Raw genomic sequence first — 72,089 nt, 5'->3', positions numbered from 1 at the left:
TAGTAAATTAGAAGTCCTTATGTTGAAATTTGACCATGATTAAGGTTAGTGGACATTTATGTCCATGAATTATATGATATATTAATGTTTTAGAATAAGGTTATAAGGGTAATTTAGTTAATAAAATTTAATTTAATAAAAAAATGAATTTCTATTCTTTATTCATCTTCTTCAACCGAATGAAGGGTAAAGAATAGCCATTTTAAAGCTTCAAACATTCGGTCACTTCACCTTAAGCATGTAAGTTTGTTTTTGCTCGATTTTTAATGATTTTTACGTTTTTGAGATCGTTGCTCCATATATTAGCTAGCCTGTACCTTAATTTTTGAATTTTTTCATGATTTTGAAAAGTTCCATTATTGGATACTCAAGTTATTTAATGTTTAATGATAGATTACAGAAGTTTGATGATAGTTAAACTAGTTTTGTAAAGTGATTTTTGACAAAAATGTCAAAAAGGGATTATATTGAGAAATGTGTACAATTCATGGATGAAATGTGAAATAAATGCAAAATATGGGCTAATAGGGACCCCATTAAAATTTGGCTACTATGAGTTATGGCCTAATTGTGTAATTTTACATTTTTATGTGTTAAGGACTAAATTGAAAAGTAGTCAAAACTCTAGGGGTAAAATTTTAATTTAGCCAAAATGAATGTTTGAATGAGTTAATTTGATATTATATAGATCAAGGTAAGCAAATACCAGAACTAGATCGGGGAAAACAGAAAGTGGACGAATAGCCGATAGTTTTATCATAGGATACGAGGTAGGTTCATATAATTAGAATAGAACTTTTATATACTTGTAATTATTGAAATGAATGTGCATAATTGATATACTTGAGTTATGGATGCCTTAACGATATAGTCTATTGGTTATCGATCCTATTTGAACTGTATGAATTCATAGGATATGAGTGACATTTCATTAAGGTTATCGTTTTGGTCAAGCTTCTACATTTTGGACCCACCGTATCTCATTGGAGTTTACCGATATATCAGGTTGTAAGAGCTTACTATTTTTAGCTCTTTGGAGCTTATCGTTTCAGCTCGTATGAGCTTACTGTTTAGCTCGATAGAGCTTACCGTTTCAGGTCAATATAGAGCTTACTGTTCATCAACTTGGGAGGAGCTTACCGATTATGGTTCGAAAGAGCATAAATGATATTGAATTAATGAATTACTGATATTTATTACCCGAGTATCCTTTATAGTTTTAATAGGTTTGACGAGCATAAATAATGTTTATACGGATGAGTTACAGTTTATAATGAATTATGGTTTATATGATTGAGATTGAAATGTTACTAATGTTATTTATGATATATGAATTTATTATGATGCAAGGTGTTGTATTAATGGATGGTTTCATGTATTTTAAATGACTAACATCTGATGAATGCTTGTGTTTAGGCATTTTGTAAATGAATTGATTACACTTTGGTTGTTGCTTTGATTATGTATCAATGGTAACTAATTCTGAATTATACGGGCTTACTAAGCTATAAGCTTACTCTGTTTCTTTTTTTATGTTTTATAGAAGTTCGTTAGCTCGCTCATTTCGGACAAGTCGGAGTCGTACATTACACTATCCAATCTCCGATTGGTACTTTTGAACTTGTGAAAATATGTAGATATGGCATGTATAGGCTAGTTTAAATGGTGTTAGTTATGGTTACTTGAAAATTATTCTTTTGGTATTTATTGTATATGAGCTAAGCCATGTGATTTGGCTTATTTTGGTATCATATCTGGTTGTGTATACGTGTTCAATTATTTCATGTTTTGGCAAAGAATGGATGGAATGAAAATGTGCAAATGATGTTTTGATATGTATTTGGTATATGAATGGATTATGCATGATGTTGATTAGGTAATTGGGTATGTAAATGTTAGGTTTGATATGGAAAATAATGTGCATTGAAATGGTTATTATGATTCCAATTGAGTTATGGAATGTGGTCATTTATGCTTGTGAATGCTTGTGTATATAGGGTGGCAAATATGGCTTTGCAAATAGCTTGTTTTTGTCTACACGGGAAGGGACACGGGCGTGTGTCTCAGCCGTATGTGACACACGGTTATGTTGCATGGCTGTGTGTTCCCTGGTGTTGAAACGATATGGAAGTCGGTATGCTCCACACGGTCTCACACACGGGCGTGTGACTTGACCGTGTTAATAAGTCAGTATACCCTACAGTTTTGGCACGGCCTGATACATGGGCGTGTGTGGTCACTTTGAAGGGCACACGGGCTAGACACATAGACATGTGGTTGGCCGTGTGACCCAAGTCAGTATCCTCTCTAGTTTTCACACGGCCTGGACACAGGAGTGTCCTTGGCCTTGTGGCCCAAGTCAGTATGTATACCCTGTTTCTACACGGTATAAGACAGAGGTGTGTCTATTAACTGTGTGAGGCACATGGCCTGTTCACCCGGGCGTGTAATACTGGAAATATTGAAATTTTTTTAAGTTTCTAAATTTTTCATATGTTACCGATTTAGTCCTGAATGCGTGATTTAAACTTTGTATGTTTGATTTAAATACATATTGAATGTGAGTGAATGCTATTTACTAAAATGAGATGACATTTGATAAATGATTGTTCTGAATTGAGTTACAAGTCTGGTAATGCCTCTTAACCTATTCTGGTGACGGTTACGGGTTAGGGGTGTTACAATAACGCCTTTGAGGTGGCACTAGAAAGTTCTTAACCTTGTTTACTTGTATAGTTATGTCCTCAAGTAAAATTGAGCACGAATCGGTAGGATGATCAGGCTTGGAGTAAATGTCGCACAACCAAGCTGGGTTTGTTTTTCCTGCAAGCATTTTTTAACTACATTAGTAAGTTCATCAATTTTATATACTAAGGAAGGATTACTTAGCTTATGAACCCTTTTCGTAGGTTCAATAGGTGGTCGATACTGTTGAGAATTTGCAGCCATGCCCGAAATTAATTCCCTAGCTCTTTGATGAGTCATGTTCACAAAATCCCCTCCACTAGCTACAACAATCATCTTCATTTCCATTGGGAGTAACCTCTTGTAGAAATACTGTAAAAGCAATTGTTCAGACAGGCCATGTTACAGGCAAATTGTGCACAACTTTTTGTATCTCTCCCAATATTCATAGAATGACTCTACTTCCTTTTATTGTATTCTGACTGTACTTCTCCTTAATTCGGCTGCTTAAGTTGCTGGGAAAAACCTGTTAAGAAATAATCGAGACATATTAGTCCAAGTATTAATAGATCGCGAAGGTAAATAAGACAACCATTCTCTAGCAAAGTCATGTAATGAAAAGGGAAATGCTCAAAGTTTAATTTGATCTTCAGTTACTCCTTCTAGTTTCATGCTGAAACAGGCCATATGGAATTCCTTCTGATGAGTGTGGGGGTTCTCGTTTTTTAAACTGCGGAAAGTAGGAAACAAATGAATTGATCCTAACTTTAACTTGAACGGTGTTTTACCCACTGGATAAGTTATGCATAGTGGTTGTTGATCATTTGGTGCAACTGCAAGTTGGTGTATAGTTTGTTCTGTCATTTTGTCTTAATGTTTGAATGAGAAAATATATTTGGTATAAGATCCTACTTCAAAGTTGATATGTGGTTGTTTACCATGTCAAATAACTTCTCTTTGCAATGTTCGAGCCAACTTCTCTATTTCCAGTTTAAGAGTCTCCGGCTTTGACCTGGTCAGAAAGAAAATAAATAAAAATTAGGAATTTTCACCAATCCTCGGCAATGGCACCAAAATTTGATGGGTGTCGAAACAACCAAATATAAAATGCTATGATAAAACAACAGTAAATTGAAATATAAAGCAGTAGGGTCGAATCCAGAAGGACTGGTTGTAACGACCCGTATGTTAGGGGTGTCGGTAAATATATTTCCAGGACCCCACCCTAACGAATCAAGCTAAAAAATATTTTTATTATATTTTTAGGAGTTACCTAAGAAGTGAATTGAATGTTAATTAGATAAAATTTAATTATTAGGGACTAAATTAAGTATGTGATAGAAATAGTGGTTAATATTAAATTACAAGGTTAAACAAGAGTCAAGGACTTATTAATTAAATAGTGTAGTTTTTGTTATATGGGGCTATTGTATGTGTATGACTAATGTTATTATAAGATGATATTATATTATGTAATTACTTACCTACCAAAATATATTGAATAAAAGAGAAAAGGATTTTTTTTTTTGCAAAAAAGAAAGTGGAAGAAAGAATTAAAAAGAAAACAAACATTCTTTTTACTTTTATTTTCCTTGCATGCCGAAATTGAAGGGAGTGAGAAGAGAAGCTTGAGCATTGAGATTCAATTATTTTGAAGCTCAAAATTTGGCTAGTAATTTTGGTTTTATTCACTTAAAATCCATATTTTTGGAACCTTGAGATCTTGAACTAAATTACTAATAGTAAGATAAATTCGTATTTTTAATATATTTACTTTTGGCTAATTATTGAATAAAATGCTATTAAATTTGTTTTTTCTTATTAGGAATGGAGCTGGTGTGTTGAATTCAAACTCTTACAAATGGGGGCTAAATTGGAACAAAAAGTAAAGATGGGTGTAACATCCTGGAATCTGGGGTTACAAGTTTTGAGGTTCGTGGTTAGGGTCAGTAAGTGGGTTGAACGTTTGGGGTTTAATTTTGCATTTTAATGTTAGAGTGGGCCTGCTAGTCTGTTGGTTAGTTGTGTGTTAGTGTATCTCTGGGTCTCGTGTTAGAATCCCTACGAGTGTTTTTGATATTTATGTTTTTATGTTGTTTTATTTTATTTTAAAGGGCAAAGTTATTTCTAAATTAGAAAAAAAATAAAGTTTCACGTTCTTTACTTTTTTGTTTTTTCTTCCCCATCGTTTCTCTCTCTTTTTTTTTGCTATTCTTTCCCAATTTTGATTTCGTTTGTTTCTTGCTTCTTCTGTTTTATGCACTTGTTATCTATCGTTCCGTCAAAGGTGATTACTCTTGTGTGTTTCGTGTAATCGGATGTGAGTTAGAATAGTCTTGTGGAGGCCAAGCGGTTAATCCATGTTGTTTGAAATTCCGATTTAAGGTGTGTTTCCGAAACTGTTGATTTTAAGTGTTAAGTTATTGATGGATTGCATGATATTTTGCATATGCTGGTATATTTCTAGATTTCCAAGGGATGGGGATAGTTTCGGTGTCAAAAACACGAATGGCAGGCTGTGTCGATGTGGTTTCATGACCACACGGGTGGTCACACGAGTGTGTGCCGCACACGGGCAGTCCATACTACCCTGTGTAATTGGGAATTTAGAGTTTTCGATGATTTTTGTTACCACACGGCCTGGCCATACGGGCATGTGTACCCACACGGGCGTGTGAGATCTCCATGCGACCGTTTCTCCTCTAATATTTATTTTTGACATTTTTGGATAGTGAGTTACACGGGCTACTCACACGGATGTGTAACTTGGTCACACGAACGTGTGTCTCCTCCACATGGGCATGTAGGCCTCCACACGGCCGGGGCACATGGCCATGTGTCCCTATTTTGCAAAATTTTTGTTTTGAGTGATAAACTATCTATTTTATGTTTCTCTGTAATCCAACCCTTGTTCAAGCCTTGGTAAGTGTGTTTAGGAATCGATTTAGTTTGGTTCGTGTATATATATGCATTTATTGGCTTTAATTTTATTGGTCGTTTATATGATGAATAAATATGAGTTTATTATTGTTGTCGTAACTGAATATTAGAATACAAGTGTAATCAAATCTAAATATGTTCAAACTAGAAATGTTAATGTCTGTTTCTATATATTGACGGCGTAATGTGTGCATTGATGCATAGCATGAAAATTTTGGAATCTGGTTATAAAGTGAAGGAACACAGACTTAGCAGTTTTAATTGCGATACTTTTGTACAACAATTTACCGCACTATCCTATAAGTATTTCAGCTCAGTTGTATACAATTACTCAAGTGGCATAGTTTCATATTGTGATGTGTAGGGTGCATGAACATATTATGGTTCTATATGGTGTGCATGGTGGACGGGCCTACCATATCCCTTATGTAGTGTGTTGGATGGACGGAGTGGTGTTTTGTTGGTGGGGTGGGATTTTGGCTTGTGCATCCGTTGGCATATGAATATACGTCTGTTTGTCAGAACATTTTGTCTGTTTGTGTGAACTTTTGGTTACTGAAAATATAGTTAATGTCATGTAATATGTTTTGATTATTGGGTATCATTGGATCATCATTTTTGTGGTTTGACATTGTATTTGACAAGCCGATTGAGACTTTTGTAAGTGATATTTTTATACATATGCTTGTCTAAAGTATTTATGGTGTCACTTTGTCTTTTGCCATCTATTCATGTTTCGGACTCACACTGAGTTCGCCTAGCTTATCTCTGTAGTGTTTTTCCTTTCAGGCACATTCCGTGTTTTGGAGCTGGACTAGCATATCGGTGGTCTTAGAAAGATATGGTTTGATTCGGTTTAAGTAAAATCTCATAAGTTTTATACGATTAATTTTAAGTCGGTTTGTAAAACGATTATACGAACTGTGGTACAAGTTCTTTTGTGGTGGACTTTCGTAAGGTGTTATTTGGACTGAACTTTAGAAACTGTGGATTTTATTTTCGAATGTTTGATGTCGGTTTAATATTGTTTCAAACATAATGAACAAAAAGGTTTTCTTGGTTTAAAGTAAAGTTTTTGTTTCCCCCACTTTTGGTGGCCAATGTAACCTCCAAGATTTGATCTAAACTTCTATGCTGCGTTTTGGGGTGTTACAATGGGGGCTTAATTGAAAGATTGAAGATTCAAAGATGACTGGATAAAGATTGAAGGGTTGGATTTTTTTCTAAAAGTGGTTGGATAAAGATTGAAGGATTTTTTATATTGTTACAATTCTGTATTTAGTTTAAATTTAATCTCTAGTTTAAATTTGATTTTTAAATTTTGTATTATTTTATGATAATATTTAGGAAAAATGTAGATAAATTTTAGCACTAAAAGCGTGTATAAATACCTAGTAGCTACAGCCAATTACAGACACACTTTGCCTTGGCATTTAATAAATTCTTATTTGTTCTCCCATTTCCTACACAATTTTCATTCTGCATCTTCTTTTCTGTTCCATTTGTTTTTGCTTTTAGTTTTTTTGGTTTACTTACCTTCCAAGGCCCTTCCCCTTTCCGTCATCCACAATTCTACAAATCTATTTTTAAAGTATGATTTTCTCCATGATTAACTAAACCTTTCTTAGCTTTAGCCCAGAAATTGCTCCAACAAAACAATCGTGAGATACAAACCCACTAAAAAAAACCTCTCAATGTAGTATTTTATATCTCTCCGGTATATGGGATAGTACAAATTTGTCCCTCAAAGTTGATTCAGTTTCGATTCAAAAAGTGCACGTTGGGTTGGAGTTGTTTGGCGTACAGTTGGGAAGTCGAATCGACCGTGCTATTTTCGAATTCATACGAACAAAGTGGCTTGTCTAGGTGGAAAAAGCCAATTGGATTCCATCAAGGGAGATAAAGATCGAATTCAAACGACCCACACGATTGAGGCTGTTGATTTGAGTTGGGCTTTTCAGATTGCAAGGCTGTTGAAATCTTAAATAGTGAACATGTGTATCACAGTTAGAAATTTGGCAAGAGTCGGTTTGTAGGTCATACTTAGACCAGATACATGGAAAAGTTGGTGATTGGGACGTTCTTGGTCGCTATAACCAGCTTATTGCTTGGAAGGGAAAATCTATTTCATGAATCGATTCAAGATTGGAGTACACCGAGGCTAAGGCTAAGCTTAAAAATATTTGATTTACCATTTATTTTAATTTCTTAAATTTAGTTTTTTGCAATTTCGATTCTATTTTTATTTTATTTTACTACACTTCGTATTTCCTTAATTAATTATCTTTATCAATTTAAACCCCCTATTTTTATTTTTATTTTTCAGCTTTGCTACAGAAAAAGGCAAAATTAGATAGCTAGTCCCTGTGGATTCAACCCTACTGCTCTAAACTTCTATTACTGTTATTTTTTGTAAGAATTTATATTTGGTGATTTCAACGCCCATCAAATTTTGGAGCCACTGCTGGGGATTGGTAAATATTGCTAATTCTTGTTTCTTTTCTTTATGACCAGGTCAGAATTGGGAACTCTAGTATTTGAACTGGAAATAGGAAAGTTGGCTCGAACACTTCGAAGAGAAGCTATTCGACGTGGTAAACAACCACAACCCAACTTTGAAGAAGGATCTTACATCGAAGATATGTACTCATCTGAAGATTCAGATGACATGGCAGATCAAAATATACGCCAACTTGTAGCTGCACCAAATGAACAACAACCGCTATGAATAACTTATTCGGCATGCAAAACACCGTTTGAGTTAAAGTCGAGAGCAATACATTTGTTGCCTACTTTCTGCGATTTAAAAAATGAGAACCCCTAAACTCATCTAAAAGAGTTCCACTTGGTTTGTCTAAGCATGAAATCACAAGGAGTAACTGAGGATCAAATAAAACTACGAGCTTTCCCTTTTTCATTAGTTAACTTTGCTAAAAAAGGGTTATTCTATTTACCTCCGGGATCTGTTAATATTTGGACTGATATTTTTCGATTGTTTATTGACAGGTTTTTCCCAACAGCTCAAGCAGCCAAATTAAGGAGTATAGTTAGAATACAACAAAAAAAAGCAGAGTCACTTTATGAATTTTAGGAGTGATACAATAAGTTTTGCACAAGTTTCCCACAACATAGTCTATCTGAGTAGTAGCTCCTACAATATTCCTACTAGGGATTACTCCCAATGGAAATGAAGATGATTGATATCGCTAGTGGAGGGGCTCTTGTGAACAAGACTCCTCAAAGAGCTAGGAAATTAATTTTTACTATGGCTACAAATTCTCAACAGTATCGACCACCTATGGAACCTACTAGAAGGGTTCATGAGCTATGTATTCCTTCATAGTGAATAATATTGATGAACTTACTAATATGGTTAAAAATATGCTTCCAGGACAGATGAACCCAACTTGATTGTGCGGGATTTGTGTTAAGCCCGATCATCCTATCGACTTGTGCCCGATTTTATTTGAGGACACAACTTCACAAGTAGATGCCATCGGGAACTTCCTACGGCCACCTCAAAGGCGTTACGATCCATATTCAAACACGACAATGTAGGCTGGAAGGATCACCTAAAATTGAGCTATGGATCGAATCCTCAATATAATCAACCATATCAACCAAGACCCCCTCTGCCTCAATAGAATCAACCTCAAAAGTCATCTTTGGAAGCCATAGTAGAGAGGTTAGCCGTTAGCACTGAAAATTTCCAACAAAAGATTGAAGCACATTTCCAAGAAATGGATTAGCAAATAAGTAAGCTAGTGCTCACGATTAGTTGTTTGGAGAACCAAGGAAAACTACCGTCTTAAACTAAGCCAAACCCATGTCAAAATACAAGTGCTATGACCATAAAGGATGGAATCGAGTTAGAACTAGTGCCTTGCACGAGTCGTGACCACGAGCTGAATAGGAAGAAAAAAAAGTCGAACCAGTAGCTCCCACGGAGCCGGCATCACATAAACCATTTTTTGTACCTCCTCTATACCATAGAAGGCTTGCCCAAGTTAAATAGGAATGAGAGGAAAAAGAAATCCTTGAGACATTTCAAAAGGTAGAAATCAATATTCGTTTACTTGATGCAATTAAATAGGTTCCACGCTATGAAAATTTTTTGAAAGAACTGTGCACCGGCAAAAAAAAACTCCAAGGAAATGAATGGGTGAATGTGGGAGAAAACATTTCTGTGGTATTACAAAGGAAAATCCCGCCTAGGTGTAAGGACCAAGGTATGTTTTCTATATCCTACAAAATATGTAATATTGGCATAAAGAAAGCCATGTGTGATTTAGGAGCATGTATTAATGTCATGTTTTTATCTATTTTTCTATTACCAAACACAGGTCCTTTGAAAGAAACAGGGGTGATTATTAAATTGGTAAACATGTCGTGCGTATATCTAGAAGGGGTACTGGAAGATGTCATTGTAAAGGTAAATGAACTAATTTTTCATGTAGACTGTTACATCATTGATATGGAGGACGACCACTCAAAAAATTCTTCTGATATTGTACTCGGAAGATCATACATAAGTACCACATGTACAAAGATTCATATTCATAGTGGAACCCTCACTATGGAATTCGACGATGAGGTAGTAAAAGTTTAATGTTTATGAGGTGACCCAACACAATGTCAAATATTTCTAGTGTTGATATTATTGAACCACTAATAAAATTTCATTTTGAGTATCATGAAGGGGATGGATTGAAAACTGTACTTTCCAAAAGTTTAGACCTCAATACGATGGATAAATTGGAGGAGATAATGATGTTCAGAGAATCGATTCGGGAAACCATTGTTCTATTGGAGACTCCTCAATTCCCTAGAAGCCAAGGTAAGTACTTTGAACTTTCTCCTTCTAAAACTAAACTGTTGCCTTCTGTTTTGTTGGCCCCAGAGATAGAGCTTAAACCATTGCCAGAACACTTGAAGTATGCCTATTTAGGTAATGACAACACTTTACTAGTAATAGTTTCTAGTAAACTTTTGAGAATGGAAAATGAGAATTTAATTCGAGTCTTGAGAGACCATAAAAGGGGCTATAGGGTAGACAATTTTTGACATAAAAGGGTTAAATCCCTCGACTTGTATGCATAGAATACTAATAGAAGAAAACGTAAGTCCAAAGAGAGAAGCTTAAGGACACCTTAATCCATCAATGATGGAGGTTGTCAAAAAGGAAATTTAAAAGCTATTATATGCCGTGATGATCTATCCAGCTTCCGATAGTAATTGGGTTAGCCCGATTCATGTGGTGCCTGTAACACCCCTAACCCGTATCCGTCTCCGGAATAGGGCTGCGAGGCATTATCGATCAATTACATCATACAACATACATTTCTTATACATGAATCCATTAACACACAATCATTAATCAAACAGAATCATATTGTCCCTTATAAGGCTCTACGAGACCTTAAAACATGCTTGGAAAAGGTTTGAGACTAAAATGATAACATTTAAAAACTTTAGGAAACTTAGAAAATTTTCATGCATACAAGGTCCACATGCCTGTGTGAACAGGCTGTGTGAGGATGCCCGTGTCACAGGCCGTGTGGAAACAGGGCATATATATTGACTTGCATCACACGGCCGAAGACACGCCCGTGTGCCATGACCGTGTGAAATCTGGAGGGTATACTAACTTTCACACACCCATGTGCCAGCTCGTGTGCCATACACGGCCAGTAGACACACCCGTGTGTTTAACTCGTGTAACTCTCTGACTTGTTTTAACTAAGTTATAGTAGACACATGGTTGAGTCACACGCTTGTGTACTTAACCATGTAGGGCATGTATAGGCTTGGTTTAAGCCACATTCCTCACCCACATCAAGCATACCTATACCACATTATTTCATACCATTTCAATACATTCAAAGGAAACCAAATCATGCTATTTCATAAACATTTCATGCCATTTATAAACCATTCATTCAACCCCTAAAATCATAACCAAACCATACCATATCAATATGTCAAAACCAACATTTTTCACTTAACTTCTTTATGCATATACTCACCATATTATCAGCTAATTCATGCCACAAAAGATACCATTTTATCATCTTTAAAACCAATTCACAACATGTCATTTCTCATCCATGACACATCATTTACAATTAACCGAATCAATTAACTATCTAACCAACACATAAGCCATACTAAACTTGCCAAAACATAAGGCATTATATGCGTCATATATCACTTATAAAACTTATGAATTAAGCCAACTTAAATGGACAAATACATACCAACATTTACATCATATACAAGCCAAATCTCATGGCTATATCATAAATCAAAACATATCATCATATCACTAGCCTATACATGCCATATACAATATTTACAAAGTATCCAAAAATACCAACAAGTAGTCGATAGTGTAATGACGGTTCCTGATGATCCCTGATGTCTGAGCTAGCTTCGATAATCTATAAAAAAAGGAAAGAGCACAAAAAGGAAGCTTTGAAAGCTTAGTAAGCCATATACAAATAAAACCATCTCATGAATCAACATCATTTCCATCAAATAAGCAAATTATGAATAAACACATATAAGCTTATAAACCTTCCCAAATGTATACATATTCAATATTACATGCGAATTCATCAAATACTTCCCTTTTCAATACTCATATGAATCTCGTACGTACCTGTGTCACTTAATTCAATCTCATATTCTTTCTCGACTTGACTTAGCCTGTTGAACCTTTCAAAATCATTAAGGATACTCAGAAATCGCATATAGCTCGTACAACGCCATATCCCAGATATGGTCTTACATGTTATCACATATCGATGCTAATGTCCCAGACATGGTATTACACGAAATCATATAACAATGCCAATGTCCCAGACATGGTCTTACATGTAATCACAATACAATTTCAATGTCCCAGACATGGTCTTTCATGTAATCACATCTCGGTAATCCTAATGTTATGACATTCGTATCTTATACTATTCCTAGGGTTCATACGAGACTTTTGGATAACATAACTTTGTCGATTCTTGCTTGTATTTGCTCATTCAACATTTATAGAAATTAAATGACAAATAAACATTTATAAATCAATTTAAAGGTATTTATTTGCATATGAACTTGCCTTGTATATACGATGAACAGATCAAATTGACTAGTCGACAACTTTCGATTTCCCTCGATCTAAATCTAATTTCTTTCTTTCTTGATCTATATGAATTCAAATGTAGCTCATTTAATCACCTATTCATTCAGTTTCATCCAAAAATACCTATTTGGGCATTTTTACACTTTAACCCCTAAAGTTTCACATTTTTACAATTTAGTCCTTACTTAACAAATACACAAAATTCACTCAATTCAATTTAACCCATGCTTGGGAAAATTACCATAGTACCCTTAACAATCTATATTTCACATTTATTTCACATTTCAACCCCATATTTTTATCTTTTCACAATTTAATCCCTAATTTGTATTTTCTCTAAAAATCAATTAACAAAACATATTAATCTATCAAAAATTATTCATTTTCCATCATAAACACTAAAAAAAATCAAGCTATCATTAATGGAACTCACAAATTCATCAATAAATTCAGATATTAGGGTACGGGCTAGCTAGATTACTAGGCAACAATATCAAAAACATAGAAATCATCAAAAATCGTGCTAAAATCGTACCTTAATCAAGCTTAATAAGTGCAGAAACCTAAAAAACCATCAATGAATTTCTTACCCCTTAATATTCAGATAAGAAAGATGAAATGAAACTTCATTTTTATTATGTTTTATTTATGTTAATTTATTTAACATTTTACATAATTAACCTTAGTTAAAAACTGTTAAAAACATCCATTTAATGCCCATTTATGTCAAATTCCACTATAAATGGTCTAATAACATCATAAGGACCTTTCATTTAATAACTCATAGCAATTAAACACATTTAACATATAGAATGCCACTTTTGCATTTTACGCGATTTAGTCCTTTCGTCAAAGTAAGCACTCAAATGCTAAATTTATTTCACAAAATTTTCACACATACATATTCACATGCTATAAACACCAAAAATAACATAAAAATAATTTTATGACCTTGAATTTATGGTTCTGAAACCACTGTTTTGATTTAGCTAAAATCGGGCTGTTACAGTGCCCATGAAAACTAGTATGAATGTAATAAAAAATGCAATAAGAGATTTAGTTCCCACTTGAGTTCAAAATGGGTGGTGTATCTGTATAGATTACAGAAAGTTGAACTCTTTAACTCGAAAAGACCACTTTCTACTTCATTTTATTGATCAAATGTTAGAACGTTTAGCAGGAAAAAGTCACTAATGTTGTATTGATGGTTATTCTGGGTTTTTTTTTTCTAAATTCTAGTGGCACCAGAGGACTAAGAGAAAACAATGTTTACATGTTCCTTTGGCACGTTTTCATACAGACGAATGTCGTTTGGACTTTGTAATACACTAGCCACATTCCAGAGGTGTATGGTCAGTATATTTTCTAACTATGTCGAGAAAATAATTGAGGTATTTATGAACAATTTTACAGTTTATGAAATTCATTCAATGAATATCTGTCAAACCTAGTTAAAATTTTGGAGAGATGCCTACAATTTAATCTAATTCTTAATTATGAAAAATATTATTTTATGGTAGATAAGGGATTGATTTTAGGGTATATTGTTTGCACTGAAGGGATCATGGTCAATAAGGCCAAAATTGATGTTATCAACTCACTTCCATACTCCATAACTGTGAGGGAAATTCACTCTTTTCTTGGTAATGCAGGTTTTTACAAGCACTTTATAGAGGAATTTTTGAAGATTTCGTGACCGTTGTGCAATCTCCTTTAAAAGGATAAAGAGTTTGAATTTGATCACGCGTGCAAAAACGCGTTCGACACTTTCAAACAAAAACTTGTTTCAGATCCTATAGTACAACCACCAAATTGGGATTACCCTTTTGAGCTCATGTGTGATGCAAGTGACCAAAATGTAGGAGCTGTCATTGGGCAAAGAATTGGGAAGGAATCCCACGTCATATCTTATGCCTCTAAAACATTAGATGCTGCCCAGGGCAATTTCTCAACTATAGAAAAAGAATTATTAGCCATTTTTTTGCTTTGGAAAAATTTAGATCGTATTTATTAGGCACTAAAGTTATTGTTTTTTTTTGACCATGCAGAATTGAAATAATTGATCAAGAAAAAAGAGGAAAAACCTAGGCTAATTCGATGGATTATACTTTTACAAGAATTCAATCTCGAGATTAAGGACAAGAAAGGAAGTGAGAACTTAGTAGCTGATCATTTGAGTCAAATTCCATTTTTAGAAGATGACAAACCTTTTAAAGATGACTTTCCGGATGAATGTCTTCCATCAGCTCAGACAGTTTACCCATGGTTTGAAGATATGCTAAATTACTTCACCACAAGTATTGTTTCTTCCAACTTATCACATTCTGAAAAAGACAAGCTCAAAAGAGACTCACGATATTATGTTTGGGATGATCCATAACTATGGAAACACTATTCCGATCAGGCAATTCGACGCTGTGTCATAGAAATAGAGGTATAATCTATCCTTTCTTTTTGTCATTCTTATGCTTGTGGAAGGCATTTTAGTCCTAAATGCACTGCACATAAGGTACTTGAGTGTAGATTATTTTGACCACACATATTTCATGATGCTTATTTATTTTGCAAGACTTGCAAGAGTTGTCAAAATATGGGGAATTTAAGCTGAAAGACTGATATGCCCCTAACACCTATACATGTATGTGAAATTTTTTATGTGTGGGGCATCGATTTCATTGGATCATTTGTTTCATCATTTAATAATGCTTGCATTATTCTCGCTGAAGATTACGTATCTAAATGGGTAGAAGCTAAAACTACCTGAGATGCCGATGTTAAAATTGTAGTGGATTTTCTAATGAACTCTATTTTGTTCCAGGTTTGCACACCGAGAGCATTAATCAACGATTAAGGAGCTCATTCCTACAATAAAGTAATTGATACTCTACTGAAAAATTATGGGATGACAGAACATCTGGCCATGGCTTATCACCAACAAACAAAAGGTCTAGCGGAAGTTTGAAAAAGTGAAATAAAGTCGATTCTGGAAATGACCGTGAAACCAAATAGGAAGGACTGAAGCTTACATTTAAACAATGCATTGTGGGCATACCATAATGCTTACAAGGGACCCATAGGAATGTCCCCTTACCAACTGATATTCGATAAATCGTGTCACCTTCCTGTAGAATTAGAACATAAGGCATTTTGGTCAGTGAAAAGATACAAAATGGAGTTGGATGCCGCAAGTAATTATAAAAAATTCTTCATTCAAGAACTTGAAGAGATTTGGCCAGACGCATATGCAAAATTTATAAAGATAAACATGATGAGAAAATATCTCACAAACAATTTTCAGTTGACCATAAAGTATTACTTTACGATCCTACACTAAGAATTTTTTCGGGTAAGCTTCAAACCAAATGGCTTGGTCCTTTTGTTATTACTAAAATTAATGGTCAAAGGTTAGAACCCTTTTACAAGAATTTTCAAGCACACGTGGGGGATGAGTTATTTTTCGAGGAGTCAAACGATAAAATTTTTTAGGTCGCTGAGCTAACGATGTTAAACAAAAGTGCCTTAAGGGAGGCAACCCAAATTTATTTTTATTTATTTAATTTAATTTTGAATTCTAGTTTAGTTTAAAAATTCAATAGAATATTATTTTAATCTGTTTGATCGTGCTGTTTTCCAAGAGCAGTCACCTTTAGCTATAGACGAATGACTTCATCGCATTGAAGCTCGCCTCGAAACAATGGAAGCCAACAACTCAAGCATCCTGACCATTTTGCAAAACAGTCACTTCTACCTTCCTTCGGCCCATTAAATATAAACGAGGAGTACACTTTTCTCCACTCTTGTTATTCTTTTTGCACATTGGGGGAAATGTAGGCTAAGTAGGGGGGATCATGGTCATGCCATACTTTCTTTTTTGCATGTGTTTTGCTAGGTATAATTTCTTAATTTTTTTTTGAAATAAACCTCTAATTCTTATGTTTAGTTTATTTAAATAAGTGGGTGAATCATGAATAACTATTGCTTGCTTGATTAATGAATATTTTGTAGAATTGAAAATGTTATACCTTAGTCAATATTTCATGAAAATTGTTGGCTCTTTTGGACTTGCCTAATGAAAGTACTCGTTTAAATAAATAAATAAATTTGCTAATAGCTTGGTTAAGAGTGAAGCTTCGAAAATGTAACCAAGTTGAGTAACCAAGATGAGGTGCTTGGGTTGTCATATCATTTCGCGTCAAAAGGTTTGGTGACGAGCTGAAGCTTGTAACATTCCGCTAACTAAGCTGCCTTGAGAAAAGGGAAATAAATCGATTAGGGACATATGAAATTAAGTAATCAAGATGAGCTTTTTGGGTTGTCATCTCGTTTCGTGTCAAAAGGTTTGATTATGTCTCGAATTCATTAAAAATAAATAAACAAATAGAATGTGTCAGGTTGAGTAACCGAAGTGAGGTGCTTGGGTTGTCATCTCAATTCGCGTCAAAAGACTTTACGTTTGAAAAAAATAAAAATATAAAAAAATAAAAAAAATAAAAATAACAATATATTTTGGGTATGATCGTTTCGTATGTTTGATTAAGCCTAAATTTAATAAAATAGTTGAATTTGACATACTGTTCGAGATTTTATAAAATGCTTATTGATTGAGTCTAACAGTTGTTTATTTTGAAACATTACAAAAATATTTTCTCCTACATTCACCCATTCGTTTCCTTGGAGTTTATTTTTGCCGGTGCAAAACTCTTTCAAGAATTTTACATAGCGTGGAGCTTGTTTAATTGCATCAAGTAAAGGAATATTGATTTCTACCTTTCGAAATGTCTCAAGGATTTCTCTCTCTTCACGCTTCTTTTTAATTTAAACTAACCTTCCAAGGAATGAAAGTGGTACAATGAATGGTTTTTGTGGTGCCGACTCCATGGGAACTACTAGTTCGAGTTTCTATTTTTTCTGTTCAGTGTCATAATCATTACTCATGCCAGGAGCTGACTTCGAAACTGTTCCACTTTTCAATGTCTTAGCACTTACATTATGTCGAGGATTCGGCTTAGTTTGAAACGACAATCTCCCTCGGGTCTCTAAACGACTAACCATAAGCGTAAGCTTACTTATTTGCTGATCTAGTTCTTGAAAATGTGCTTCAGTCTTTTGTTGAAGCTTTTCGGTGCTAACAGCTAACCTTTCTACTATGGTTTCAAGAGATGACTTTGGAGGTTGATATTGCTGAGGCAGAGGTGGCCTTGCTTGATATGATTGATTGTATTGAGGGTTCGATTCATAACTTAAGTTTGGGTAATCCCTCCACCCTACATTGTATGTGCTTGAATATGGAACATAACACCTCTGAGGTGGCACTGGGAAGTTCTCAATGGTGTTTACTTGTGCAGTTGTGTGCTTAAGTAAAATCTGGAACAAGTCGGTAGGATGATCAGGCTTGGCGCAATTCTTGCACAACTGAGTTGGGTACGTTTTTCTTACAATCATATTTTTAACCACATTGGTAAGCTCATCAATCTTATTTACTAAGGAAAGTGTACTTAGCTTACGAACCCTTCTTGTGGGTTCCATAGGTGGTCGATACTATTGAGAATTTGTAGGCATGGTCGAAATTAATTCCCTAGCTTTTTGATGGGCCATATTCACAAAATCCCCTCCACTAGCAACATCAATCATCTTCATTTCCATTGGGAGTAACCATTCGTAGAAATACTGTAAAAGCGACTGCTCAGATAGGCCATGTTGTGGGCAACTTGTGCACAACTTCTTGTATTGCTCCCAATATTCATAGAGTGACTCTGCTTCCTTTTTTTGTATTCTAACTATACTTCTTTTTAATTCAGCTGCTTGAGCTACTAGGAAAAACCTGTCAAGAAAAAATCGAGACATATTAGTCCAAGTATTAACAGATCCCGGAGGTAAAAAAGACAACCATTCTCTAGCAGAGTTGACTAATGAAAGTGGAAAAACTCGAAGTTTAATTTGATCCTTAGTTACTCCTTCTGGTTTCATGCTTAAACAGACCATGTGGTATTCCTTCTAATAAGTGTGGGGGTTCTCTTTTTTCAAACTACGGAAAGTAGGCAACAAATGAATTAATCCTGACTTTAACTTGAATGGTGTTTCACCCGCTAGATAAGTTATGCATAGTGGTTGTTGTTCATCTGGTGTAGCTGCAAGTTGGCGTATCATTTGTTCTGCCATTTCGTCTAAATCTTCGAATGAGAAAATATCTTCGGTATAAGATCCTACTTCAAAGTCGAGATGTGGTTGTTTACCACTTCGAATAACTTTTCTTCGCAATGTTCGAGCCAACTTCTCTATTTCTGGTTCAAATGCTAGAGTCCTCGGTTTTGATTGGTCATGAAGAAAATAAACAAAAATTAGGAATTTTCACCAATCCTCGGCAATGGCACCAAAATTTGATGGGTTTTGAAACAACCAAATATAAACTGTTATGATAAAATAACAGTAAATTGAAATATAAAGCGGTAGGGTCGAATCAAAAGGGACTGGTTGTAACGACCCGTAAGTTAGGGGTGTCAGGAAACATATTTCCAGGACCCTGCTTTAGCGAATCAGGATCAAAAATATTTTTATTATATTTTTGGGAGTTACCTAAGAAGTGAATTGAATGGTAATTAGATAAATTTTAATTATTAGGGCCTAAATTAAGTATGTGATAAAAATAGTTGTTAATATTAAATTACAAGGTTAAACAAGAGTCAAGGACTTATTAATGAAATAGTCCATTTTTTGTTATATGGGGTTAGTGGATCTGTATGACTAATATTATTATAAAATGATATTATATTATGTAATTACTTAACTAAAAAAATATATTAAATAAAAGAGAAAATGAATTTTTTTGTAATAAAGAAAGCGGAAAAAGGAATTAAAAATAAAACAAACATTCTTTTTACTTTTATTTTCCTTGCAGCGAGTGAGAAGAGAGTGAGAAGAGAAGCTTGAGCCATTGAGATTCAATTATTTTGAAGCTCAAAACTTGGTTAGTAATTTTGGTTTTATTCACTTAAAATTCATATTTTTTGAACCTTGAGATCTTGAATTAACTTACTGATAGCAAGATAAATTAGTATTTTTATTATATTTTTTTGGCTAATTATGGAATAAAATGCTATTAAATTGTTTTTTTTCTTACAAAGAGGGACTAAATTGGAACAAAAAGTAAAGATGAGGGCTTGATTGAAAGATTGAAGATTCAAAGATGACTTGATAAAGATTGAAGGGTTGAAGATTTATTTTTTTAAAAGTGGCTTGATAAAGATTAAAGGATTTTTCATATTGTTACAACTCTGTAACTAATTTAAAGTTAATCTCTAGTTTAAATTTGATTTTTTAATTTTGAATTATTTTATGATAATATTTAGGATTATTTAGTGATAATATTTAGGGAAAATCTATCTAAATTTTAGCACTAAAAGTGTGTATAAATACCTAGTGGCTACAACCAAATACAGACACACTTTGCCTTGGCATTTAATAAATTCTTATTTTTTCTTCCTTTTCCTGCACTATTTTCATTCTGCAACTTCTATTATGTTTCATTTTTTGTACTTTTTTTTGTTTAATTACCTTCCAAGGCCCTTCCACTTTCCATCATCCACAATTCCACAAATCTATTTTCAAAGCATGATTTTCTCCATGATTAACTAAACCTTCCTTAGCTTTAACCCAGAGATTGTTCCAACAAAACAATCCTAAGATACGAACCCGCTAAAAAAAACTCTCATTGTAGTATTTTCTTTCTCTCCGATATATGAGATAGTACAAATTAGTCCCTTAAATTTGATTCAGCTTCGATTCAAAAAGTGCACGTTGGGTTGGAGTTGTTTGGTGTACGGTTGGGAAGTCGAATCGGACATGCTGTGTTCAAATTCCAACGAACAAATTGGCGTGTCTAGGTGGAAAAAGCTAGTTGGATTCCATCAAGGGAGAGAGAGATTGGATTTAAATGGCCGAAGTGGTTGAGGCCGTTAATTTGAGTTGGGCTTTTCAAATCGCAAGGCTGTCGAAATCTTAAATTGTGAACACATGTATTGCATATAGAAATTTGGCAAGAGTCGGCGTGTAGGTCGTACCGGGACCAATTACATAAGGAAAAGTTGGCGGTCGAGACGTTCGTAGTCGTTTTAACCAGCTTATTGCTTGGAAATAAAAATCTCTTTCAAGGATCGATTCAAGATTGAAGTACATTGAGGTTAAAATTAAGCTTAAAACTATTTGATTTACCCATTTATTTTATTTTCTTAAATTTATTTTTTTGAAATTTTGAACTTGCTTTTATTTTATTACACTTCGTATTTGCTTATTTAATTATCTTTATCAATTTAAACCTCCCACTTTTATTTTTATTTTTTAACTTTGCTAAGCATAGGTCGTGGGCACGACAGTGACCACGACAACAATTCTGGTTACGAAAAAAGGTGAAATTAGATAGCCAATCCCTATGGATTCGACACTACTACTATATATTGGTATTACTATTATTTTTTTTGTAGGAATTTATATTTGGTGGTTTCAACGCCCATCGCTTACCCATGTTGGAATTTTTAAATTTAGTGAAGTTTGTGGAATTTGGCATTGTAGAGAATTTTAGTTCTTAGTGTTTTTATGATTAGATTTTAAGCCGGGTAGAAAAATAGAAATATTTGCTAAATGTTTCTTGAATATATTAAGGTTCAAGGATTAAATTATAAGAATGATAAATTCAAGGATTAAATTGTGATTTAATTGAAAGTATGAATTTTTTTTAGACCTTGTGGAAAATTAGTTGACAAGGAATCTTCTTGATTTTTTAAAATTAATAGTAAGTTTTAGAATTGAGGATTAAATTGAATTGAAATTTAATGTTTAGTGCAAAAAAGTGAAATGTGGCTAAAAGGTTAATAGTTTGAATAAATGTTTCTTGGTGATTATTAAATAAATTAATTATGTGATTACTTTTAGATTGAGAAACAAAAGGACCAGCTGGTAATCGTGGAAAAGAGAAGGTTGTCGAGTAACCGTTCTCGACCTTAGTAGCCATCACAACTCAGTAAGTCTGAATTCCTTGAACTCAAACCTTATAAATGGATTTATTTAATTTAATTACTACTTGATGTTTATTATATCCCTAACATAAATCATAATTCAAGTGAATGGAAATATATTGATTTATATACAATGTGATATTGAATGATGATATTCATTTTGTGGACATTCTATTGAGTAACTATCATCGGTTATCTAATTAGCGTTGGGCGTAATAATTTACAATTTGTTCGACTAATGTTGGGCAAAGCTATCGTCGGTTATCCGACTAGTACTGGGCATAATAATTTGTCAATTTTTAGACTAGTATTGGGCACAACTATCATCGATTATCCGACTAGAACCAGGCATAATAATTTGTTGATTCGTTCGACTAGTGCTAGGCACACCAATGATTTTGTTGAGTTAAACAGTAACACCCCTAACCCGTATCCATTTTTGGAATAGGGTTACGAGGCATTACCAATCAATTACAGCATACATCTTACATTTCTCACATGAAAATCCATTAAGACATAAACATCCATCAAACATAATCACATTGTCCCTTATAAGGCTCTACGAGACCTTAAATCATGCTTGGAAGAGGTTCGAGACTAAACCGATAACATTTGAAAACTTTGAGAAACTTAGAAAATTTTCATGCATACAAGTTTCACACGCCCGTGTGAATAGGTCGTGTGTCTCACACGGCCACCAGACATGCCCGTGTCTCAGGTCGTGTGAAAACAGGGCATACATACTAACTTGCACCATACGGTTGTAGACACGCTAGTGTGCCTTGGCCGTGGGAAATCTGGAAGGGTTACTGACTTGGGTCACACGACCGGCCACAAGCCCATGTGCCAGCCCGTGTGTCACACACAGCCAGTAGACATGCTCGTGTGTCTAAGCTGTGTCAAACTTGTACGGTATACTGACTTAATTTGAAAGGGTACCCTAGGGGACACACGGTCATGTAGTATGACTGTGTGTCGCAAACTGTTGAGACACACGCCCGTGTCTCTACCAGTGTGGACAAAAATAGGCTAGTTGCAAAGCCAAATTGCCACCCTTTTCTCACACACACATAGCAACCAAAATGGTACCGGTTCAATACATTTCATACACATATTATACCAATTCAACTTAGTACTAAATTACCTAATTAATACCATGCATAATTCATTCATATACCAATTACAAAACAAGACATCATTTGCACATTTTCATTCCATCAATTCCTTGCCAAAACATACCATGTATATCATGATTCATCAACTATAATTTTCCTATAATACTAAATCTATGTTCAACCAAAATCATCATCTATATCAATTTTAAACCACATATAAGCACATACCAAAATGAAATATTTATCCAACCATTTTGGCATTCATTTAAAAATCCAAAATCAAGCATAACACAATTACACATATTCATCACTTATCCTTAACCATTTGAACATCCAACTCCATACCTAAATATGCCAATTCAAATCACCAATTTACAATCAAAGTATTAATATAACAATCATAAACCAAACATCACAACTGATATACTTTATAATTATATACGACCACATACACCACATTTAAGCCAAATCACATGGCTAATTACCAATGAAACACATGGGCATCAATTGCCAAATCTTCATTCAACATTACCAGAACACATGTCCACATAACTCAAGCCTATACATGCCATATAACCAAGTCATAGGTATATAAATATCGAAATCAAAAATTGGATAGTGTGATGCGATCTCCTCTAACTTCCAACCCAAGCGAATGTTCGAATCACTATAAAACATAGAAAAATAACACAAAGTAAGCTATAAAGCTTAGTAAGCTCGTATGATATTAAACTTATCTTCTTAAATAAACACATATTAAACATTTACATATACTAAATCAACTATCAATATAACTTCATTCAAACCAAGATTTCCTCACATTTTCTTTAGCCAAGGTGAATCGGGTTAATTATCATCAAGTAACGGTATTTCTCACTCTATATACCTTATGTATATATAGTTAAAACAAACATAACTCAAGCTTTATTTTACATCCAATTTATACCTCCATATAGCCAAATGAATCCATTTTGGCACAAAACATATCTATACATAAATCTTTCTCATTTCATATATACATGATACAATATGAACTCACCACTTCCATTCGATTCTCACATAAATTTTGTACGTACCTGTATTACTTATTTCAATCATACTTTTATTCTTGTCTTGACTATGCCCGTTGAACCATTCAGAATTGCTAAGGATACTTGGAAATCTCGTATAACTCGTACAATGCCATATCCCATATATGGTCTTACATGTTATCATATATCGATGCCAATAGCCCAGCTATGGTCTTACACGAATCTCATATCGATGCCAATGTCCCAGACATGGTCTTACACAAATATTAGGTTGATGCCAATGTCCCAGACATGGTCGTACACAAATCTCATATCTCGGTAATCCTAATGTCATGACATTTATTCATGACAATTATATCCTGAGCTATTCCTAAGGTTTGTACGTGACTTTCGGATGTCGTAACTCTGTCGATTCATGCTTGTATGCATCCATTCAATATTGAATTCAATTCAATGATAAATAAACATTTATAACACAATTTAAGAATGTTATTTAACATATGAACTTACCTCAATCGTTAAAATGACGGAACGGATTGACTAGTCTAATACTTCATCTTTTCCTTGATCTATACCCGTATTTCGCTTTTCTCTATCTATTTGAGAAATCAAAGTTTGGCCGAACCTAATGCACTCCCATGGCTATTTTCTTTTCAAAATTTCAGTGGTTCATTAAGGAAGATGATGGCTTTTACTTTTATTTTAATTATTATAACATTATTTACCATTTTACTAAAATAACCTTTGTTTTAACATTAACAGTTCACTAATTCAAGTCCATTACTGTCCATTCATGCTATTAGTGGGATAATTTCAATTTAAGGACTTTTATTTTGAGATTCTATAGCTATTGAACCTTTTTTCTAATAGAATTCAACTTTTACTCTTTACGCAAATTAATCCTTTTTACCAAATTAACCACTTAAACGGTAAAATTTCTTTACGAAAGTTTCACACAAACATTCTATCATACTGTAAACCTTAATAAAATAATAAAATAAATATTTTGAATTTGGATTGTGGTTCTGAAACCATTGTTCCGATTAACCCTAAAAATAAACTATTACATAAACGACTAGCGCTGGGAGCAAAGGCACCGAGTGCCATTTGTTGGAATATATATTTTTTAAGGTATAATAGTTCATGAGATGATGTAAATGTTGTGAAATGTAAATTTTAGTTAATAGTTGAAAGTGGGATACACTGAGATCATAAGTTGCTTATTGTTTGAATTTTTAATTGGTTGTAGGTTAGGTTACTACTGTTGTTCTACATCTCAGTATCCACGACAAATCCCATACTCAATATTGGTGGTGTGTTTCTTTTGAGTCTTAACATCTACCTAGGATGTCAATATTAAGATAATGTCCTTTTCTTTAGTAAATCCTAGGGAATATAGTTCTATAAGTTAAAAATGATTGTAAATACATGTTTGGAGCTATAATGTAAATGCTTTCAATTAGTGTTGCCTAAATGATTTGGTCATTTTTGTATTAAACTTGTGATGTTTGATTAGTAAATGAAGGAAAGCTTATTCATTGAGCTTCTTTAGTTGATAATAGGTTGAGAATTATTTGTATAGGTTATGGAATTACCATATTCAATTATTTGAATGCTTGAACTTTATTTGAGGTACCTATGGATGGTATATTGGTTGTTGATGGATGATTTAAATGTGGTGTCAATGAGGGCACATTGGTTAGACACTTAAGATGTTTGTTTTGGTATGTTTTAAGCATGTTTTTATTGTGTCTTGATGTTGCTTAAGGTCCCTTGTAAAGTGTTCTTAGATAGTTTGAATGGTTATGCTTGTAATAGTTTTGAAAGGGCTTATTTATAGGTGAACTTTAGTCCACACACCCTAAGACACGGGCGTATGTCTCAATCGTATGTCCCTTATTAGTTCCTTTACATGTAAGTTAGTGAGTACACGGCCTAGCACATGAGCGTGTGAGGCAAGTTTGAGAGTTACATGGCCTAACACACTGATGTGTGGCACGGTCGTGTGTCCCTAGTTTAAAGGTTACACAGCCTGGGACACAGACGTGTGTCTCGGCCATGTAAGGCATACAGCCATGTGACCCTTGTAGTCAAAATTTTGTAACTTTTTCCTAAATTTTCCAAATGATTTCAAATTGGTCCCAAATTGTTTTTTAAGGTATTCTTAGGGCCTTGAAGGCTCGATTTAGTGATGATATGTATGTGAATAATTGTGTTATAATATGTTTATGATTATTTGTATGTTTAAATGTTTCGATTATACGGTAATACTCTATAACCCTAATCTGACAATGGATATGGGTGTTACATTGGTTATCTGATTTTGCCTTTCCTTGTGACTAGAATTACTGTAGTGGTAACAGTCGTGCCCACAAGCTATGCATTGCAATGCTAGAAAATAAAAAGAGGGGTTTTATTGATAAAGGTAATAATATTAAAAGAAAAATATATGTATATAAAATAAAGAAAAAATGTGATTTCAAAATAAATTAAGTGAAACAAAATAAATTGGTAAATAAAATATTTTTAAAGCTTAGCCTTAGCCTTGGTATACTCCGAGCTTGAATCGATCCTTGAAAAATGGATTTTCCCTTCCAACCGTTAAGCTGTTATAGCAATGTGGATGCTTTAAACCGCTAATTCTTCCTCTCATAGTTGATCCCGGTATAACCTACAAATTGACCCTTGCCAAATTTCTAACCACGCGACACGTACCCGTAATTTAAGACTTCTATAGCCTTGCTATCTAAAAAGTGCAACTCGAATTAATGACCTCAACCATGTGGGTCATTTAAATCCAACCACTATCTCTCTTGACTGAATCCAACTAGCTTATTCCAATTGAACACACCAATTTGTCTGCGAGATTTTGAATACATCATAGCTGACTCAACTTCCCAATTGTACGCCATATGATTCCAACCCAACGGATGCTTTTTGAATTGAAATCGAATCAACTTTAAGGGATGAATTTGTACTATCCCATATACCGAAGAGATAGTGAATACTGAGTTGCAAAGTATTCAGTGTGGGTTCATACCTCTCGATTATTTTGTCGGAGCAATAACTGGACTAAGGCTAAAAAGGGGATTTAGTTAATCATGAAAAGAATCATGCTTGAAAAAAAAATCGTGTAATGACCTGATAGTCAAAGGTGTCAAAAAGTGAGATTTGGGACACCGTTCCCATGAAATGAACCTGTAAATATTTTTATTAAACGTTTACAAGGTTAGTTAGTAGTGAATTAATTTTTGGATTAGTAAATTTCGTGAAATTAGGAATTATTAAGGTACGAGAACTAAATTACGTAAGGGTTAAAAGTTGAATTATAGATTGAAATAAACTAAATGGGCTAATGTAGCAATTGTTCCATTAATTAAATTCATTGGGAGGTGGCTGGTCATGGTTTAAAGATATATATATGCATGTGTGTATTATATATATATTATATATATGTTAACTTTAATGTATATAAATAATAATGATATTATAATAGAAACATAATAAAAGAAAATAGAAAGATAGTGGAAAGAAAGAGTGAAGGCATGCAAAATTAAAAAAGAAAGAAAGAAAAGAAGAAGGGAGATGCACAACACTAAGAAATTTAAGGTTAAAGCTTAAATTGGTTAGTGCAATTCAGTCCTTATCTTGTAATTTTTACGTTTTTAGAATCTCGGTATTTAGGGTAACCCGACTCATGTTGTAATTTTTAGTATTGTTCAAGATTTTAGATGTTGACATTGTTAAATAGTTTAAATATTAGAGATTAAAATAGATAGATTTTTAAGTTGGAAATAGAAAAGGACTAAATTATGGAATAAATTATTGATTTTGAACAATAGGGACTAATTTGTGGAAAATTTAAAATTAAGGGGTTGAATTGGAAAAGAGGAAGCTAAATGTGCTATAGAGTGAAATTAGTATAAAAATATGAAGGTAAATGTGAAGGTTAGATTAGTCTCGATTTATGGACTAAATTTAAGAATAAGCAAAATATAGTGTGAAAATTGAAATTTAATGTGAAATTAAAATATGTAATATTAATGTGATTTAATTGTTTTATTCCGTTATGTAATATTAATGTGATTTAATTGTTTTATTCCGTAGCTAACGTCGTATTGGAATCTTCGAGTAAAAAAGGGAAGGATAAAATCGACGTCAAATAGCTCAGAATTCACGATTTGTGTTTCTATAATTCGAATTAAATAGTAGACTGTTGCATATTTAATTGTTTGCATATGGTGAACATTTGAGGTGAGTACTTGGTAGTTGAGATTGAATCGAGTTCAAAGTGGATTGGAAATAGATTGATTTTTTATATTATGAAATATATGGATTATATGAATATTGAATTTACTATATGTGATAATGTGTATATATGTGAAATTGAGACATTGGTTGTATTGAAAAGAGAAATGAAACCCTATTAACAGTTCGGGCTAAGTCGAATATAAATGGCATGCCTTAGGATAGGAAGAGTTCAGAGATTACTTCGACCTTGAGTCGATGAGGCACATTGTGCCAATTTGCTTCGGTTTAACTAATGAGACATTAGGTGTCAATTTATATAGAGCTGGGCACAGTTATTACTTCAGATTTATCCGATGAGGCATTGGTTGCCAAACTGGTGTGTTGGTTGGATCCGTGTATCTATTCGAGTCTGAGTCGTGTTAATAGGTAAAATAAACAATAAAATTGATGTGTTCAATATTGAAATGATATGGTTGAGAAATGGAAATGAGATGAGAAAATATTGAAATAGCAATGATGAGAAATGAAATATGAAATAGTATATTGTTGTGAATATGGTTTGAATTATGAGAAATGAGATATAAAATGTTGAAATGAGATGTGAAACTTGAAAAGAATTCAAGTATTGAATAAAGAAATGAATCATGCCATTGCATGAGTTGTAATATGCAAATGATATATGAAATGCCATTAATATATGTTTGAACATGTGAAAATCTTAGTAGATGTGAATAATGAATGAGGAAAAAAGTATATTATTGAATTGAAACACATGAACATATCTTATTTGTTGCATATTGGATTTTAATTTCTTATATCAAGTTTATATTATTCGGATTATAGAAATACCACTAAGTTTTACTCAGCGTGCGGTTTTATTTTCTGTCCGTAGGCTAGGTACGGTTCGACTTATAGTCGACTCAGAGTCAAATCACAAATCCCAAGCTCAAGTATGGTGATATTTTATTTTGTAATGGTATGTACCTAGGGAGTCTTTTTTTGATATTGTTATAAGGTTTTGTTACGTTAGTTGCTAGTGAAATGATGGTTAAATGTGTATATGGTTGTAGTTAAGGCTATGTTGGTATGTTAGCCTAGTTTATATTTTGGTATGTGATAGTTTAAAGTTTAGTAGCTTAGCATAATGCATGGTATGTGCTTAGCTTCATATTTGGTAACTTTAGAAGTTGAAAGTTAGTTCAATTATGGTAAATGTGATATGAATGAAAGTCTTGAATGTTTGATGTGTTGTTGATGTATTTGAACATATAAAATGTGGTACCAATGAGGGTACATTGGTTAGGCATATTAGGGGATGAATTAGGTGTATTTTGAGCATGTTTAATCGTGTTTTAAATAGGTTAAACGATTGGTAAATAGTTGCTTAGTGTCCAAGTAAGTAGGAAATGGTAAACTTGAGTTTTAAGGTACTTTTAGGTGCACATGGCCTGGCCAAACGGGCGTGTGTCACACACGGGCAACACACATGGATGTGTGACCCAAGTTAGTGAGTCACATGGGCAAAGACATGGGCTGAGACACGATCGTGTGTCCCAAATTCAAGAGTCACATGGCCTGGGGCATTCCATACAGCCTGGCCACACGAACGTGTGTCCTCTTTTTTAGGAATTGTCAAAAAAGGCCTAAACTTCAAAAATTGTTCTGAATTAGTCCCTGCCTATTTTTAAACTATTTTTAGGGTCTCGTAGAGGTTTTAAAAGTAACTTTTACTCTGAATTTGAATATGGATTAGTAAACCAATACTCTGATGCTAATAATTGGAATAGTCTTGTATGTAACCAACTTCTAGCATTCAAGAAGGGATAAATAGTGATAAGAGTGTAGACAGTGGAAGACCAAGTTTAGCATTGATAAATAGTGATAATAGTGTAAACAGTGGAAGACCAAGTATAGAAATGCATAGCATAATGTATTATTCAAATGTAAAAGATTCCAGTATGATAGTATTTGATTGTTGTGTCCTGCCCCTATATATTATATTGTTAATGGCTAGCTTATATGTTGATTATAATTGATTAATTGTTTGATTTGTTAGTAATGTCCATGACCGTAATTCGACGATGGAGAGGAGTTAGGGGTGTCACAAATGGTTTAAATGGAATTGTGGAAAGTGGAAAGTGGAAAGGGGAGGGGGTTAGAAGGCAAATAAGCCAAAATTTTTGAAAGTAAAAGAAAAAAAATTGAAACTGCAGAATAGAACAGACACAGGAAGGAAAAAAAGAAAGAATTTTATTTAACTGCCATGAGCCAACTGTGTGTTTAATTGGCTTTAGCCACTAGGTATTTATACACACTTTTAGTGCAAAAAATTAGTTAGAAATTTCCTAAATATTATCACTAAATAAATCAAAATTTAAAAATCAACTTTAAACTAGAGATTAGATTTAAATTAATTACAGAATCTTCAGAATATAAAAAATCCTCCAATCTTTATCCAATCACTTTTTGAAAAATCTTCAACCCTTTAATATTTATCCAGTCATGTTTAAATCATCAATCTTTCAATCAAGCCATCCTTTTTGCTTTTTGTTCCAATTTAGCCCATTTTGTAAGAGTTTGAATTCAACACACCAACTTCATTCCTGATAAGAAAAACTCAAATTTAATAGCATTTTATTCGATAATTAGCCAAAATAAATATATTAAAATACGAATTTATCTTGCCATCATAGTGACATTTGGTTATGGAGAATGAATTGATAGATTTATCTTTGGAGGACAATGAGGAGGATGTTATGTTGGTACATATTGAACCCATTTTTCGGAGGGTGGTTTATAATCTCTGTCTAGTTGGGTGTTTTCTTACAATGAATGTAGTCCATTTCCTGGCGATGAGGAGTACATTGACGAATTTATGGCATATTTTGAGAGGGGTTTAGATATAGATTTGGGGGGAAAGAGGTTCTTTTTTAGATTTTTCATAAAATGGATATTGATCTGGTGCTAAGCGGTGCACCATGGGCTTTTAATAATCATCTTTTGGTGATTCACCGTTTGGAGGATGGTGAGGATCCGATGAAGGTACTGCTAGTTTTCTCAAATTTTTAGATGCAAGTGCATGATTTACCTCCGGGATTATTCTCTAAGCCTATAGCAAAGCAATTAGGTGATTTTATGCACTATAACAACCCTCTTTTCAATGGTGTAGGAAACGGTAGTTTCGATACCACAAATTCGACGAGTGAGTTTGTATAATTATTATGTAAATTGTATGAGTCAATAATAATTTTTATATTTAATTTTGATTTAAGGAAGTTTAACTAACTGAATTAAAAGTTAGTATAAGTGGTTTGGTTCAAAAGTCAAGTGGTTATTGAAAACAAGGTATTATGACCTTGTTTCGATAATTTTAGGCCATAAATTTTTTTATAGAGTCGTATTACATGTAAATTGAAGTTTGGTCCGATAATTTTGATGATTTACTGCTTAATTATGGTAAAAGGATTAAATTCTAAAAGAGGTAGAAGCTAATTTCTATAGATTTAAAATAGTAAATGGACCAAAATGGTAATTTAACCATGGTTAAAAAGTCCAAGCGGTGGTGGTTATGATTAATCCACTAACTTTTGGCTTATTTATTTAGCCCTTGTTAGTTTAGGGTTAAATTGAAATAAATTTTAATCAACTAATAAATTAAAACAATTGAAGGACCAATTATGCAATTAAACCCCCTTGAATGCTAAATATACCATATGTGATGATTGTGGATTGTAATGGGCTTGAAATTGTTAAAATTGAATGGAAATTAAAAAGGTAAAATGGTAATTTGATAATTAAACATAATGTAAAAGCTAAAATAATTATCATCTTTCTAATTTTCTTCATTCAAAAACAGAATAGCAATGGGAGGAGATGAGCAAGCTTTCGGCCAAGCTTAGGGTTCCTCGTTTGATAGGTAAACCTTGCCCCTTTTTAGTAATTTTTATGTTTTTGAGCTTAATTTTAGCTTGATTTAGTTAAATTGAGGGCTAATTTGTAAAATTGTAAAATGTTTTGGATTAAGCCATTGATGAGTTAAGAAAATTCTTGGAATTTTATGATAGATCATTGAGTTTGGTCGTTAAGAAAAGACTATTTTGTAAAGTAATTTTTAGTAATTTTAAGGTTAAAGGACTAAAATGTTAAAGTAATTAAATTATAAGGACTTGATGTGAAATAATAGCAATTATGTGTTGAAATGGGGTAGTATATTGATATGTGTAAATGAAAATAGAAATAATGAATTGATACGACGTCGATCACTGATTAAGATACTCTGAATCGTTACTACAAATTAGTCTTGTAAGTTCGCACAATAAAGTAATTGATTTAGTTGTTCTGTGAATTATTGAATAATTTAAGTATATTGTATTTAAATTTGCTTGTATAGTAAATATTAAATTGTGGAATTGAATCAAATTGAAATGAAATTATAATTGAGGGTTATGATTAGAACTGAGGAAGGATATAATTGAATTCATGTGACAAAGAAACACTTAAATGATTATATGATATGTTAGTTATTATTTATGTTACGAAAGAATTAAATTGATTGATATATGGCAATTAGTAAATTGAACTAAATTGCATTATTAGTTAATTAGGTATTATGTCTAATAAATAAGAACTATATGGATGTGTGCTGGTAATGGTATAATATAAAGAAAGTTAATTGAAATGGACATGGTATATGACTAGTATGAACCTCGTAAATACTTGGAACACAAATGATAGGTCATTAGGGGTTATACAATTTCGAGTGTTGGTCTTGGATGTCCTACCGATGGATAGTCTCTATACTTGAGCCATTACTGCAAATTGGTTTTGTAAGTTCGATGTTTGTATTATATATATGGTTATATTTTATTCTTTATTATTAGATTTACTCTTTTAGCTTTAGTATTATAAAGTTGAATATTGATTACCGGGAATATAAAATAGAATTGAGTTGTTATGGCTGTGTATTGTATCTAGCCTTGGGCCTAGTAGGCTTTATGTCATTGTATTGTATTGGGCCTTAAGCCTAGTAGGCCTCGTGCTGGTGACTTATCAGGCTTTAAGCCTAACAGGCTTCGTGTCGGTGTTTATCGGGCTTGATGCCTAGTAGGCTTCATGCCAGTGTAACTATTCGTATTGGATATTGTTGACTTGAGATCTTACTAAATGATGACTTGGAATATGAATTAAACTAATGTACTATACAATACTCATTCGGTTGAGCTGTGATTGACGTGAACTTAGTTATTTAATCGTATAATTTGATCTGTTATGTTTAAATTTAGTAAGATTATCGTTTGGTTCAATGTACTTACTAAGCTTGAAGTAAGGTTACTCCTGTTTTGCATTTGTTTTGTAGATTGCATTTTGTAGTTGGGAGATTGGATCAACTCGAAGAATCACACTATCTCGAGGACTTTTTATGGTACATTTTGTAAACATCTTGGCTTATATTAGATGTAATAGGGTAAATGAATATATGAAATTCTTCTAGATATGTGTTGGTTATTGGTATGCCTTGGTCTGGGTTCCTATGCAATTGTAAAAAAAAATGAGATAGCATGATTTTGGTCATTTTTGGTTACACACAGCCTGGGACACAGGTTGTCACACAGCCGTGTGTCATATATGGGCGACCAACGTGGGCGTGTGCCCTGAACTTGTCAGGTGCAGTTTTCATAAGGGTTGGCACAAGGCCTACGACACGGCCGTGTGACCTAACATCGAATTGGACATGGTCTAGCACATGGCCTGCGACACGACCGTGTGAGGGTATTTCGAATGCTACACGGGCTAGCACATGGTTTGTGACACGGCCGTGTGAAATTATTTCAAAGGGTACACGGTTCGTCACACGGCCATGTCTGGAACCATATGGTCTGGGCTGTGTCACACGGCTGTGTGTGTCCCCTGTTTTGAAAATTTTTAATTTTTCCTTGAACTTTCTGATTTGTTTCAAATTGGTCCCTAATTGTTCCTAAGCTAATTTTAAGGCCTCGTAGGCTTGTTTTAAGGCCCATAAATGTACATATTACTCTGATTCAAATTATTATAAAATTTTGTTAATTAAATAGGCAACTTGATGCTATTTGTTACTGATTGTTTTGGATTGTACGGTAATACACTGTAACCTTAATTCGGTGAAGAGTATGAGTTATGGATGTTACATGCACACCATGGCGTTGCTTTGTTACTTCTTTGTACATTCTTGGGTTCTCATAAGCCTTTTTTCACCTTTCATCTAGTTCAACAAACTGCATCATTCTCTCTTCACATGTCCCTTGAGTTCTATCACCTTAATAGGACATAGTTCTAACACGTCTTCATGCGTAATTTATTGTATAGAATGTTGAGCCACATGATTAATAAAATCAACAGAATAACGAGTATCATCTCACTCACTAGAAACTCTCACAACATCACGTGCTTGAAGAGTAACCTCTTCATCTCCTACCCTTAGCACAAGCTTACCATTACCCGCATCAATAATAGTTCTAACAGTGGCTAAAAAAGGTCGACCTAAAATCATGAGTACCTTAATATCCTTATCCATGTCTAGTATAAGAAATTCAACAGGGAATATTAATTTATCTATTTTAACAAGCACATCCTCAATAATACCCTTAGGATACTTAATTGATATGTCAGCTAATTGAATACACATCCTAGTGGGTTTTGGTTCCCCGAGATCAAGTTGTTTGAATATTTTATAAGGCATTATATTTGTACTAGCACCCAAATCAACCGAAGCTTTTTCAACATTTAAACTACCAATGAAACAAGGAATAGTAAAACTCCTTGGATCTTTAAGCTTGGTGGGTAGTTTGTTTTGGAGAATGACCAAGAAATCCTCATTGAGTTCCACAATTGACATGTTGTCTAACTTCCTTTTATTTATTAACAACTCCTTTAAAAATTTTGTATACATTCACATTTGCGAAAAAGCTTCAACAAAAGTTATATTAAAATGCATTTTTTTCAAAAGTTCAAGAAATTTACCATATTGTTCGTTCATGCAGTCTTTCTTTATTACTGTCGAATATGGTATTCGTGGTTTATATTCTCTGACCATCGACTTATGCTCTTTCTTGCTTTCTTTAACCCTATTGTTTTTCTCTACAACTTCTAGATTCAGCTTCTTGTCAGGATCGACTAGCCCTTCCACACTTCAAACAGGGATTGTGTGAACTTGCTCTTTTGGGTTGGTGTAACACCTCAAATTTGGGCCTAGAAGTATTGGGCCTAGAGTGTGGGTCCGTAAGGAGGTTGTATATAGGTATTTAATTGTGCAATGAAATGGTACAATTAAATGTCTGCTTTGGTGGTTAATAGCCCTGAGAAGTGTCGGAGAAATCTTGGGTTCAAACTTAGGCTTTAGCAAAAATTTTGGTATTAAGTGAAAAAAAAACCTGGATGCTTGGATGAGGGCCTTTTAAATTATTGTGTTAAATAAATGACACAAGGAAGCATGTGGTCTAGTGGTTGTGGCGTAATTAAAGTTGTATGGGAGCCTGGGTTCAAGCCTTGGCTCTTGCAATTTATTTTGGTTTTTTAAGGGAACCTGGACTTTGGCCTTTAGACCTTATAATTAATTAGGGATAAAATATGACACAAAAAGAGCCTGTGGTGAAGTGGCAAGGTGGCGTCATAAAGTTGGCAAGGAGGTCCAGGGTTCGAAACTCATGGCAATCAAAGAGCATTTATTTTGCTAACAGGGGACATCAAGAGTTGGCGTTGAATTTAAACTCTGATGTTCGAGGGATCCCACATCGGGAAGCTAACATAAGAGTGGATGCGAAGCTGGCTTTAAATAGAGAGAACCATGAGGAGAGTAAAGGTACCTTTCTTGGCAGATCCCTTTCACTTTATGGCGTGCTAGTTTGGGTTGGGCGTCGGCTAAGAGTGCTCGGAGCGTGGATTAACTCCATTGCCTATCAGGTGTGTATTTCTCACTACTCTAGCTGTAGGATGACTACTTTGGGCCACGATGGGTCGAAAGGGGCCTACGGACCCAATTGGATAAGTTGTTTGATTGTGTAGTAAATATTGGACTAGGCTAGGTGAATCTCATGTCTATGGCTAGATTTGGGCTAAAAGGGCCACACGAACGTGTGGGCTCGTTTGGGCCGAGAATGGGTTTTAGGCCTATTCGTATTGTTATCCCTATTTAGAATACTTTAGTTTACCAATTATTGAAATGTCCTCGACTTGCAAAATTACCAAAGTACCCTCGATTTACAGAATTACCGTTTTACCCTCGATTTACAGAATTACCGTTTTACCCTCGATTTATAGAATTATCGTTTTACCCTTGATTTATAGAATTACTGTTTTACCATTGATTTACAAAATTGCCGTTTTACCCTCGATTTACAGAATTACCCTTTTACCCTCAATTTATAGAATTACTATTTTACCCTCGATTTACGAAATTATCGTTTTACCATCGATTTACAAAATTATCGTTTTACCCTCGATTTATAGAATTACTATTTTACCCTCGATTTATGGAATTATCGTTTTACCTCAAGTTACGAATTATCGTTTTACCCTCGATTGTGAAATTACTAAAATACCCCTATATGGTAGAATTACCAAAATACCCCTAGTTTGTAAAATTACCAAAATACCACTGGTTTGTGAAATTACCGAAATACCCTCAATTTGTTAAATTACCAAAATACCCCTGATTTACAAAATTACAAAAATACCCTTGACTTTCTAAAAATTATAGAAATACAAATGGTTTACAAAATTACTAAAATACCCTTGGTTTGTAGATTTACCAAAACACCCTTGTAGGATGAAATGACTAAAATACCCCTAATAGGTAAAAAGACCGTAAAGCCCCTATAGGGTCAAGTGACCGTAATACCCTTGTATGGTAAAATGACGAATATGCCCTTATGTTCCGTATGACTGATGTGCTTAGGATTTACATATATTGATATTGGATTAGTTAAGTTTGAGCGTGCTAATAGTGGTGGTTATCGTAGGTGATTGATTTTGGAAACGTTTCAACTTCAACCCATAACAGGTGTGTAATAACCCTCGCAGTAGCTTAGATTAATATTTGCCGAAAAGCCGAAATGCTAAAATTCTGGCATTTCGGGAACTTGTGATTTTGCCTTTGGTTAAAGATGCGATAGATACGATATAATCGGTGTTTGGATCGATGGAGCAGGTAATAGCGCAATTTGGTGCACGATGGTAAGTTGGACCTCAATGGGCTAGAATTGGGCCTAATGGGCTTTCAGACCCATTTGGGTAAAAGTGACAGAAAATGGAATTTGGAAAAGTTGCATTTTAACACAGTTAGTACTGTTGTAAAATTTGGATTAAGCAGGCTTAGTGGGCTAAATCGGCATTCGTAGGGCCCATTAGGGGTTTTGGGCCCAAAAGGCCGAATTTGATAAATTGGGTTAAAGATTATTGTGTAAAGACTCGAAAATATTAATAATTGTTAATGAACATGGAAAACCCATGATATTTAGTAAAATTACGGAATCACCCTTATAATATGAAAAATAACTGTTTTACCCTTGTGGGCAAGTGACTGACTTGGACTGTGCGGTTGACGGATTTGATTGCGAATATATGTTGGTGATATGAATAACTTGACTGTGATTGTTTGATTCAAATATGGGCATGACATTCTGCACACATGACATGTTGCATGGGTTGGGTTTTATAAATGGAGGAAGTGCTAAAAGGGCTATGCCCCAGTTTACCAAAAAGGGCTTTACCCCAGTTTATCAAAAAGGGCTTTGCCCTAGTTATTAAAAGAGGCTAGGCCTCCAGTTATATGATAAAGTAGCTATGCTGCCAGTGGAGAGTTTGGTTGGGTGGGTTGAGTTATTCCCCACATGGAGAGCTTGGTTGGTACGGGTGGAGAGTAGCGGATGGCGGGTTGAGTAGTCTCCCCAAATGGGCTTGCATACATTTATTGGTATTTCATGTGATATTGAAATGGGCCTGTGGGCTATACCGTTTATAGTAAAGGCTTCGACCCAGTGATATGATTTATAAAAAGGCTTCGGCCCAGTATATGTCGAGACTGAATTTGGGCTTAAGCCCATATTGCTACTGTTTAAGGGCTAAGGCCCAGACTGTACTGTTACTGAATAAGGCTTAGGCCCATATTGCTACTGTTTAAGGGCTAAAGCCCAGACTGTACCGTTACTGAATAAGGCTTTGGCCCAGATTGTACTGATACTGTGCTATTCACTGTTTGTTTGTTATTGGGATTACACACTGAGTTTTCGTAAACTCACCCCGTTTCTAACTATGCAGGTAATCCCTAAGCTTAGATAGTTTGGAGCTGCGAGGGACTTGGAGATGGACACACTACTATTTCTATTTCTTTTAATTGTAATTAGATTTCGTTTTGGGTTTTTAATTTATGTAATAAGGCTGTTGGTGGGTTTTAAGTTTTAATTTGGATTGTGATTTCTTATACTAAACTGCTAGTCTAGGAAAACTCGAGATTTCAAAATGGCATGATTTTTCTAAGGAACACGAGCTTCCAACAACAAAGTTTTCAAAATGCTTCCGCGATTTTAAATGAGGTAATATTCCAAAGGCAATCAAATTGGTAAATGTTTTGATGAGAACTTTAGTTTAATAATAATAAAGGAATTTAGATTCAGTAATGATTTTCACCGGAAAGATCAAATTGGAAAAATGGTTTGATGTGACGACCAGATTCGGCCATAATGTCTAGGCCGGGTTTAGGGTGTTGTAGTTGGTTTCAGTGTTATTAGGTAAACTGCCTTGTTGTTTCTCCGAAACCAATTTAGCAAGCTAGCTAATTTAATTCTTGAGACCCTGAATAGATGTCTATTGATTTCTCAAAGTTGTTTTATATTCTAGAATCTAGTTTACAACACTGAAATAAATTTAGTCAACATCTCTTCAAGATTCGACTTCTTTTTTTGTTGATAAGGTTGTTGGAAACTTGGAGGGGATTATGATATTTGATTCCCTTGAGCTCCCCAAGAAAAAATTGGACGATTCCTCCGTCCTAGGTTATAATTATTGTTATAAGGGTTACTCAGAGGTCTAAAATTATTACCCATAAGGTCGACTTGTTCATGCTCCATGTTAGACTTGTAACAAACATTCCAGATTTATCATCCTCGCTCCAGTAGCATCACATTGCATTACTGGATTCACTTGTTTACTGAAACTCAAGCCATCAATTTTTTTACTAAGAGTTTCAACTTGACTCGACAACATAGCAATTGAATTTATATTAAAACATCATTGGCTTTGCAGGCTTTGTTCTCATAACTTGCCACTAATAGTTATTCAGTTCCATCTCTTTGATAAATTCTTGGGCTATCTTAGGTGTTTTATTATTCAATATTCCATCAGCTACTGCATCAATCATTTGCCTAGTCGAGGGATTCAAACTATTTTAAAAAGTTTGAACTTGTAACCACAAAGGTAAACCATGATGAGGACACCTTCTCAGAAGATCCTTAAATCTTTCCCATGCATCATACAATGTTTCAAGCTAAAGTTGAGCAAAAGAAGAGATGTCATTCCTCAACTTAGCTGTTTTGGCCGATGAAAAGTACTTCAACAAAAATTTCCAGTCACCTGAGGCCAAGTAGTGATGGAACCACGTGGAAATGAATTCAACCACTATTTTGCCTTATTTCTTAAAAAGAATGGGTAAAACTGTAAGAGTATAGGATCATCAATAATGCCATTGATCTTAAATGTGTCGAAAATCTCCAGAAAATTAGGTAAACGAACATTCGGATCTAAATCTTGCAACCCATCAAACTGAACATATTGCTGCACCATCTGAATTGTGTTCGACTTAATCTTAAAATTATTTGCAACAACAATCGGTCTAACAATACTTGATTCAACCCCAATTAGAGTGGACTTAGTATGTCATACATAGTCCAAGGAGCAGGATGTGCAAGAAGTTGTAGATTACCAGGATTAATATCCATCTCCACAATAATGTCCTATTGCTCTTGATCATCTATGAAATTTTTTTGTTGACCTTGCTTCTCTAGCCTTTTTCTAATTTCTGCGAGTAGCCTTTTCAATTTCATTATAAAAAGTAATGATTCCAACGGGTTGCCTCTAATCATAAAGCAAGGGAACCTGTAAGAATCAAACAAAAGAAAACCAAAATGTAAAATATAAATTACAAAAAAAGTATTAAAATTAAAATAAAAAATGGCTTATTAGAAATTAAGTTTTCCTAATATTCTAGTCCTAGGCAACAGTGCCAAAAACTTGATGATCATGAAACTAATTAAGAATTTGACTAAGATAAGTGCACCTATCAAGTAATAGTATAGTTATGGTAAGCAAAGATATCATTCTCACGAGGACTACAAGTACTAATAATTATCATATTTCTATTATTTAACTGAATAATTCAGATGATCTATTAAAACTAAAATTAACTAATTTAATTAACTAACAAACAAGAAAAAGAAAAAATACGAAAATAATCAAATAACAACTATGAAATGAAACAATACCCAGGTAAGAATCCACCTAGATTTCATCTTTCACTATCAATCTAAATTACTCAATTTCTTTACATAGCACATTGATCTGTAGAAATCCCAAAATTATACTAATATATCTTTTGAGCATAAGAACAATCGACTCTAGGTGGATTAATTGAAATTTCTTTATAATTAAAACCCCTATTACGCAACATCTAATCTTAAATAGGATTTATTCGACCACCGAATTAAGCACATTGAACACGGATTAATACTCTAGAAATATCAAGCCAAGAATTAAACACACATAATTAAAAATAAATAAATTAAATATTTATTGCATAAAATAGAAATCAAACGACAGAATTCATCGTAAGGTTCATCTCCCCTAGGTATTTAGAAAATTAGTTCATGCTTGAAAAGTGAAAAATCCAAGATACAATATAACCAAAAGAATAAAAGAAACTTATGATAACTTCTTACGAAATCAACTAGGAATCTTTAATCTTGATGGAAATCTGCTTCAAAGTCAGCTTTAATGGTGTTTTTCGAGTCGTTTTCTTGAATATTCTCTGACAATTCTCTCTTGTCTTCTTACTTTTGTCATATATACGTCTTAGAATGCCCAAAAAACCTAAAATTGTGATTTTCTATTTTTCAGTGCGCAATCTCGTGATATCGACATGGCCTACCACACCGTGTGGTTCACACAGCCATGTGAAAAAGTGTAGCTTGTGTGGCTCCTTCAGCTTGCTTCGACGTTTCGATTTCCGCTCGTTTTTCTCTCATTTTTCTCCCAAGTGCTCTATTAAGCATTAAAACATGAATTTAAATTATTAGGAGCATAAAATTCACAATTAACATTGGATAATCACTCAAAACGCGTTAAGAATGTGGTTAAAACATATTACTTTCAGCCCTTATCAAACAAAAAAAATTTGCTACTCATTTGAGGATACTTTAAGTTTTTTATTTTTAAAAAAATAATAAAAATATGTATTTAATGAGATTTGAATCCATGCCAATTGGATTAAAAAATATTCAATTTAACATTCAATTAAAGTTTTATTTTAATATTTTATATATTTTAATTTTATTATACATATTTTATTACCTCCATCAATTATATATATTAATAATATTGTTGATTGAGATGCTGTAACACCCCATACCCGACCTAGATGTTATAGTCGGATCATGGAGATTACATCGTACAAGCAAAAGAAACAAATGTTTAGTTTTGATGAAAGCCAATTTCAACGGAAAAAAAATTCAATTAGAATAAATCTTTGAAAAAACATAATAATTTTTTGAAATCGTAGCTTAATTGTATTACTAAGATTAAAACCAATTTACTTGAAACATTTATTTGCTAAAACATTTTAGAGAATTCCTTTTAGTTTTACAGCAGAAAACCTTATAATGTATCGTTTATAAACCAAGATTCATTTTTAGTTATCATAAGTTTAACGTCCTTAAATGATAAAAGCTTTTGTGTGATATATACCCAAAATAGTCCCATCGTAATAAACAAAAATTAAAATGTCCAAAAACAAATAAAAAAACCCAAAAAAGGCGAAAATGTCGAAAATGTCTATAATAAACAGATAAAAGTCCATGGTGCTTAACCAAAAACATGAAACTTGAGCTCCAGAGTGGCCGTCCATTCCTAGGTCGAAGGATTACTTGAAAAAAAACAAAGAAATTATGAGCTCTAAGCTCGATGTTTGTTTTGACCCATAATCTTAGTACAAGCATACATATATATATCAGATCGCCTCATAGTATATATCATAATATTTCTTATCATATCAGATTTTATACGAATCATATCTTAATATATCATATCATATTTAATCGTAGCATATCATGTTATATTGAATCATAACATAGCAAATCTTATCATGTCATATCATATCATGTCCTACCCCAGTCGCTGCACACCATCTCCGACCCACCAATCACACCATATAGGACTACAAGTGTCCATCCATCCAATCACACCAACTTGTAGCCGTGTGTCACTCATATATTTGTAGCTGAGCTACCATACACAAATTTGTGGTCTAGCCGCCACAATCACAGTATACCTATCATATAACACTTCCTCCATCACATCATAACCCACCCCCAAACATATGCATATCATAACCCTAAAACATACATACATATATCATATATCACATATCACATGGCATACCTACAGACGTATATCATATAGATTGTAACATAGCATATACTTTATAGTTTATTTTCAACTTGTCCTACTTAATATACCATTTAAACTTATCCATATGTAATTACGTACTAAAACTTACGCTTTTTCGGTCTCATACGATGTCTACAAACCCAAATATGAGTCCTTCAAATGGCCCTTGGTCAGGCCTAAAAATTGGCCAAAATGGCCTACACGGCTCAAAACCCTAGCCCATATGGTCAACACGGCCTACCTATACGGTTTGCAAAGTTTCACACAGCAGTATGCTTCACACGGGCTATAAGATTTCACATGATTGTGTGCTCCACATGACCTGGCACACGTCCTACCATACAATCTGACACACGGCTATGTGGCGTTAGGCAGTTTCGAAAATAGCCCTTATTTCACGATTTAATCGAGTTTCAAATGAGTTTTTGGGTCGTTTTCACACTCCTGATTTATAAATTGATCAACCACTCAAAAGGAACTCACGAACCTATAAACATTTATCAAAACACAACGATCAACAATCCCAACCTTATACAAAAATTTCACTTCCCTAAGGAAAAACAATCCCAAAACTCCAATTTACGAACTCTTACCACACAATAACAGCAACCTAAGCCGTTCACGAGATTAACTCGCTGGAGGTTTGCCTAACGCCGCTCTTCCTTCTCCTATTCAGAAAGATAACGCTATGAAAATTAACAATTTCCACAACACACTATATCATAACAAAAGCCAACGCAACCTCATCCTTTAACACCAAACAAATCAGGATTACTTACCCCGAACTTACTTACTTAGAAAATTAGCAGTGCCCCGACACTCGCATATGAACGATGGATAGAAATCAAGAGTAAAGATGAAGCAAATCGAAGAAGAACCAAGAAAAGGGAAGGAAACAGAGTAAAGAAAAAGTGGAAAAGAAGAAGTGAAGAAACAAAACAAAGAATAAAAGTAACGTGCACAAAGTGGGAGGGTGGGTTGGATGGTTAGAATGAAAGAGTAGATTTAGAGTTTTTCCTAAAATTTTGTAAAAATAAAAATAAAACAAAAATAAATGGAAATACCCAAACTAACTTATCCACATCCTAAACAACTGCTAAAGGAATTCAAATTGAATTCTACCTCTCAAGAATAGATCACAACAACAACAAAAAAATTCCTCTTGCACACAAGGAGGTACAAACTTAAAACTAAGGAATAAACAAATACTAAACCATTGGACTGCTAGACTCATCATTATCATAACCCAATAAAGAAAATAATTTAAGCCCTAAGGCTCAAACTTAACATAAGCCAAAATTAATAGAAAAACTCAAAACAAAGGACCCAAAGCACACTTCCAAGGCACTAAACCAATACACCATATCAAATTATTTAACAAACATGCACACTTAAAAATCCAAAAATTTGGGGCATGCCAAATGTTGTCACAAGTTAACTCGACATCAACTTAGAATTGATGACAACATAATTGTATTCGTTTAGTAATTTTAATTTAATGTGTACATGTGTTTAAATTTTGTTTTACTTACAATCTCTATTTTTTATTTTAATTTTATACATATTTCATATGTTATTATTAATTAATTTCAAATCATACATTTTATTTTTTATTGGATGTTATTTTTAAGTGTAGACTAATCAAATAGTCACCCAACTATAAAAAATTTCACTTTAGGCACCCATAATAAAAAGTTTACAATTTAACCACATACGTTACATAGTTCAGTCATTTTGGTCACTCCAGTTAAAATCACAAATGACAAGCTGACAAGACAATGAAAAATCAATATAATAACAAATTTAGCCATCAAATTTTATATATTGTATTGATTTAGCCATAATTTTTAAAAAATTAACCCTCAAAATTCACAAATGTTCTCAATTTGATTCTAATGCTAAAAGATTCAAAGAAATATATAAAATACATAAATATTTAAAAATACAAGAATAAATTTAAAAATATATAAAAATAAAAAATATATATGTAAAAGTTGAGGGTCAAATGTTCTCAATTTGATTCTAATTCTAAAAGATTCAAAGAAATATATATAATACATAAATATTTTAAAAATTAAATTAAAAATTAAAAAAAATATATTTATATAAAAGTTGAGGGTTAAATTTGTTAAAAAAATAAGTTAAGGGTTAATTTTTTTTAAAAATTATGACTAAATCAATATAATATGTAAAAGTTGAAAACTAAATTTGTTATTATATAGATTTTTTTTAACTACCACATTAATTTACCATTTGTGCTTTTAACATGAATGATCAAAATAACCGAACTATGTAACATGTATACTAAAATTACAAACTTTTTATTTTTGTGCCTAAAATGAAAAATTTTATAATTAAATGATTATCAGTGTAATTTAGTATATTTTTATTTCCACATGTATAATGTTTTTAATATATTTTACGCGCCTCCTATAGTCTAGCTAAGGAACGTAAACGTAAACGTGAGTGATCTTTTTTCAAACCGGCAATGATTTGTCACTCCTTCATGGAAACGTGTACAATTAAAGGTCCATTCAAATTGTAGCAAAAAATACAGCAAACGGCGTGGCTTTGAGGAAGTTCCAGCATCTATAAATTATATGAAACTTCTCAGTTGCTCCCAAGCAAGTTGAAGTAAACAACCCCTTTGTTCTTCTTCTTTGTTTTATAATCTGCGAAATAATGGGAATTGAGCATAAAAATGGAGGATCATCATCACTTGATCTCAATGTACCTTTGCTTCTTGACCAGAACCAAAGCAAATTAAAGGATTTAGAGGCATCTGATAGTGATGATGTAAATTTCATAGGCACCACCTCTTTTTCCAAGACTTGTTTCAATGGACTCAATGCTTTAACAGGTATAATTTCTTTTCTTTTTTCTTGTTGTCATCAGTCAATCACAATTTTCCTTTTTGTTTTTTTTTTCATAGTGTTTTGTATGTATATGCCAGGAATTGGAATATTATCAACCCCATATGCTCTAGCATCAGGAGGATGGATAAGTTTAATTCTCCTTTTCACCATTGCCACTGCAACATTCTATTCAGGTTTATTGATTCAAAGATGCATGGATTGGGATCCCAACATTAAAACATATCCCGACATAGGCTATCAAGCATTTGGGAGGAAAGGGAAAGTAATAGTCTCAGTTTTAATGCACATGGAGCTCTACTTAGTTGCCACAGGGTTTCTTATTCTCGAAGGAGATAACTTGCAAAATTTACTACCCAATGTGGAGTACTTTGAGTTTGGAGGGCTTACAATTGGTGGGAAACAAGGGTTCATCATAATTGTAGCACTCATAATTTTGCCAACTGTTTGGTTGGATAATTTGAGCCTCCTTTCTTACATCTCAGCCACTGGGGTTTTAGCTTCTTTGTTCATCATTGGTTCAGTTTTATGGATTGGTGTGTTTGATGGAATTGGGTTTCAACAAAGGGGTGAATTCATAAATTGGGATGGAATCCCAACTGCTGTCAGCTTATTTGCCTTTTGTTATTGTGCACATCCAGTTTTCCCTACCCTCTACAGTTCAATGCACAAAAGGCATCAGTTCTCCAATGTAAGTACTCACTTTCCCTTTTTTTAAGGGTAAACTATAGAAGAGGTTACTTAACTATTTTTTTTATATTTCAAAAAGTTAGAAAATGGTAATTTAATTATTTAATTTATCTTTATTTTTTTAATTGACCAACTAGCTAAGGTACAATGGGAATATCCAAAAATCTAACATAGTTGGATAACCAACAATGGTGAATCTAGAATTTTTTTTAAGGTGGCTAAAATTAAATTATAAAATTTTAAGATATCAAATATAGATTTTATTATGTATTAATTTATTATTTCATTATTTTTGAAGAGATTAAATAAAATATCTTTTATTTGGGGGGAAAAACATAATTTTCTCTATATTAATTTATAATTTGATCATTCATAAAAGGGTTAGAATTGTAATTTTTCAATTTCCACGGCCCAAGGGCTTGCCTGCCCCTTTATCTGCCCCTAGTGACCAAAAAAGATAAAAATTTTAAAGTTGAGTGATCATATTGTAATTTTTAATAATTAGATGATAAAAAAAACATAGTTAAATAACTATAAATAAAGTTTATTCTTTTTATTATCTTACATGGATCCGGAGCTGAGTGTTGGATTATGAGCATGTGTTCAACATGGCTATGCTCAATTTTTTCTATATATGGAAGATCATACTTATTTTCGGATTTTTTTTTTCAGGTGCTGATTGTGTGCTTTGTGTTGGGCACCTTATGTTATGCATCAATGGCAATTTCGGGCTACTTGATGTTTGGATCAGAAGTTCAATCACAGATAACTTTGAACCTTCCAACAAACAAGCTGAGCTCAAGAATTGCAATTTACACCACATTGGTGAATCCCATATCCAAATATGCATTAATGGTTACACCAATAATCAACGCCACTGAAGCCTGGTTTCCATATCACTTCAACAAGCGGTTGTTCCGCCACATCGTCGGCACCAGCGTGGTGATGAGCACGGTGTTGGTGGCTCTGGCGGTCCCCTTTTTTGGTTCCCTCATGTCGCTGGTGGGTGCATTTTTGAGCATCAATGCATCAGTCACACTGCCATGCTTATGTTACTTGAAGATTTCTGGGAGTTATCAGAAATTCAATGGTGAAATGGTTGGTATAGGGTTGGTAATTGTAATGGGTATTTTTGTGGTTATATTTGGTACTTACGTGTCTCTTATAGATATCATACACATGTCCAAAATTTGGTCGCTCAACTTTTATAATATCATGATTAGTTTAAATACTTCATTCGAATTAAACTGATAATATATACATAAGAAACAATATTTTACTTCTTTTTTAAGATTATATAATAATAATTAAAATTTAGTTTTAATTCCTATATTAGGTTCAAATTTAAAAATCATACATCAATTTTTATAATGTCATTGTTAGTCTAAATATTTTATTCTTATTAAAATGTACGTTAATGTGTCAAAGAATTATTTCTTTTTTCTAAAATGTTGTTAAGCACTTGCATACTTATAATCATTGGTTTCACCATTTTAGGCCAATGATGATGCCCATAAATATAATCTTCAAGAAGAAAAAATTGTTATATATGAATGTGCTATACAATCTCTCTCCTTCAAAATATCATCTACTTTAATGATTTCTACAATCATGTTTAAGCTAAAAAAATTAATAGGAAAACTATGGTTACTAGGATATAATACCGTTTTGAATACATAAAAAAATAGTAAAAATATCATGAAGACCTTTGTACTAAGAGTTAGATTATACATAAAAAAAGTAGTAAAAATATCATGAAGACCTTTGTACTAAGAGTTAGATTGTATTTTATTCTCTTTATTCAAAAAATGAGTAAATTAATCCCTATACATTAGATTAAAAAAAAATTGGTTCTTTCTAGTAAAAATCTAATCTATTACTAATATTAAAAATTGGCGTTACTAATAGAATAACCAAATAGTTACACGTGGTGTGCCAAGTGTACCTCATTCTGACATATATAGACCAATTTTTAACAGAATGATCAAATTTCTCTCTAATCTAATGTATAGGGACTAATTTGACCATTTTTTAAATTGAGGGGGCAAAATGTAATCCAACTCCTAGTGTCACGGGGCTAGACCTTTCGTCTCGCAATCCGTGCGGCCTTAGGCGACTCACTCTTCCAAACTCGCCTAAGTCAGCCTTTACTCGAATGATGATTCCTTAAGAACTCCTTCAAGGCACCAACTCGTACAGCGGAAGCAAACTTATGCCAAAAGAAGCTTATAAAGAACAACAGAAAAGGACGCACACAAAGTGTTTGAGTAAATGCTCTCTATTCTCTTATTCACAAAGAATAATGAAACAATGAATGGAGTGAGTACAAATGAGGGGGAGGCTCTCTATTTATACTTGAGTTCCCTCAAAACCGACGGTCAAGATACAATTACATCGACGGACGAGATTAAAGGGTACCTACCATCAAATCTCTAATCTTATAAAATAATATCTTATAAGATTCCATATCATATCTAAGATCTCTAAGATTATAATATCATATCTTTTAAGATCATGTTTCCATATTTGTAGATGGACCTTCAATCTCTTCAAGCAACGGGCCAGTCCGATTGGGCCAACCAGACTTTAATTTGACAAGCTTCTCCAACAATTCCTTGAATCGGGCCAGCTCACGTGGGCCAAATGATCCCCATCTAAGTAATAGACCTCCATCGGATGCATTTGGTTTGATGGTCACGGGCTTTGAACTCTGGCCCGTGACATTCTCCCCCACCCATTCTCGCAACGTCCTCGTTGCGACTCTTGAATGGCACTGACTTGATTCGCCTTGGATCCCACTTGTTGTCTTAACTCTTTCCTTTCTTTGGGACTTTTGCCTCGGCTTCCGTCGCTTCTTAACTTGAGCCGTCCTACTCGTTTGTACATCTCGACGACAAGGAGTTATGTCACTCCCTTGCCCACATTCTAACTTCCCTCGAACAGAATCCTCATGATTCACGACACTTGGCTTCGCTTTGCCCACAGTCTCTCGGCCTCATTGCTTAAGAACTTCGAAAGGGCCCCTACGTTCTCGCCAAGTACACAAGTTAGAATGCAAAACACTATCAGAGTGTTTTGAATTTACCTTTGCATTTACTCGGGTCAACTGTCCCACATGCACCACTTCTTTTTCCTTGAAGTCCGATGCACCACCCACCCCTCCTATAGGTGGAAACCTTGTCGATGACTCGGCCAACTCCGACGCTTCACTCGATTCGAGCCTCATTGTTCCTAGCTTCACTGTTTTCATCGCAACTTCTTCCTCTAAGTTCGATGACAAACTCACCTCTCCCTTGGGTGGAAGCCCCTCCGACGACTCTCTATGCTCGGACGTTGCCTTTCCTTTGACTACGGCTTGCTTTGGACAGTTCCGCAACTCATGCGGACCACGGCACAAGAAGCACTTTACTCGCTTCTTTTTATTCCTCTTAGCCCTCTTGGCTTCGGCTTTACCCTTGCTCGAACCAAGCTTCTTGGGCTCCTTGTCTGCTCCATCGTTCCCTGCGATGATAGACTTGCTCCTCTTTGCCCTCTTAGCTTCGGCTTTACCCTTGCTCGAACCAAGCTTCTTGGGCTCCTTGTCTGCTCCATCGTTCCCTTCGATGACAGACTTGCTCCTCTTTGCCCTCTTGGCTTCGGCTTTTCCCTTGCTCGAACCAAGCTTCTTGGGCTCCGTGTCTGCTCGATCATTCCCATCGATAACAGACTTCCTCGGACACTTCCGCAACCTATGCGGACCATGACATAAGAAGCACTCGACTGGCTTCTTCTCACTTTCGGCCTCCTTAGCTTCAACACCCCTTGCGCTCGAACCAAGTCCCAAGGCCTTACCCACCGGCTTCTTCTTAAGCGCGGATTTCATCGGACATTTTTTTTAGCATGTGTGGACCGTCACAGAGAAAGCATTTCAGCTTGTCCCTTCTCTTCTTGGGTTTCTTCTTCCCAACTCGTGGTTTCCCATTACCACAATTGTCGTCGTTGTCATTGCCATACTCATCCGTATCTTCCTCATAATTCCCTTCACATACACCTCTTTCCTCGGACTTGGAAGATCCAAGCTTGTCTTTCCCTAAACCAAGCTTAACCACGGATACCGCTACCTTCATGGCTTCCGACAGCTTTTGGACACCTCTTTGTTCCACCTCCTGTCTGACCCACGGCTTCAATCCCTCTTGAAAAGCAAGCATTGCTTCTCTCTTGGTCACATTCGAAACTTGGAGCATGAGTTCCTTGAACTCACGAACATACTCCCCCACTGTGCCCCGTTGCGTTATTCCTTGCAACTTTGCCCGAGCTTCTTCCTCGGCAAACTCGGGGTAAAACTGTCCCTTCAACTCGCATTGGAACTTCTCCCATGTTCCAATCTCACATTGCCTTTTATCTGTGGTCCTACCTCGCCACCATAAAAGCGCAATATCAATAAGAAATAATGAAGCAATTTGTACCTTATCCGCATCATCCACGATGCCTTTGGCACGGAAGTAGTTTTCCATCCTCCACAAGAAATTGTCCACATCACATGCAGACCTTGTCCCCACAAACTCTTTCGGTTCCGGGACACACTCGCTACTGAGTGCTGCACTCGATACTCCTTCCACCGCTGCTCGACACAAGGCCAGCTCTCCCTCAAGCTCCCCTATTCTTGTGCTTAAAGTCAGCGTCGTGGCCATTGTTTCCTCCTTCAAAGCCTTCACCATGGCTTCGAGAGCATTGTTCCTCTCTATCAGCTTCTTCCTTTGGGAATCTAGCAACTCTTGCACGTTATCCCTTTGGGAAGTTAGACACGTGGTCACAAAGTCTCTGAACTGCTCATTCATGTCTTCAATGCTTTCCCTACGAGCATTGTCAGACTCTTTAACGTTTTCCATGGACTCCTCAAGTTTACCCACGCGTACTTTTACTGCCGACAGCATCTCCCTCAAAGACTTTCTCGCCCATATTTGTTCGAACTCTTCTTTCGACATCCTAACAGTGCCTTTGAACCAACAACTCGGATACTTATTGGTTCGAACTCTAGCTCTGATACCACTTGTCACGGGGCTAGACCTTTCGTCTCGCAATCCGTGCGGCCTTAGGCGACTCACTCTTCCAAACTCGCCTAAGTCAGCCTTTACTCGAATGAGGATTCCTTAAGAACTCCTCCAAGGCACCAACTCGTACAGCGGAAGCAAACTTATGCCAAAAGAAGCTTATAAAGAACAACAGAAAAGGACGCACACAAAGTGTTTGAGTAAATGCTCTCTATTCTCTTATTCACAAAGAATAATGAAACAATGAATGGAGTGAGTACAAATTAGGGGGAGGCTCTCTATTTATACTTGAGTTCCCCCAAAACCGACGGTCAAGATACAATTACATCGACGGACGAGATTAAAGGGTACCTACCATCAAATCTCTAATCTTATAAAATAATATCTTATAAGATTCCATATCATATCTAAGATCTCTAAGATTATAATATCATATCTTTTAAGATCATGTTTCCATATTTGTAGATGGACCTTCAATCTCTTCAAGCAACGGGCCAGTCCGATTAGGCCAACCAGACTTTAATCTGACAAGCTTCTCCAACAATTCCTTGAATCGGGCCAGCTCACGTGGGCCAAATGATCCCCATCTAAGTAATAGACCTCCATCGGATGCATTTGGTTTGATGGTCACGGGCTTTGAACTCTGGCCCGTGACACTAGTACAAGGTTCTATAGTACTTTTACCCCTAAAAAACTTGTAAAAATTGAATATATGTACTTGCTTCCCAAATCCAGTTCACTAAGGCTTAGCTTATCAATTGCAACATTTAGCAACACCCTCTGCCTGCAACTTTTGCCATAGGCAAAGCATCTCCCTGGGGCTTTGGTAATGAGCTACAACAAAACCATCATTGCACCCTTCATTGTACACCCTATTTTCATCCTTGTAATACACTTTGAAACCTTCCTTTTTCATCTCTGCTATCCATATCCCCATTGCTACATCCTCCAGCTTAAACATCTGTTTTGCATGTCAAGCAATACCCAAGTTACTGGAATCATATGATTTATGATCATTTCGATATAGTTAGAAATTCCTTATCCAACTTGCAGTCCATCTTGATTTTTAATAGGGTTAAATCCCTTTTTGAGGCTTAAAATTTTGTTTTATCCAAGTTAAGTCCTAAATTTGATAATTGTTTTCACATTTAAACTTGAACTTTTCATTGTCCAAGTTAGTCCTGAACTGATAATTGTTTCCATGTTGGGTTTAGGGTTTTTAAGAAAATGTCAAGGACCAACTTGGATAAAAAAAATGTTCAGGCTCTAATGTGGGAGTAATTGCTAAGTTTAGGGTTAAACAAAAAAATTTAAACTCCAATGTAAGAATAGTTACTAAGTTCAGACGTCAAAAAGTGATTTAATCCTCCTTAATATTTGGTAATTGTAATGGGTATTTTTGTGGTTATATTTGGTACTTACGCATCTCTTGTAGATATCATACACATGTCCAAAATTTGGTAGCTCAACTTTTATAATATCATGATTAGTCTAAATACTTTATTCGAATTAAACTGATAATATATACATAAGAAACAATATTTTACTTCTTTTTCAAGATTATATAATAATAGTTAAAATTTAGTTTTGATTCTTATATTAGGCTCAAATTTAAAACTCATACATCAAATTTTATAATGTCATTGTTAGTCTAAATATTTTATTCTTATTAAAATGTACATTGATGTGTCAAAAAATTATTTCCTTTTTCTAAAATGTTGTTAAGCACTTACATACTTAAAATCATTGGTTTTACCATTTTAGGCCAATGATGATACCCATAAATATAATCTTCGAGAATAAGAAATTGTTATATATGAATGTGCTATACAATCTCTCTCCTTCAAAATATCATCTTGGATGTACTTTAATGATTTCTACAATCATGTTTAAGCTAAAAAATTAATAGGAAAACTATGGTTCATAGGATATAATACTGTTTTGACTATATAAAAAAAATAGTAAAAGTATCATGAAAACCTTTGTACTAAGAGTTAGATTATATTTTACTCTCTTTATTCAAAAAATGAGTAAATTAATCCCTATACATTAGATTAAAAAAATTGGTTCTTTCTAGTAAAAATCTAATCTATTAATAGAATAACCAAACAGTTACACGTGGTGTGCCAAGTGTACCTCATTCTGACATATATAGACCAATTTTTAACAGAATGATCAATTTTCTCTCTAATCTATCGTAGAGGGACTAATTTGACCATTTTTTAAATTGAGGTGGTAAAATGTAATCTAACTCTTAGTACAAGGTTCTCTATAGTACTTTTACCTAAAAAACTTGTAAAAATTGAATATATGTACTTGCTTCCTAAATCCGGTTCACTAAGCCTTAGCTTATCAATTGCAGCATTTAGCAACGCCCTCTGCCTGCAACTTTTGCCATGGGCAAAGCATCTCCCTGGGGCTTTGGTAATGAGCTACAACAAAACCATCATTGCACCCTTCATTGTACACCCTATTTTCATCCTTGTAATACACTTTGAAACCTTCCTTTTTCATCTCTGCTATCCATATCCCCATTGCCACATCCTCCAGCTTAAACATCTGTTTTGCATGTCAAGCAATACCCAAGTTACTGGAATCATATGATTTATGATCATTTCGATATAGTTAGAAATTCCTTATCCAACTTGCAGTCCACCTTGGTTTTTAATAGGGTTAAATCACTTTTTGAGGCTTAAAATTTTGTTTTATCCAAGTTAAGTCCTAAATTTGATAATTGTTTTCAAATTAAAGCTTGAACTTTTCATTGTCCAAGTTAGTCCTGAATTGATAATTGTTTCCATGTTGGGTTTTGAATTTTAGGGCTCTTAAGGAAATGTCAAGGACCAACTTGGACAAAAAAAATATTCAGTCTCTAATGTGAGAGTAATTGTCAAGTTTAGGGTTAAACAAAAAAATTCAAACTCTAATATAAGAATAGTTACTAAGTTCAAACGTAAAAAAGGTGATTTAAGCCTCCTTAATATCTAAGGTTTATAAATGTTTATCAAATTTGGAAGGGACTTACTCGTAAAGATCCTTCTTTGTGCTTTGTATATACAACTTTAGCTATGTCGTTTGAGACCACATAACCAGGGCCATGTGCCCAAGGAGGGTAAGTCTTTTCCGGATATTCCTTCATATACGCAAAACACAAGAGCAGTTTAGAGACATTTAATCAAACACTTCATATGCATCACAATGCTACTAGTCCTCCAAAATTACCTCAGGACTGATGTACCATTTACTGTCAGCATTCCTATGAGGTTGAGCATCATAGTTTATAAGACCATAAAGCAGCCCATGCTTCACATTTTCTTTACTTATAGTACCCAACACTTCATCCACTCGAACAAAGGCATCATCGTCCGTTTTCATCACATACTTGGCTGAAACAGCCTCTGTCTATTAAAACAAACACAAATTTAAGCAAAATTCAATAATAAAAAAAGGGGTTTTAATGTTTTAAGACTCAAAAACTTACCCCAAAAATGCAGATTGCAATAGTCTTCCATGTAATAAGACCATAATAATCAACAAAAGGCATCAATTGAATGTCACCATAGGTCTTTATCTCACTCCAAAGTTCCTCATTCACTATCTGGTTCTTATGCTGCAGTGTTATTTAATCAAACATTTAGTATGCATTTCGTGTTTAAAATGGCAACAAATTCACCAAATAGGAACGTACTAGACCGACGAAAAACCGGGCTGCGACTGTTCCAGACTTTACTGCAGGGTATTGCATCCAAGTCCTTCGAACTGCCATTCGGCGTTTGAAGTTGTTTGCCGTCGAAAAGACACCAATAAATAGGTCTAACGGACGGTGTAGTGGGAGCGGAACCGTTCTTAAAGCATCCAAGTCATCAATATGTTCCAAGTCCTCAGATGTAGGTAAACCACTAGCTAACACTGATGTTAAGTTCATATCCCCAAATATCCTTACTTCATTCACAAGCCATGGTTCTAAACCCTATAAGATCATCATAAAAAGTTAGAAAATTGCTAAAAAAGATGGAAAATTAAGTGTTGGGAAAAGTACTTCACGGTATGCGAACGATGTTATTTGTTTTCCATCGACGGTCATATGAAATCCTTCTTCTCCAACCCGAAGTGTCATAACGGATAAATACCCTAACTTGAATGGAAAGTAAGGCTTGCTTCTAGTTCTGTTATCGAGTTTCCCGACCTTTTCACTGCATTGTTTCAAATCATCCACTGCATATCATGCAAAAAATAATAAACATATGTATCCATGATTCATAACTTTGTCAAAGAGCAAGCAAAGTACCTTTCTTATTGTTTCTAGAGGGGCACCGCTCTTCTTCACCCCAATCTTGAGCTGTAGTCCATGTGTTTTGAACAATTACGGGATCCTCGGTGACCTTATCGCCTTGGAGACGAACATTGTAATGCAAAACAATAGGAGGGTTTGGCTCCTCTGGAACTGATTCCCCTGTTAAATCAATCCTGAAACTTCCGGAAAGACCATTCGGAATGCCGATGATAGTGATTGCAGAGCCTTGAATTAGACCACATGGGATTCTTAACTTATAACCTTTATCTCCAAAATCTTTAGTATCCATTTTACTTAAGAAATAGGGACATTGTTTCCCTTTATTATCAACTGAACTTTCATTCACCTCGATTTGTTGCTTCTTCGCAACGATATCCATAAGACTGTCCCACGCGATTCGAGCTTCTCGAACGGCTTCTAACGCATTCGGTAATCCTTTGCTGTAGTTAACTATATGCTTCATTTCATTCCATGTAAATAAAGAACTTTGAACTTCACTAGAGAAATTCCTATCAAGAAACAATCCCGAAACCAGCTCGTCCGCAACAACGACTTGATTAACAGCTTCGGGACTTTGAACTACCGGAGAAACGGTAGGTTGTTGTACCCATTTAAGTCGCGGATCAGTCGTATTTACGAAGATACGTTGTCGAAGAGTGTTGTTCGAAAAAGGGTTCTTGAACATCACATTATATCTTAATATCAAGATCACAATGAAAGACCCCATTAGGACACCTCCCAACCATTTCTTCATTTTTGTCTAAAATTGCACTTTGTCGTGTAATTAAAAAAAAAAAAGAAAAGAAGAAAGATCAAGAAATTTCAATAAAAACTCTGTTATTTTCTTAATAACAAAACAAATGATTCAGTCAAAAATATCATTCAAGGCTATGAAAAAGTCAAAGAAGGAAGCATAAATTAAAAGAAATTGTCAATGCATCAGCCATCACAAAAGAATAACATACAAACAAAACTAAAAAGAACAAAGAAAATATCAAACTTCAAAACATATTATCATATACATACATACATACATATATACGTAACAAAGGGGGAAAAAAGAAAGCTGAAACTAGGCAGTCCCAAAGCAAACAAGTAAACATCCCACGCATGTAAACAAACAAAGTATCAATATATAATAGGTTACAAACCTGAAATCTTGATGGATCTTTTTTAGTTTTATTTTGTGGAAGAACCTTGGGGAGTGTTTGGTTGAAAGGAAAGAGAAAGAATATATAAAATAAAAAAAAGTTGAGAAGTGCAATGAAGAATAAAGGGAAGAGAAATTGACACCAGAAAAAGAGAAGTTTTGAGGAAGCTGAGGTTTGTTTCAAAGTTTGAACTTGAAGTTTACGTCAAAATATGAGGCGGTTGGGTTTTTAGGATACTGTTGGGAAGTCTTTGTTCATGTTAAGCTGACTCTAAGAAACCATCGTCCAGTAAGGACACCACAGGCAAAAACGTTAGGCTCTTTTGTTTCTTTCAATTTTCTTGTTTGACTTCTCCATTTTCCACTATTTATTTATTATCTTAACTATGATGTGAAATTAGAGGTTTTGGTCCGGCCTATAATATTAATATATTTTATATTTATTTAAGTTTATTTTTGAAATTTGAATTTAAAATTTTATTTAAATTTATCTATATTTATAAAAGATTAATTCAAGTTCATTTTAAGTTTACTCATATTATTTTTTATTTTTTAAAATATATATATTTATTTTATTTTATTTTAATATTTAATAATTTTATACATTTTTTATTTATAAAAATTTTATATATAGTCATTTTAATATTATTTTAATATTTATAGTAGAGTAGTATTATATATTTAGCATAGATTAATTTTTTTAATATATTCTTAATTACAAAATATATAAAAATAACATAATATTAAGTATTAGAAACTTAAAACAAGCCGAACCGGACTTGAACTTTGAATGTTCAAGCTTGAGCCCGACCCGTATTTTAAATGGGCCTAATTTTTTGCCCAAGTCCATTTTTTTGACTTAATATATTTGCCCAAACCCTCCCAAATTTCGAGTGGATCTTTGGGCATGGGTGGGTAGCTCGGCCCATGAACAGTTCTAGGTAAAAATACCATAGAGGTTCTTATAATATTAGTCAAATTGCATATTGTTCTCTTTTCTTAAAAAATGAACAAATTAGTTATTGTATGTTAAATCAAAAAGTGAATTGGTTCTTTCTATTAAAAATTTCATCAAATTGTACTATTAAAAACTGATGTGGCTGACAGAATAACTAGATAATCACACGTGGTGTGTCATGTGTATCTCATACTAATGTATAGAGACCAATTTGCTCTTTAATTTAACATACAGTGACTAATTTACTACTTTTTTAATAGAGAGAACAAAATACAAACTATCTTCAAATACAAAAACATCCGAAATACTTTTACGATAATTTATTAAAGAATAATTTATTGACCCATTTTTTATTTCATTTTTAAAGAAAGTGATAATAAAGTTTTTTTTAAAATAAAATATGGCAATAAAGTTATATATCATGTTACATATTTATTTCATTTGTAAAGTCACCATATTTTGGTGTTTAGATAACAACAAAATGGTGAATTTAGTCAATTAACTTTGTTTTTTTTAATAAAAAGGTCCCGTAAATTCACCGGAACCTTCATTTGGCAATAATAATATTTCAGATTTTTTTTTCTTACTTTTCTTCTGTTTGAACATATTAATCTGGTGATTTTCTTTTTGGGTTAATTCCACCGAACATCACCATATTATGATTCTCATTCTAAATTGGTCTTTAAACTTTAAAATATTCTAAGTATATGCAAGTTATCAATGTTATATAAATTGGATCTTTTATTATTAAAAAAATAATTTAAACATTAAATGACACGTTAAATCTTATGTGACTAAATTTAAAATGAAAATTTTAAATAAATAGAACATTGTCATATAACTTTTTAAAGTAAAATCTAAAAATAAAGTAAAATTAGAAGAAAGAGCGAGCGATATAACTTCCGTAAAAGTTTTGAAAACCTTAAAATTAATACTTTGTAAATATCTATTTTTACAATATTAATTTTTTTCTTATTTTTTCATTTTAAATAATGTCATATATGATTTGACATATCATTTAATAGTTAAATTAACGATTTTAGTTACAAAAGACCTAATTGACATAACCTCAATAGTTTAGAAATGTAATTAGAATGTTTTAAAATTTAAGGATTAATTTAAAATAAAGATAATAGTTTAGGGATGTTTGGTAGAATTAACTTTTCTTTTTTACTTTTTCATTAACGCGTTCTATTTTTGCCTGCCAGGAAAAATTTCAAATGAGAACTCAGAAATTTTATTTAATTAATTAGTTTCTAATTCTGGTAAGAAGACACATATTCAACTCCTTTTTCCTGCTACCTAATCTACACTTTAGAGGTAAAATATCAAAATAATTTATTTAAATATAAATATAACGAGTTTAATGTATGTTGTTGATATATTTGATAAATATAAGGTTAATGGACATTAATGACGTTATATTATGTGATTTGTTAATGTTTTAAACCAAGGTCAAATTAGTAAATTAATTATTAACTTATGTTTCAATTAAAACAAAAGAAAATGTTCATCATTTTCATGCATTCATCCACCGAATTTAGAGAAGAAGAAAGTCATTTTAGGGCTCAAACATTCGACACTATCCTTACTTGATTGAGGTATGGTTTTAGCTCGGTTTTTGATGATTTTTATGTTTTTGTGATCTTTGTTTTGAGTATTAGCTAGCTCATGTCTTAATTTTTGAAAATTTTAAAGATTTTGCGAGTTGCCATTGATGAGTTATTGTGTTCTTTGGTATTTGATGATGAAATATGAATTTTTGATAGATTATCATGTTTTGTAAAGTGATTTTTAGTGAAATTCAATAAAAGGGGTTAATTTGTGAAAAGATGAAAATATGTGGTTAAATGTATAAAACATTGATAAATTTGGGCTGTTAAGGAGCCTATAGAAATTTGGCTAGCTTGGGTTTAATTGAAATAGTTGTAATTGTGTTTTTATGAAATAGGGACTAAATTGTAAGAAATGTGAAAGTTTATGGCCAAAGTGTAAATTGGCTTAAATATGTGTTTGTGGATGAAATTGATTGAGTTGGTGATTAAATAGATTAATTTTGAATATATATAGATCAAGAACGAAAGAAATCGGATTTAGATAGAGGGAAATCGAAAGTTATCGAATAGTCGATTTGGTCCCTCTATTCCGACTATGAGATAAGTTCATATACAAATGAATGCCTTTAAATTGAATTATATGTGTATACTTATCATTGAAATGCTATAAATGTTGAACGAACAATTACGAACAAGAATCGATAAAGTTATCATGTCCGAAAGTCCTGTACAAATCTTAGGAATAATATAGGATACGAATGTCATGACATTAGGTTATCAAGATGTGATTACATGTAAGACCATGTTTGGGACATTGGCATTGTATTGAGATTACGTGTAAGGCCATGTCTGGGACATTGGCATCATTAATCGATTTTGTGTAAAACCCTGTCTAGGATAGTGGCATCGATATGTGATAATATGTAAGACCATATCTAGGATATGGCATTTTACGAGCTTATGTGATTTTCGAGTATCCTTAATGATTCCGAACAGTTCAACAAGCAAAGTCAAGTTTAGAAAGAATATGTGAAAGAGCTAAGTGACTCAGGTACGTACGAAATTCATACGAGTATTGAAAATGGGAAATATTTGATGAACTCGAGTAAGACATTGAATATATATTTAATGAGAAAGGTTTGTGAATTTGAATGTGATTAGCTAAGTTTAACATATTTGAATTGATATGTAAATATTCATGTGTTGACTTTATTTGTATATGGCTTACTAAGCTTTTGAAGCTTACTTTGTGTGTTATTCCATGTTTTATAGATTATCGAAGCTAGCTCGGACATTTGGGATCATAGGGAACCCTCATCACACTATCGACTACTTGTTGGTATTTTTGGATGCTTGTAAATTAGGATATGGCATGAATAGGCTAGTGAGTTGATGATATGTTTTATGGTTTGATATAGCCATGAGATTGGGCTTGCTTTTGCTGGAAATGTTGGTATGTATTTGGCCATTTAAGTTGGCTAAAATTATGTTTTGGATAAGTGTTACTCATTTGGTCAGTTATTAATGTTTGAGGAATGGTACATTATGGTATGATTTATAAATGATAACTTGATATGTTTGAGAGGCATGATTTCGTTGATGGTAAGGTGATGAAAATACATTTTGAAGTTATGTGAATTTGATGATTTTGGCATAATGAGTTGGTATGTTTTGAATATGGAATTGAGTAGTTGAAATAGTTGAGGATAGATGGCATAATATGTGTTTGAATTGGCATGTTTTGGCTGCCTATAGATGCATTGAAATGGTATTATTTGATTGCTTTATGTGCATGGGAAAAATGGTGGCAAATTGGCTTTATAAATAGCCTATTTTTTTTGTTCACACGGGTAGAGACACGGGTGTGTGTCTCAGGCGTATGTGATACACGGCCATGCTGCACGGCCGTGTGTCGCCTGGGGTAACCCTTCGAATTAAAGTCAGTATACCCTATAGGTTTGGCACGGCCTAGACACACAGGCGTGTCTACTGGTCGTGTGTGGCATACGGGCTGGCACATGGGCGTGTGGTTGGTCGTGTGACCCAAGTCAGTAACCCCTCCAGTTTTCCCACGACCATGGCGCATGGGCGTGTCCTCGGCAGTGTGGTGCAAGTCAGTATGTATGCCCTATTTTCACATGGCCTGTGACACGGGCGTGTTTGGTAGCCGTGTGAGGCATACGGCCTGTTCACACGGGTGTGTGACCCTTAAATGTTGAAAAAATTTCCAAGTTTCTTAAAGATTGCAAATGTTATCAGTTCAGTCCCGAATCACTTCTAAGTGTGTTTAAAGGTCTCGTAGAGCCTTATAAGGGACAATGTGAATGATTTGAATGGATTTTAAATATGAATGCATAAATGTATATGTTTTGTATGTGAACGATGTGTATTGATCGGTAATGCCTCGTAACCCTATTCTGGCGACGGATACGGGTTAAGGGTGTAACACATTATGGTAATTCGGCTAGCATGGGTACAATTGGAATTTTATTAATTTGTGATTTTATGAAATAAGGACTAAATTGTGAAAGTTTAGGGGCAAATGTTTAAAATAGCACTAATGCATATTTTGGACTGAATTGAATAAATAATTGATTAAATGAGTTAATTTTGAATATATTTAGACCAAGAAAAACAAAATTCGGATCAGGATCGGGGAAAAACAAAAGTTATCAACTAAACAACTCATTTCATTGTTTACACATCGAGGTAAGTTCGTATGTTATAATTTCATTTCAGATGTATTTTATGTTCTTTAATATAGCGTGAATTGTGATTATGTGATTACAATCAAGTTTAAAAATGATTTGATGAAGATTCGACGGTTAGAATCCCGGTTGAACCTTAGGACTAGTTTAGGATGCTAGTGACATGTCATTAGGTATACTTGAGTTGTCTTCGGGCCATGATATAGCACTTCGGTTGCGAGAGATACCGATCTGGCTTCAGGCCATACATATCGATGATTTGGATTCGGACCATGATATCAGAATTTCGGATAAGTTACATTGATTTGGCTTCTGGCCATGGTATAGGTACTTATCATGTGAGACCTTGAGTATCTGACTTTTATTCTGAATGGTTCAACAGGTAAATGAAAGACGAGAATGTGAATGAAATCGGTACGAGTTGGTACAGGTATATGTGTAAACTATTTTAGCATTGAATCAAAGAAATAATGACACAAGTATATAGTTTCATGAATGAATGTTTGAAAGGTTTGTTAGCTAATGTAGGTTACTTGTTGGTTTATTTAAATTATTGAAGTATATTTATGTGATTGCATTAGGTTTATATCATACGAGCTTACTAAGCTTAATAGCTTACTTTGATTATTTTTCTTGTGTTTTATAATGTTATCAAGCTAACTTGGATTCGGGGATCGTCGGAGATCGCATCACACTATCTACCTATCACTTGGTACTTTTGAATCTTAGTATATTAAGTATATGGCAAGTATTGGGACTTTGAGTCATGTTGATTATGTTTTGGTAATGATGTTGGCCAAATGAATTGGCATTGTAAATGTTTATATTTTGGTTTGTATATATAGCCATGAGTGATGGCTTAATTTAAATATACTTGGTATGTTTGAATCATGTGCATATATATATGTTTATGTCTTGTGTATATTGAGTTGGTTGTGATAATTGATGGTAATAGGTACCATGTGACAGCCTTAATGTGACCCTAGTCGGGAAGTGGTTTCGGGGCAACAAAACCGAGTCATAAAAATAATTAACTGTCATATTTGATGCTTATTATATGTATATATGCATGTGTGAAAATTTCATATTTTAATTTTGTTTAATTGTAGGTGAATTTTAGTAAATAGGACTTATGTGAGAAAATTTTGAAATGTGATAGGTCAAAGCATAAGGATCTATTAGTGCATGAAATAAAAAGGGGGGACTTGCATGTCAATTTCCCCCCTAATTAGTAGTGGCCGGCCATGACAAGTATGGTAGACCAAGTGTGATGGGCAAAAACATGTCATAAACATGTTAAGTTAGTGTTTCATGGGAGGTATGATAAAATAAGGAGCATGGGAATAAAATAATGAAAGGGAATATGATGAAAAAAAAGTGTGTGGTTGTTCCCCCATTTTGCCGAAACTAGAAAAAAAGAAAGGCTTCATCCTTTGGTTCTTCTTGGCCGGTTTGAAAGGAGGAAGAAGAGAGGTTTCGGTCACATTGATCTTAAGGGGAGGTTAGTATGTTGTGTTAAATTCTTAAGTTCTAAACTTGTTTCTAGTTAATTAGCAAATTTCTTACACAAACCATGGCAAAATTTTGAAATCTCGGTGATGGCTTGAGCATTCGGTTTTGGTTGTTGAAAGGTGTTGTGCGGAAGCGTGTAAAAGAGTAAAATTATTGTACTAAAAAATCACACTAAGTTCAATTCCCAGGAAAGAGAGGTGGATCACAAGGATCGCTTAAGTACCAGGTCTTTCCTAGCCAGAATATCCCTCAATCGTAATTTAATAGCACAATAAATCACTACAATCACACACACAATTCATGCAGAATAATACAATAAAGAACACAAGAATTTAACGAGGTTCAGCAAATTTTGCCTACGTCCTCGGGCAGTACCAAATATATTTCACTCCAAAATACAAGTGAGAATTTACAAAGAGAGTGAGAGAAAACAATGCCTTAAGTAGAGAATGGCAAGTTTGAGATACAGAATGAGAGATGGTTATGCCTATTTATAGTTGAGGTTCAGGGATCAACTTGCAAAGTCACTTTACAATTAGGGACCATATATTGCAAATATTCAGATTTTATTATGCCAATATCTCGATACCCATATCTTTGACTTTCCAATATTTGATACCCATATCTTTGACTTTCCAATATTTGATACCCATATCTTTGACTTTCTATTATTTGATACCCATATCTTTTATTTTCCATAAATATGGATAATTCCCAATAATCTCCACCTTGAAGATTTGATTCGAGTAATCTTATCTTCACACAATTCTCTCTGCCTTTGTCAACAACACTTGATAGTGCCTTCTTCAACTGTTAAACATGCAGAATATTGATCAAGTTCGAACAATGTTCGAACTTGATTGTTGTTACCACCTTGGTCATCATATCTGCGGGATTATCTGCAGTCTTAATCTTCTGAAGGTGAATTTTCCCCTCATCAATAATTTCCCGCACAAAGTGGAAACGTACATCGATATGCTTTGTACGTGCATGATAGACTTGATTCTTTGCTAAATGAATAGCACTTTGACTATCACAATACACATTAATATGCTCCTGGACCAATCCTAAGGTTTTAACCATACCTTGTAACCAAATAGCTTCCTTTACAGCCTCTGTTACAGCCATGTATTCAGCTTCTGTGGTTGACAACGCAACTGTAGACTGCAGTGTAGACTTCCAACTTATTGGTCCTCCAGCAAGAGTAAACACATAACCAGTGGTTAATCTTCGTTTGTCCAAATCACCGGCATAATCAGAATCAACGTACCCAACAACACCTTTACCAAGTGTAGTATCCTGCTTGAACAATAATCCAATATCCATGGTCTTATGAATATACCGTAGAATCCATTTCACAGCTTGCCAATGTCCTTTTCCAGGATTATGCATATACCTGCTCACTATACTAACTGCCTGTGAAATGTCGGGTCTTCTACACACCATTGCATACATCAAGCTACCTACTGCATTAGAATACGGAACTTGTAACATGTATTCTTGTTCCGTATTTGTCGAAGGAGATAGTTGTGCAGAAAGCTTGAAATGAGAAGCCAACGGGGTACTTATAGCTTTAGTCTGCTCGTTCATGCCAAACTTCTGTAGTATCTTCTTTAAATATTGCTTCTGAGATAAACTAACTCTGCCATGAGCTCTATCCCTACATATTTCCATGCCAAGGATCTTCTTAGCTTCACCTAGATCTTTCATCTCAAACTCAAGGTTGAGTTGAGTCTTCAATCTCTCAATTTCAACTTTACTCTTAGATGCTATCAACATATCATCAACATATAAGAGCAAGTATACGAAAAATCCTTCTCGTAGCTTCTGAAAATACACGCAATGATCAAATTTACTTCTTGTATACCTTTTCCCTTTCATGAACTGATCAAATCGCTTGTACCACTGCCTTGGAGATTGTTTCAATCCATAAAGCGACTTTGTCAGTTTGCAAACTCAATTTTCTTTATCAGCAACCTTGAATCCATCTGGCTGAGTCATATAGATTTCCTCTTCCAAATCACCATGTAAAAATGCGGTCTTCACATCGAGCTGAACTAGTTCAAGATCATATTGCGCAACCAAGGCTAGCAAAATCCGAATAGACGAATGCTTCACAACTGGAGAAAATACTTCATTGTAGTCTATTCCTTCTTTCTGAGCGTAACCCTTTGCTACCAATCTAGCCTTGTATCGAACTTCATTTTTATCAGGAAATCCTTCCTTCTTTGCATATACCCATTTGCATCCAATTGCCTTCTTTCCTTTAGGTAATGTCACCAACTCCCAAGTCCTATTTTTATGAAGAGACTGCATTTCTTCATTCATAGCTTGCTTCCACTTTACACTATCAGAGTTACTTCTTGCTTCTGTGTAAGTAGAAGGAACATCATCATCTGCAATTGGAAGCGCATAGGCCACCATATCATCAAAGCAAGCAGGCATACGAATCTCTCTTCTTGGCCTTCTATATGCAATTGAATCATGTTGTTGTAGAAGTTCTTGGGTCAAAACTTCTTCATCATTTGTTCCTTCAATATTAGCTGGATCATCATTAACCTTTTCAAGCTCCACCTGCTGCAAAGTGCCACTGGTTGTGTTATCCTTTTGTGAATCATTGTTCTTCATCATGGTTGATTCATCAAAAGTCACATCTCTACTGAAAATTATTTTCCTTGTATCAGGACACCAGAGACGGTATCCGTTTACTCCACCAGTTATACCCATGAATAATGCTTTCTTTGCTATTGGGTCTAACTTAGATTCTTTTACATGATAATATGCAGTGGAACCAAAAATATGTAAAGAATCATAATCAATAGCAGGTTTACCAGCCCACCTCTCCATAGGAGTTTTTCCATTTATTGCAGCTGATGGCAACTGATTAATTAGATGGCACGCATATGTGACTGCCTCAGCCCAAAATTCTTTGCCCAATCCAGCATTGGACAACATACATCGAACTTTCTCCAGTATAGTCCGATTCATACGTTCTGCCACCCCATTCTATTGTGGTGTATCTCGAACAGTGAAGTGTCGTACAATACCTTCATCGTGACATACTTGTAGAAATGGATCATTCTTGTACTCAGTACCATTGTCTGATCGAAGTCGTTTGACTTTTCGACCAGCCTGGGTCTCCACCATCTTCTTCCATTTCAGAAATACATCCAAAACTTCATTTTTCCTTTTCATTAGATACACCCATACTTTTCTTGAATAATCATCAACAAAAGTAACAAAATAGTGCATACCTCCCAAAGAAGCCACTTTAGTAGGTCCCCACACATCACTGTGAACGTAGTCCAGAATTTCTTTTGTATTGTGAATTGCTGAACCAAATTTTATCCTCGTCTGCTTGCCCAGAACACAATGTTCACAGAATTCCAATTTGCAAGAATTTGCACCTTTCAACAAGCCTTGCTTCGCCAAACTCTGCAAAGCTTTTTCACCAGCATGTCCCAATCGCATATGCCATAACCTGGTAGCCTCTGAATCTGCATCTTTCGTAAAAGCTGTTGATGTTGATCCAATAACTGTACTTCCATTTAAATAGTACAGATTATTCCTTCTTGTGCCTTTCATCACCGTCAATACCCCAGCTACTACCTTTAGTAATCCATCTCTCAAAGTGATTGTGAGCCCTTTAGATTCTAGGACCCCTAATGAGATAAGATTTTTCTTCAAGCTAGGTATGTAGCGAACATCTGTCAAGACTTGAATTGAGCCGTCGTGATTCTTCAATTGGATTGTACCTACTCCTATTGTCTTACAAGCGCTATCATTGCCCATAAAAACAACTCCACCTTCTAGTTTTTTAAGACTAGAAAACCAGTCCTTATTAGGACACATATGGTAAGTACATCCCGAATCCAAAATCCACTCATCTGTATGACATGCCATTGCCATGCCAACCAAGCTAAAGTCTGACTCCTCATCATGCTCCGCTACACATGCATCAGAAATAACTTTACCCTTTTGTAACTTAGGACAATTCTTTTTCCAATGCCCTTTCTTACGACAAAAAGCACATTCATCTTTGGCAGGTCTCCCTTTGGACTTACTCCTTCTACCAGATTTGTCGCTGCGCGAACGACTTCTTACTGTTAAGACTTCTGTAGTTGTATCTCTGTGATCTTTTTTATCTTTCTTTCGAGTCTCAGATCTATACAACGCACTACAGACTGCATCAAATGTGATTGTATCCTTCCCATGAAGCAATGTGGTGGTAAGATGATCATATTCATCAGGAAGAGAATTCAACAGCAGTAATGCCTTGTCTTCATCTTCAAATTTCTCATCCAAATTTAGCAAGTCTGCTAAAATTTTATTGAATGAGTTCACATGGTCATTCATCGACATACCGGGTGCATACGTGAATCGATAAAGTTTCTTTTTCATATAAAGCCTATTTTCAAGACTTTTTGTTAGAAACTTTTCTTCCAGTGTATCCCACAACTTCTTCGCTGATGTCTCCCTCATGACAGAGTACTTCTACTCTTTGGCCAAACATAGGCGAATAGTTCCACATGCCTGTCTATTGATCTTGGCCCACTCCTTGTCATCCATCTTGTCAGGTTTTTCTTCAAGGGCTATATCCAGCTCTTGCTGACATAAGACATCCAGGATCCCACATTGCCACATACCAAAATTATTGGTACCATCAAATTTCTCTACTTCAAAATTCGCATTGGTCATAGTAGTCTTTGACGATGACTTTTCCATTTTTTTCTCCTCAATCCCAACTACAGTACGTGAACAGTGCCGTGAACGATCGTATTCCCCAAGTACGAGTCTAGCTCTGATACCAATTGTTGTGCGAAAGCGTGTAAAAGAGTAAAATTATTGTACTAAAAAATCACACTAAGTTCAATTCCCAGGAAAGAGAGGTGGATCACAAGGATCGCTTAAGTACCAGGTCTTTCCTAGCCAGAATATCCCTCAATCGTAATTTAATAGCACAATAAATCACTACAATCACACACACAATTCATGCAGAATAATACAATAAAGAACACAAGAATTTAACGAGGTTCAGCAAATTTTGCCTACGTCCTCGGGCAGTACCAAATATATTTCACTCCAAAATACAAGTGAGAATTTACAAAGAGAGTGAGAGAAAACAATGCCTTAAGTAGAGAATGGCAAGTTTGAGATACAGAATGAGAGATGGTTATGCCTATTTATAGTTGAGGTTCAGGGATCAACTTGCAAAGTCACTTTACAATTAGGGACCATATATTGCAAATATTCAGATTTTATTATGCCAATATCTCGATACCCATATCTTTGACTTTCCAATATTTGATACCCATATCTTTGACTTTCCAATATTTGATACCCATATCTTTGACTTTCTATTATTTGATACCCATATCTTTTATTTTCCATAAATATGGATAATTCCCAATAAAAGGAATGAGTTGGAGGTTGGATCATGTTAAGATTCGGCCTTGTACATAAACATTAAGAGTTTGATGTTTTTGCGATTTTTGGAAGGTAAATAAGGTTATACACAAGATAAATACTAAGATTTTGGTTGACTTGTTTTAGTGAGGCTCGGCCAAGGACCTTATGTGCAAGTTTATTCGATTTAAGTAGAGAAAACGTGACGGGTAGATATGAAGTAATGTGTATATTGGTTCGGCTGCTAAGCAAGGAAATAATTGTTAGTAACATAGTATCTATGCACTTATGTATATATATGTATGTACAAATAACCTATTTAGCTATGGATATCTAAGGTGTTAAATAATGAAATTCTTGATGACTTGGGTTAAATAGCATTCGGCCAAGGACTATATGGGCTTGTTAATTCGGTTTAAGTGAAGAAACTATGATAGAGAAATATGACTAAATTGTGGACTTTGACAATTTAAATGATGCATTTGACTTGTGTACCGACCTAGGACGATATGTGTTTCTATATGAAGTTAGATGGTGTTGATGAAGTTCGGTAATGCATGATGTTTAAATAGTATTGAGCAAGGTCATTGTACTTAAATTGTATGACATACATATATTGAATGGAATTGCCCAAGTGAAAATATTAAATGAATTTATTTGTTTAAATTAAGCTCAAGAGTAAAGGGGATCTAAATCCGATAAAGGGGAGAAAAAATGGTCGAATAGCCATCGAAACCATTCGACAACACCCGAGGTAAGTTTTCGAGTAACGAGACTTAATTTACGATTTGATTAAATCATGACGCATGAGCATAACAAATATACGGTGATATGATGATTCTACTTGAATTATATGTTGAGTTAATTAGTCTATCCGTATGACGGGTAGCCGTATGTGCATAGAGATCGCGTCATAAAGTGAACTAAACCATGCTGTTTGTATGTGGCTAGTGAGCCGAAAATGGGATTGCTTAATACGCGACTTGTGTTTGAATTCTAGTTATGAAATTGAAATAGAGATGTGTCATGATTTATTGATATGTGCATAGATATTCGGATGATAACCGGGCTAAGTCCCGAAGGCATTTGTGCTAGTGACTAATTCCAGGCTAAGCCCGAAGGCAATTGTGTGAGTTATTATACCCGGGCTAATTCCCGAAGGCATTCGTGCGAGTTATTATGTCTGGGCTAAGTCCCGAAGGCATTGGTGTGAGTTACTATATTCGGGCTATGTCCCGAAGGCATTCGAGCGAGTAGCTATATCCGGTTAAATCCCGAAGGTACTTGGCTTGGGAATAAGCGACCTTGCTGTTATAGTTTCAATTAATACGCTCGTAAAATCCCAGCAATGAGGTATGTTCGTATATGCATCGAATTAGTTGATCCCTTACAAATAGTATTCGCTCAGTCGATAAATGAGCTACCGGCCTTTGGCTATGTTGATCTTTTATGTATGAATATAAGGGTTGGTAATGTGAAGTAAGTATGATATTGAGAATTTGTGCATGTCAAATTAACCATTTAGCCATATGAATGCTACATTTTAGTTGTGTCAAATTTTATGGCTCAAAACTTACTAAGCATTAAATGCTTACTCCGCTTCTGTAAATCTCTGTTTTATAGATTTTGGTTCTTCAGCTATCGGACTTGGGATTTTTGAAGTCGAAGTCACCCACACTATCAAAGCTCCTTTTGGTACACTTTTGGTTGAACTTTGAAATGGCATGTATAGGACACCCCTTTTTTGTTATTAGTCAAGTACTTTGGTGTTGTATATATTTGGATAGCCATGCGAAAATGGCTTATATATATATATTTTGAGCATAATGTTATAATCATCTTGAATGTATATGTTCATTAGGAGGCATGGAAATGTTTGGCAACGATTAGCCATTAGAACGGTTCATCATGATTATATTTTGGGCTATATATGCTAAAGGGCTAGTTGAATCATGGAAACTATGAAATAGATAAAGTCTACCTTAAAGGCAGATGCTGACAGCAGCAGTGATGTAGATTTGAAAAATCACTAAAAATATTAGGAATGGAATTAAATGGTGAATAAATTATGTAATCAAACCTTGATGAATCTACTTTCACATGGAAGAAACAAAACAATCATATGAGTTGTATGTTAAGAGATATATAGGTTTTCGCGAAATAGGGCCAGAACGGTTTCTGGATTCCCTGTTCCGAATTTGGAAATTCATTATAAATTAACCAGTGATAATTATAAGTCATGCCATATATTTACAGATTCCTTTTTGAGTCTAGTTTCTATAGAAAGAAACGGCATCAGTATTGAAGCCCTGTACAGGGAGATATCCAATTTGTAATGCGCAAAGGTCAGTGTAGTCGAACCCTGAAACATGGGAGAATTTAACTAATAAACTGTACCAATTGGCTCGACTAAAAATTCTAGAAAAAAAATTTGTAGATGAACATATGAGTCTTTTTTTAGGAAAAATTTACGGAACTGGTTTTCGAGTTTTTTAACTCGAGATATGATTTTTAAGGTGTCAGTGACGCAGTTAGCCAGCTCGTCTGGAAATTTAAAATGGACTGTGCAAATAAGTGAATTTAGTCCGTTCACACCTCGTGTCCGACTCCGGCAACGGCCTCGGGTACGGGGTGTTACAATTTTATTGGTATCAGAGCTACGGGTTAGTCGATTCTAGGACTACCGTAATGCGTTTGGGTCTAGCTATACATGCCATTTTATGTGATTATTTGATAGTGTGGTGATTTCTGACATTTGCAAACGTGTTTATTTATAGTAATGGATCCCGATCCCGACCGAGCGGTAGCTAATGATCTTGAGAGTGTAGCGCCTACTCCCGCACAAGGGACAGCGCCGGCGGACTCTCAACCTAACGCTAGTAATCCGAATGATGAAGCTAGACAAGCTTTTTATAGCGTGATGAATGATTGGTTCAACCAATACATTCGAACTAATACGGCTGTTCCACAACCTCCATTCCCGACAAATACCACCCCGGCACCTACAATACCTCCGGTAACTGACCAAATCAGGTCAAATAAGCCCCCAGTTGACA

The 72,089-nt window shown here is 34.4% G+C and overlaps 2 protein-coding genes and 1 non-coding gene across 6 annotated transcripts; 2 read left to right on the top strand and 1 right to left on the bottom strand.

Moving 5' to 3' along the window:
- The first annotated feature begins 39,615 nt into the window (after positions 1-39,615).
- On the top strand, positions 39,616-39,722 carry LOC121207257 (small nucleolar RNA R71). The gene has a single exon (XR_005902348.1). It is a non-coding gene; the product is annotated as a small nucleolar RNA R71 (small nucleolar RNA).
- A 5,761-nt stretch (positions 39,723-45,483) lies between these two features.
- LOC107890198 (amino acid transporter AVT1I) lies at positions 45,484-47,792 on the top strand. The gene is made up of 3 exons (XM_016814694.2): positions 45,484-45,716; positions 45,810-46,420; positions 47,092-47,792. The coding sequence occupies exons 1-3, from the start codon at positions 45,539-45,541 to the stop codon at positions 47,668-47,670; spliced, it is 1,368 nt and encodes a 455-aa protein (XP_016670183.1). The 5' UTR covers positions 45,484-45,538; the 3' UTR covers positions 47,671-47,792.
- A 4,387-nt stretch (positions 47,793-52,179) lies between these two features.
- Positions 52,180-57,225, bottom strand: LOC107889869 (beta-1,3-galactosyltransferase GALT1). Of its 4 annotated transcripts, none has more exons than XM_041077681.1 (8): positions 56,895-57,219; positions 55,738-56,514; positions 55,489-55,664; positions 55,138-55,419; positions 54,931-55,059; positions 54,672-54,851; positions 54,475-54,582; positions 52,180-52,410 (listed from the first exon to the last, which is right to left on the bottom strand). In XM_041077681.1, exons 2-8 carry the CDS (start codon positions 56,495-56,497, stop codon positions 52,204-52,206), a joined length of 1,842 nt encoding a protein of 613 aa, XP_040933615.1. In that variant the 5' UTR covers positions 56,498-56,514; positions 56,895-57,219; the 3' UTR covers positions 52,180-52,203. The 4 variants fall into 4 exon arrangements, with proteins under 4 accessions (XP_040933615.1, XP_040933614.1, XP_040933612.1 ...); XM_041077680.1 differs by lacking the exon at positions 52,180-52,410 and adding an exon at positions 53,444-54,008 and having other exon boundaries at positions 55,738-56,438; positions 56,895-57,225; XM_041077678.1 differs by lacking the exon at positions 52,180-52,410 and adding an exon at positions 53,444-54,008 and having other exon boundaries at positions 56,895-57,212.
- Between the last annotated feature and the right edge of the window lie 14,864 nt (positions 57,226-72,089).

This window comes from Gossypium hirsutum, chromosome A09, assembly GCF_007990345.1.
Source record: "Gossypium hirsutum isolate 1008001.06 chromosome A09, Gossypium_hirsutum_v2.1, whole genome shotgun sequence".
NCBI lineage: Eukaryota > Viridiplantae > Streptophyta > Magnoliopsida > Malvales > Malvaceae > Gossypium > Gossypium hirsutum.
This window is presented reverse-complemented; position numbering and strand designations above follow the sequence as displayed.

Bases quoted from the DNA above. Each gene is read 5' to 3' on its own strand.
- LOC107889869 (XM_041077681.1), bottom strand. From the start codon at position 56,497: ATGAAGAAATGGTTGGGAGGTGTCCTAATGGGGTCTTTCATTGTGATC. The intron at 54,583-54,671 runs GTAATTTTGGAG...GCGTATATGAAG, and splicing joins AATGGTACATCAGTCCTGAG to GAATATCCGGAAAAGACTTA. The intron at 52,411-54,474 runs GTAAGTCCCTTC...CATGCAAAACAG, and splicing joins ACAAAGAAGGATCTTTACGA to ATGTTTAAGCTGGAGGATGT.
- LOC107890198 (XM_016814694.2), top strand. From the start codon at position 45,539: ATGGGAATTGAGCATAAAAATGGAGGATCATCATCACTTGATCTCAAT. The intron at 45,717-45,809 runs GTATAATTTCTT...TGTATATGCCAG, and splicing joins TGGACTCAATGCTTTAACAG to GAATTGGAATATTATCAACC. The intron at 46,421-47,091 runs GTAAGTACTCAC...TTTTTTTTTCAG, and splicing joins AAAGGCATCAGTTCTCCAAT to GTGCTGATTGTGTGCTTTGT.